We start from the raw sequence: 59,544 nt of genomic DNA, 5'->3' as shown, positions 1-59,544 counted from the left end.
TACAATTAAAATCCCCACCTAAAAAAACATAATCATCAGACCCGCAATCTCCCAACCTCTCCCCAATTTTCTCTAAAAAACGCTTCCTCTCTGCACCGATGATAGGAGCATAAATATTGATAAAAACTACGTTAAAATGGTCAAACTGAGCTTTTACTAAAAGACACCTTCCCTGGACGATACTTTCTACATTAAAAGAGTTCGGGGTGAAAGCTGAGGAAAAGAGGAGGCCCACCCCAGAACTCTGGGAGGTGCCGTGGCTAAAAAAAGCTTCTCCCTTCCATTCCTTGCGCCAGTCTGCTTCATTGTTAAGATCACTGTGCGTCTCTTGTAAAAATAAAACACTAATTCTTTTCTGTTTTGCTATTTCATAAATCATGGTGCGTTTAACAGCCTCCCTAGCCCCGTTAACGTTTAAAGAAGCTATTTTAAAATTATCCATGTTGGGTAAAAGGCTAAAAACAACACCACAATAAAATACGCACAATAAAAATAATAAGTTAGTGCTCATCATTCTATTCAAAATTGTTTTCTCACTTTTCCCATAATTTTCTTCAGTCTAAAAACCTCCTGATCAGAAAACCCAGACTCTTCTTTTCTTCTAATATAATATCTCGCAGAGAAATAAAATATTTTTAAATTGGGAAAATATTTTTCTACTTTTATCCCTCTTAATCCTTTTGTTTCTTGGAGAAAATTATTAAAAGATTCAACAGGATAACGTGCCTCTGCACTGCTACCCTGTGACAGAGACACCTCACTGCTGTCAGACAGCTCACCCTCACTGTCGCTGCTGTCTGACACATCTTTTCTCTCTGTGGCCAGCTTGCTGACCTGCTTACTGCTCTGAACAGCAGTCATCACATTTTTCCTTTTACTGCGCCTTTTTAAATTCATAGGCGCCTGATATATTAAAGAGTTATTTTTGTTCTTTGACTATGTATTTTGGGAAAAACTGGTTAGTTTTAAACTAAGAGCAACATACATGCTCGTGCCTGTTATGTTGCTCACATAAAACTAAGAACCACATGTGTTATTGTGCTATAACTTGTTTTAACTTGTGGTGGGAACCTATGACAATGTGTTGTGGGAAAGACTGATTATGTATTTCTTATTTTGCTTATATTTGCTGTATTCTGAGTGCACTCATATTATTTTGCTTCGCACACTGCTGAGGTGCTGGGAACGGTTGATGTTTTGGGAAACATGCTTAGGGAGGCAGGGCAGCTGTTGAGTGAGAGATGGCCACTCTCGCTCCACATCTGACTCTTTGTTTACAAGTATATAAAGAGGAGACTGCCCTCAGCCCGGTGAGTCTGCCGTGAGTTCGTGTGTGGATACCGGCATCGTGAACGCTGATCTTAACCTAGGACTGAGGGCTCCCAATTCGTGTCAATGGTAAGGGCTGATTCTGAGAATCTGTTGAGCGTCACGTTTGTTTGAAAGCTTGTTGCTTTATTGCCTGCTACTTTGCGTGTGTGAAGAGCTAATTGTTTTGATGTGCTGTATTCTGTGGGGAATAATAATAAATGTGTGCCTTATATTCTAACAGAAACAGTGTTTGAGTCCTTATTTGTGTTTGCCGATCTCTCCCGATCCTGAAATAAACATTTCATAAAACATTTTGGCGTTGTCGGCAGGATCTGAGGAGAGACTACAATACACAAATATGTTTAGAAATATGTTTAAAAGGAGAAAATTCAGAGGGAAGAGATAATACCTGGATGGGAGCTTCCTCACTGTAACGAGGTAGCGCTGTGTTTGCGCAATGGTGGGGGCAGACCGGAGCCGTGGGGTGGTCAGCTGGAATCAGCGGGACCCGAAGAATTATTGGCAGTGTTGCAGAAAGTTGAGGTGCAGAAAAAAACTCCGGTGGACGGATTACAGAGGCGCTTGTGGATTTGTGCTACGGCATGGAAGCAGCAGTATGAAGCTGGCCAACAATTAAAAACTCAGCAGTTAAAAGACAGACAGGCAATGACTGAGCTGCAGTCTGCTGAGTCGCTGTATCGGCAGCATGTGCAAATGCTGACTAATCAGCTGGAACAGATGACCAGTGTTGCAGAAAAAGCTGTGGCCCAGGTGTCTGTGTTAACAAGGAAAAAACAGGGGAAAAAACCCCGCCGTTTTCCTCTGAAAAAAGTCCGTTCGTTTGTAGCTGGATTGGGGTCTGGTTGGGATCCCGAAAGCTGGGACGGTAATATGTGGGACGATGAGGAGGACAGTGATTCTGGAGGCCCTCCAGATCCACGTCCTTTCCCTCCATTGGGGGTTAAACCCGTCGTCCGAAGGAGAAGAGAGCAGCAGCATGTACCCGCAGCCTTTCGGCAGCGGATAGATGCTCAAGGTAATGATGTACTTGATGCTGCGGGACAACCTGTTATGGAATGGGTGGAACAGCCGCAGCCGCCGGCAGTATCACGGACCATAACAGAAGATTACTCGCAGGATGAAGTTGCTCATATCACTAAAAAATTAAGGCAGCATCCGGGCGAACCCACTGATCTATGGGTGGCTCGCCTGCTGGATGAAGGTGCAGAACAGATTGAAATAGATCACGGAGATGGCATGGCATTTGGTGGTCTAAGCACTGATGGGAATGTAAATGCTAATTATAGGCAAGAAGTGAGAAATTTGGGGGATCAGGCGAGATCATTGTTTGACGTGTGGTCTGAGGCAGTACGAGCAACATGTCCTAATGTATCTGATTGGCCCGAAATCTCTGGACAATGGTTAACATTAAAGGAGTGTGTGCAGAGGCTGACGAGGCTGTGTGTGCGTGATCTGTTACCAGTGGGGATGGTGGCTGGATATCAGCAAGTGGCTGTTCCGAAGGTGGTGAGAGATCAGTTGATTAAAACTGCCCCACAGCATTATCGGGCAGCTATGCTTACTGTGATGCTGGGAGCTCCAGATGCCCCGATGGAAACCATTAAGGCTCGAATCATGGAGCTGGGGAATCTGGGGGAATGGGGCAAGCAGGAGGAATGCAGACCACGAGTTCAACCAGCTCCGGTCCGCAGGCCGCAAAGGGAGCGGGGGAGAAATGAACAGGGTCCACCACGTAACATGTTGTGGAGGGCACTGATTAATGCTGGGGTGCCTGCTTTAGAGATACACGCATTGCCTACTGATGAGTTGAGACAGATGTGTCAAAGAAGAGGCTTAAAAGTTAACTGTGCAGGATTTGGTGCTGAACTGGACCCGTTAAATTCTTTGATTCAGCTGTTGCTAGAGGCGATTCATCCCACAACATCGGCTCCACCTGCTGAAGAATCTGAGCCTGTTGTGCGCAGAAAACCTGCTAAGGTGGTTGAGATTGAGGTGTCAGAGTCTGAGGAATCCTCGGGCAAAGAGGTGAAAGTAAGGAGAGTGAGGAAAAGGAAAAGAAAGAACAAAGATAGAAGGAGTAGCAACATGTACCCTGATCTGACGGATCTGTTGGAGTTTAACTAGGATGAAGGCCGAGCCCCGCCAATTCGGATAACGAATTGGTCAATTGATGATATAAGAACGACATGTCAATTGGATTTATCACATTCCATATTATCTGTAGGCTGCTGGGCTGATTGTGAGAGTGAATGGACTGTTGAAAGAATTTTTGAAAAAAATGTGTGTCTGATAATCATGACTTAACAGATTGGAAGTCTAAATTGATGCAAGCAGTGGCCCAATTGAATAATAGGCCAATTGCTCCAGGGGCAGACTTACTGCCTCTGCATTTGACAAACTGAGAAACCGCTCGGTATTATGTGTGTGTATAAGAGAGTAAAAATAAATGAACAATAAAACTTGTGATTTTAACTGAATGGAAAATGTATTAATGTATATGTAAATGTTTAGTACAGGAGTTAAAAATATTTCAGCATGAAATTCACCTACATTTATTTACACATTTGTTTATACATTGTGTAAACATTAGGCATTTTATGGCACAAGGATGTGGTCATTCCAATTCTGAAAAGTGCCTAAAAAAGAAAATTTTATTTGGGAAGAAGCACAGCAAAGAGCATTAGATTTGGCTAAAAAAGCCATACAACAAGCTGTGTAATTGGGAAAGATGATGTCCGGGCCTGTGGAGTTGCAGGCCTCAGCTGTTAATGACAATACAAGCTGGAGTGACTGATGGGGATTATCAAGGAGAAAATCCCTGGTAATTGAGAAAGAAGAAAAACTAGCACAACTGCTAGTGGAACCCTGTGAAATGACAGAGGTTCAAGGGGTGGCTGCCCCCACTAACATCACTGTAAGAGGAACAGGGGGGTTTGGCTCAACAGATAAACCAGGAGCCAAAGTTTGGGTGAGACAAAAAAAAATGGTCCACCTAGACCAGCTGAAATCATTTCACAAGGGAATGATGCAACAGTGTCAGTATTTTACTCAGGGGAGGAAAAAATGGATAAATGTTATGTAAAAGAAAACTAATTTTATTCTTTTGTCTTATAGCAGTACTAATTTTGATTTCAGATCCATGTTTCCGTGGGATCTGCTGATTGGACGACCCGAGGGACAGCGCAATGGCGGACGTCCCAAACAGAGGGAGGCACCACAGGGCTGGTGCAGGATTTGGGGCCATCATCCTCCGTGTCCTCGCTGCCATGGTCCTGCTGGCACACATCTGTTGAGCAGAAGCACCAGGCCGGATCCTGAAAGAAGTGGTTCAGCCGTATCAACTGTGATGGGGAGACAGCACGCGCAACGGAATCCAGGATGACTACACATGCTCTCGGTGGCGTGTAGGAAGCATACCAGTAGTCTTCAAGGGATGTAACGTTAAAGTGGTTTCAAGAAGAGGTTTGTGCCAATATGAATCATCTACAGAACGAGCGTGTAAGAAGACACACACTCAAATTGCACCTGCTGCACACACTTGTCAACAAATGGCACAATCGAAGATAACAAATAAAGTTCACTGGAAAGTTTTTTTTCTCCTCCTCTGCCAACATGCACTAGGACGAAACGTGCATGGTGGGACACTTTGCTTGATGGAACAGGTACTGTGTTAAGTGTTTCCAACGCTTTTTGACAATAACATAACAAGAACTATGTTATTAAACACTGGACAGCATGCATCAAGAGCTGTTCATCAGGTTGGATTATGGATGCCTACTGTTGTAACATCACAGGAGGAAACTGCAAAGATCTTCATTAAAGAACTGAACTGGCAAATAAAAATGTGGAACACGACAGCAGAAGTGTTAACAAACATTTCTGTAGGTTTGAACTGGACGGTATGTAACATACAAATGATGCACGCTCACATACAACAAGAACGGTTTAAGCGTGTGGTTATTATCGGAAATTTCCACGAATGGAGACATCTATGGAACATTAGTAGTAAAAGTTGGTTACAACTAGAACCACAGAAGACCTATTGTAATGCTACTATGTGTGAAGGACATTGGACACAATATGATGTTACCGATAGTACTACTGTCTGTCATTATTATATATTGCCCAGTGTGACTGTACAGGGGTATTGGTTTTTGAAACTGAATGGTGATTGGTTTGGCCCACAGACAAACTACACCTATGACCTCGATCTATGCAAGACTGCTGATAAAGGGATGGTATGTATGCTACAGCAAGGAGATCTTAACCCATGTTTAACCGGAGACGAGGTGTTATGTGATTGGACTCATGAACCTGCTACAGAAACAATAAAGAGTCATCCTCAATTACCTCAGGTGCCTTTCGTTGGGTGTTTTGATGTATACATCTGGAGTTGGAATAACGTGACCTATCAATTAACCAATTTCACTATCTCCCTGGATTGGTTCAAATGCGCATTGAATCAGTCTACGGAACTAAATTGCTTAGTTAAATCACACAGGTCCAACATTTCCAGCTTAAAGGTGTTTACATTTATGGCCCAAGGACAGGTTCTGCATGCGGCTAAGTTAATAGAGCAATCATCTGCACATCATTGGTGGAACATTTTTAATGGAATGTCTGTTACTGCTCGAAACTATGTAGTACCTCCTTTGCTTTTGCTTATCATTGTTATTATAGTGTTAACCTCATGTAATGTTTGAAGATTATAATCAAAAAGTGGTGTGGCACGGAAAGGATAACTTTGCTGATGAAAATAGATCTTGGGGATGGTTTTTTCAAAATTAGGTTTTGTCAAAGACCAAGGGGTGGAATGATATATTAAAGAGTTATTTTTGTTCTTTGACTATGTATTTTGGGAAAAACTGGTTAGTTTTAAACTAAGAGCAACATACATGCTCGTGCCTGTTATGTTGCTCACATAAAACTAAGAACCACATGTGTTATTGTGCTATAACTTGTTTTAACTTGTTGTGGGAACCTATGACAATGTGTTGTGGGAAAGACTGATTATGTATTTCTTATTTTGCTTATATTTGCTGTATTCTGAGTGCACTCATATTATTTTGCTTCGCACACTGCTGAGGTGCTGGGAACGGTTGATGTTTTGGGAAACATGCTTAGGGAGGCAGGGCAGCTGTTGAGTGAGAGATGGCCACTCTCGCTCCACATCTGACTCTTTGTTTACAAGTATATAAAGAGGAGACTGCCCTCAGCCCGGTGAGTCTGCCGTGAGTTCGTGTGTGGATACCGGCATCGTGAACGCTGATCTTAACCTCGGACTGAGGGCTCCCAATTCGTGTCAATGGTAAGAGCTGATTCTGAGAATCTGTTGAGCGTCACGTTTGTTTGAAAGCTTGTTGCTTTATTGCCTGCTACTTTGCGTGTGTGAAGAGCTAATTGTTTTGATGTGCTGTATTCTGTGGGGAATAATAATAAATGTGTGCCTTATATTCTAACAGAAACAGTGTTTGAGTCCTTATTTGTGTTTGCCGATCTCTCCCGATCCTGAAATAAACATTTCATAAAACAGCGCCTCCTGCTCCATCACCTGCTCTCCCTCGCCTTTCTCCTCCACAGGAGCTACCACAGGCTCCCCCACAGGCTCCTCCACACTCACCTCCCCTCCACCTGCCACCACCTCACCTTTCCCTCCTGCTCTCCACACACACCAGTCACCTCACCACCAGTCTCACCCTCCTGCTCTTCACACACACCATCCTGCTCCATCTCACCCTGATTCTCCACTTCCTCACCAGTCACACAAGTTTCCCCACCACCACACACCACCGTGCTGCCCTCACTCACCACACAATCACTCCTTTGTGGATCAGATGTTTCATCCACATTTTTCTCCTCCACTAAACTCTCCTGCTGGTCTCCAGCGACCAGAGCCGACGCCACGGCTTCCTCCGCGGCTACGCTGGAGTTCCCCGCAGCGCCACACTCCTCCACCGCGGCAGGAGCTCCAGCCTCGCCGGACACACCCACCTGCTCCCCGGCTGCCGCAGGCTGCTGCTCCGCGGAGCTCGACGGAGCCGCCCCGGCTCTGTTTGGGCACGATTTTATCAAATGTCCCTCCTGTCCACAGCCGAAGCACTTCATGCCGGATGAGGTGGCGAACAAGACATAGTCAAATTCGTCCACTCTCACCCGGAAACGCAGGTTTAGCTCCTCGTCACGGTTGTTGAGGATCATGAAGAGTTGTCTCCGGTGGGAGACAACATGCTTCAGCAAAGGTGATTTACACCCCGACAGAATATTTTTAACGGGGGAAACCACCTTTCCCTGACGAGAGAGCTCTTTAACGAGGAACTCGTCACTAATGAACGGAGGGACATTCGATAAAATCACCCTGGTAGCGGCTGCGTGAGCGGCGACACCTGGAGGAACGAGCCGTTCACAGAAATGCCCGACTCGACCAACAGGTTCGCCTGCTCAACCCGCTCAACAAACAATACCGCGGCTCCGTTCATGCGAGCCGCGGACTTGATGGAACCATGTCCAATCACCTCACCCACCGCCAAACAAACGTCCTCCACGCTGCACGGAGACCCGGCACCCACCTTGATGCCGTTCCTCCGTGTCAGCGCGGAGAAGACGCCGGAACCACCACCCGCCACCATGGCGTTCAAGACGCCGACCTGCCGCCGGGCAAAACCCGACGGCCACCAAACCCCACAAACCCCACCAAAAAACCCCTAACAACCAAAGTAAAACAACTATATACACAATATATACACTCACCCAGTGAAAAAGGACAGAAAAAAGTAAGAAAAACCACTCAAACAGAGTTTTCTCACGCGCTCTCTCTTCCGCTCCTTCACTCACACTCCTCCCACAAGAAGAAGAAGAAGAAGAAGAAGAAGAAGCAGTGAGAGCAGCAGCAGCAGCAGCAGTCACCTCCACACAGGCTCTGCTTCCTTGCTGAACATCTCCAAGCAACACGTTTCCTCAGCTGTGCTGTTAGGATGCTGCTCTGAAACATCTCAGGAGGACAGGACACTTGGAGACACTTTGGAGAGGAGATCTCCTGGAATCAGACTCACCTAAAGCTGCTGAGAGCCTCAACATCTCCAGATCCTCAGCAGACTGAGCTGAGCTGCTGACCAGTCTGCTGAGCAGAACTTTACTGGACCTGCAGCTCTGACTGGGATCTTCTTCCACTTTGGCTTTCAGCACAAACATCAGCAGAAGATTGCCAGAAATCACCCATGAAATCAATCTTTTCTGGGACTCCAAGCTGGGAGAAAGTCAAGCTGACTGTGGCAACATTTGCTGAACACTTGCAGATGATTTCAGGGAGAAAATGATGGCCGTAGAAGCAGGACTGAATGTTTTAGCTCAGCGTAGAAAGAAAGAAAGATTAGAGTCCAGCTAAACATGGATGGAGCCTTTTCATTAGCAATCTTTCAGCTAGCATAAGAGCAGCTAAACAACTGCTAACACACTTCTAGCACTCTTTAACAAGCTTTAAATGCTCCACAGCACATTAGTTTACAACAACAATCATCAAACTGTCACTTATTATGCTTCAAATCCACTTATTGAAGACAGAAAACCAAACTTCATAGCTTCTCCCACGGAATGCCAACAGAAAGAGTGATGGAGAGCGTGGGAAACCCTTCACAGACTATAATGCTATGATCCGTTAATTTGTCTTTTGAAACTCTGAACTAACACTCACAACAACAATCCATCAACTCAATAGCTTCACCAGCAAAGATCATTATTTACATTTTCATTCTCAACACCTTAAATTTGAATAGAAATAATCATTTAGAAACAGGAAGTTACCCGCTGTTTGTCAATGGATCTGTCGTCTTTTCAAAATAAAAGCCTCCGGTGCTCATATAGTTTCCTAGCGGAATAGCTTCTCACTGGACAATCTAGTGTAATAACATCCCACTGCTACATTATGGATGTGGAGAACTGTTCAATAAGGTTTAAATAGTATAATAATATCATTATTTCCTGGTGGTTTGTGTAAAAGCATTTTGGAGCTAGTAGAGTCACGTGTGACATAAACACAGAGACTCAGGTTCATGCCAGCTGACCAGATCTACCTTGTTCTAGAAATATATAATGAATAAATAATAATAATCTATGTATCTCTATGTAGCAGCACAAATGGTACGCTGCCACTTTAAGGCCAATCTTGGCTGCTGTATATCAGCAGGTCTCCACAAGGCTGCTGCTGTTGAACTCAGCTGCTTGTCTTTGTTTGTCAAACTGTGCTGGGCTTCTTTGTTGCTCCTCAGACCTCTGGAGCCATCTGTCCTGTTGTTTGCTGGCAGGAAGCTACACTGTGAGGAGGAATTGTGGACTTGTTTACCTGGCATGCTGGGAATTTACCAGTTACAGCCACCTGACCAGCCTCTGATCAGCATTCAACGTGGATTGACACTCGCTGCTGTTTTGCCTATAAAGACATGTTTTAAAGACTTAGCTGAACTTTCATTGGTGGCACCATTTATGGGATGCAGTGCAATATTGTAGTGGCATTGTATCACTGTTTTACTCATACTGATTTAGTTTTGTCTGTCATTTAGGGACTGAGGCTACTGTGGTGGCAGTGGTGAGCCCTGGTGGCCCTGGTGTTTTGGGTTGTGTTGTGTTGGAGCAGCCTTTGCTTGTGTTTGCTGTGTTTCTGTAGTGTCCAGGGTGCTCCCTTTTCTCCTCACCACTTTCCCCCCATTGCTAAGCCTCGATTTCATTTCAAATAAAAAATTATACTCAATTTTCACTGTTTAAACATTCAAGTCCAGGTTCTTGTTGAATTAAACCTACTGAAGTTTAATAAAGTTTTGTAGACTTTTCTATATCGTGTCTCATTTCCAGCAGAACTTACCTGGGCCCTTATTACCATTTTCCTGGAGTTATCCCAGGTGGCACTGTTGGTTTCCCGTATTGTAAACTTTAACATGCGTGTTTCAAAGTAAAAGAAAATCCCCCCTCAGGTTGCCACATATCTAAGGATGGATATATTATTATTGAGGTTTTTACGCCACTAGTGGCTGGTTTCTCAGACAGTGGGCTGACAGCAAAGGGGCTACCAGAGAGGGTAGAGACATGCAGCAAAGGACCACAGGTCAGAGTCCAGCCTGCAGCAAACGCCTAGAGGACTAAGGCCTCTGTACATGGGTTGTGTGTGCTAACCACTGTGGCACCCAATCACGCCCATTATTCTTATTTTTATTACAGCCATATGCTTTGATCTATTATATAGCTGCTTGCAGAAAATCAAAGCAGTCAATTATGTCCCTGTAATCAGACACTCTGATCCCGTCTCCTCCTCACACACCTAAGGGTAACTTAGAGTCACCATTTAACCTAACAATCATGTTTCTGGACTGTGGCAGGAAGCCAGAGTACCCAGAGAGAACACCTGCTTTACCTGGGTTCTTCCAGGTAAAGCAGGTGTTGAACCCAGGATCTTCTTGCTGCTAGCTAACAGAGCTACTGACTGCAGCACTGGGCAGCCATTTAGGGCCAGTTTGCTGTCAATGCAGAGATGAGCAGAAAGGAATCTAAACCTTGTTCCACACAGGTAGACTCACCTGTCCTGTGAGAAGGGGCGGAGCCTCAGAGGAGTCAGGTGTGATGAGATCAGGAGAAGCAGGTCTAGTCAGGTTCAGACTGCAGTCAGTTTAGATCAGAGCAAAGAGAAGAACCTGGATCAGGGCGGCTTAACTTCTCCTGGTTTTCTCTCTGTAAACAGAACCAGAACCAGAACCCAGTCTGCTTCTGCTTCAGCTTTAATTCTTCACATCTTCTCAGCAAACAGAAGATGTTTTTATTCTCTGACAGTTGAACCAGGAAGTTAAACCTTTGTTCTCTCAGTGGGAATCTTGGACCGACCCGTTTGTTCAGATTCTTTAGCTGTGAGCTCACAGTCACTTCCTGTTTCCTCTCAGACTGAATAAAGCCCCAAGATGGAGGAACGTGATCAGAACCAGGAGGACAATGCTGAGCAGCTATAATATTAAAGTTATTAATACATCTAATAATAAAGAGGAAGTCATGGTTCTGATCCAAAGCTCCAGATATGAGGATTAAAGATGGAGGCTCAGACACAAAGTCTGCTTCTTTCTAATTAATCGTCACGCAGCATCAAAATGTTTGAAGGCTCCTTATTTCATCCTCATCATTATTTAGATCTGCTTCTGTTTCCTCTCCAGTCATTTTACTACTTTATCTATCTGATATTAATGCGCTCTCACCTGTCAGCATCTTACTGGCTTTGCCTTCTGGGAGGAAAGCTGTTGGATTTTGTAAAAGGACCAACAGAAAATGGAGGAAAAAGAAGGTGAGAACAAAAAGGAGAAGGACAGCAGCTCTGCCCAGGGCACAGCTCTGGAAGGTGAATAGAGGAGTTTAGAAAAGTCAATTGGTCCCTGGATCACAGAGCAGATACAAGCACTTTAAAGCTTATTGCTGCAGATTAATTTCTCTTTTTCTCTATTTTTACCACCAGCCTGGTGAGAAGTGCTCCGTGTAGCAATCAGAAACAAGGAGATGTACATGTATATATATTCTTTGTAGATGTTTTCACTTGTTATTCAGGATTATTCATTATATTTCTATTTATTGATCCTCAGTAAATGACATTACTAGAGCTGCACCTTTAACCCATCAGGCTGCTGAAACTATAACCAGCCTCCAGTGGAGGAGCTAGGCTTTTTGCTTTGGGGGGGGGGGGGGGGGGTCTTTTTTTCTTGTCTCTCAGAAAGTCCCTTACCACCACTCTATAAGGGTGAGGACCCTATAAAATGTTTCCAGAGAACAAAACTACTGAATGCAATGAAATGTTGACTGGAAATGAGCTGAAGACAGAGAAGAAACCTGAAAAACAGACAAGTTACAACCTGACCTCAGAGTTTTACAGCTCAGTTCACTGCTGATAAAAAGAGAAGAACTGAAAGGAAAGGTGTTTAAAGTCAGGTAAACTCACCTGGACAGGGGGCGGAGCCTCAGGTGAGTCAGTTACAGTCAGGTATCAGATCAGGAGAAACAGGTTCTGACTCCATTTAGCAGCAGAACAGAACAGAGAGAAGAACTGAGAGGAAAGGTGTTTAAAGTCAGGTAAACTCACCTTGACAGGGGGCGGAGCCTCAGGTGAGTCAGTTACAGTCAGGTATCAGATCAGGAGAAACAGGTTCTGACTCCATTTAGCAGCAGAACAGAACAGAGAGAAGAACTGAGAGGAAAGGTGTTTAAAGTCAGGTAAACTCACCTGGACAGGGGGCGGAGCCTCAGGTGAGTCGGTTACAGTCAGGTATCAGATCAGGAGAAACAGGTTCTAACTCCATTTAGCAGCAGAACAGAACAGAGAGAAGAACTGAGAGGAAAGGTGTTTAAAGTCAGGTAAACTCACCTGGACAGGGGGTGGAGCCTCAGGTGAGTCGGTTACAGTCAGGTATCAGATCAGGAGAAACAGGTTCTGACTCCATTTAGCAGCAGAACAGAACAGAGAGAAGAACTGAGAGGAAAGGTGTTTAAAGTCAGGTAAACTCACCTGGACAGGGGGCGGAGCCTCAGGTGAGTCGGTTACAGTCAGGTATCAGATCAGGAGAAACAGGTTCTGACTCCATTTAGCAGCAGAACAGAACAGAGAGAAGACTCTGGATCAGGGTGAGTGTGAACTTGTTCTGCTTTTCTCTCTGTGGACTGTGAACAGAACCAGGAACAGAACTCAGTCTGGTTCTCCTTCAGAACCAAGCTGCTGCTTCATGTAACCGTGGTGCTGGTCAGGCTCTGATTTCCTGCTTATCAGCACCAACAAACGCTCAGTTTCCTTCCTTTGTCTCTTTTCCCCAGACTTCCCTGCACTTCTAATTACCCGGTTTGACTTTGGACTATAACGAACTCTGTGTCATCAGTCTGCCTGCCTGTCACTCTGGTTGTTTCTCTGCTTGGCCGGCTGAATTCTGGATCCTCTGTTTCTGTTCCTGACAAAAATGGGAGATAATATTTCTAAAAACTATTTTAAAGCTTCTGTGTTTTAGTTGTTCAGTTTAACTGGTACTGGTTCCGTTACTGCTCTACTGCTTCTTCCTCATAATGTAAGATGATAATGATAATAATAATAATAATAATAATAATAATAATAATAATAATAATAATAATAATAATAATAATGTCCCTTCATGCAGATGTCTGTACTCCTACTACTTCAGTCCATTTGGCTTTCCAGGTGAACAATGAAGTATTTACACCTTTATAGGTACTCCTACATGAACCCCATTTCTACTCCTATAATGGAAAATTAAGACGTTGGAAGCTCCGACATTTAAGAAGCTACTTGAAAAGTAAAATGTGTTTTTACACCATGTTTGTGGCTGTGAGAGAGCGAGAGAGAGCACGCCTTTCAGCAGAAACATGAAGACTGAATGTTTTACACCCAAATTCTTTTGTTTCTTTCTGTGCTTTCAACTTTTTCTCTACATGGGACCAGGCTTGGTTTGGAAATGCTGACAGCATTTTGGAAATCTCAAAGTTCAAGTAAGAAAAATATAGCTGTTTTCGTAATGCTAATGGGCCAACTGTGCACACTGCTGAAATAAGATACTACTGCCAAATTAAAGCATCAGCTACATAATTGTTTTTTATTTGTTTTAGAATAATGATAATTAAATCTATTTTACAGCAAATGCTCTCCCTCTCATACACAGTGTGACATCACCTTTCCTCACATTACAAGTTAAAAACTCATAGTAGTAAGGCTGGCTTAAAAAAAGACTTAATGGTGTTCATATGTACTGTACTATAGTGGAAGAGGAGTCAGAGTCAGCTAAATTCTGTATTTAAAAAAGCCAAAATTGTACAAACCTAAGCGATCAGAAATTGATTCAGAATGTCGTAAGCTAGCAGCCCAGGTGTTTCCATCACACTCAGCCCGCCGGCAAGAACAGACAGTAAGTAATGCACATTTAGTATCACTAAAAAGAACAGATAAGATACAAAACAATGTGGACCACAAAGCAATAATAAGACTAAATTGAGCAGTGTGAATGTGGCTCTTCCTGATTGGATGAATGTCAGTAATTCAGTTTCTTCAGTTGAATTTCCACCTAGGCTTCATATAGTTTATTAATACTTTTAAATGGCTGCCCTAATTGACAAATATCAAAGTTTGTATGGAATGAAAAGGAGCCAGAAATGTTGTTCAGCAGTTCATGCAGACTAGTTTGTAACAGCGTCACTTTTAACCCTCTCATTGCCGTTTATTCAGCAGACAGGACTTGCCTGAAGTTTGTTGCTTTGCCCTTTAAACAGTTATTGCTCAGTCAGAAACACAATTAATACTGAATAACTGTCATATAGTGAAAGTTGAAGAAGTCTTGGAGAAAACGGCAGAAGGACACTCCCTGCACAGCTTGGATTCTACAGCCAAAGAAATAAATAGAGAAAAGCTTCAGGTCACCTGAATATAACTTTGGTCATAAAGGAGCTGAAACACCAAGATGTTCCTCCTAAATCAAATCTTTTTCAGAGAAACATCTTGGTTCTGATTGAGCTCATCATGGTAAAATCTTCAATCAGATAAATCCATCTCTGCTGTTCTTCTGGAGAATGACCTGCAGGATGGTCCAAGAGAAGAGTTACAAGCTGCAGAAGAGAACTAAAAGGAAGTAAAACTTTCTGGAAATGAGTGTATTTGTCCTTGATTTGAGCAGCTAAATCAGATTATCTGCCAATGGAATGAGTATTTTCATCCCTAAAATAAGATAATTAGATATACTGACCTTGAAATAAGATGATGGAGACGAGTTGATCCTATATTAAGAGCTAAATCGTATTCAGTTGGCAGATAATCCTATTTAGCTGCTCAGATCAAGGACAAAAACATTCATTTCAATCCAGTTTTACTTGCTTTTAGTTCCTTTTAGCAGTGAAGCTGCAGCATCTTTGTTCATCTTTGTGGGCCGCTGTGTTCAGAACCAACACATCAGAACTTCAGAGGAAATGTTCCCTCCTTCATTCACTCTGGATGTTTCTACAGACCTGGAACAGGATTCCAGTTCAGACCTGAAAAGGTTTCAGCCTCAGTTTTAGCTTCATTCTCTGAAGAAAGCAGAACTTCTCCAGATGGTTCTGAGGAGATCAGCCAGCAGACATCAGGAGGTGCATGAAGTAGTGAAGGAGAGGACAATCCAGACCCAGATGGTACCTGCTGAACTCAGGTTCCTCTGGTCCTCTACACACATGATGGGAACCAGCTTTCTGCTCTACAGAACACTGACTGGACCTGAACCACTGGGAACTGACTGGTTCTGGTTCCTCTCTCAGGCTGACTGAAGTCCAGGTGATGGAGAACAGAGCAGAACCTCCAGGACCCATCAGTCCGTCTATGAGGAGTGACTGGTCCAAAGATGACCCTCCAGACTTCAAAGAACCTGGACCCTCAGAGTAAGAACCTTTAAAGCTTCTGCTTCTCTGCAGCAGTTTGTGTTCAGAGCTTCTTCTCTGGTTTTTATCAGAGTTTCTCACTGATTGATGTGATCTGAATAACAACATGTTGGTGTTTCAGAGGTCAGAACCACAGACAGAGAGCAGAACCTCCAGGATCCAGCTGTCCGTCTATCAGGAGTGACTGGTCCAAAGGAAAACCTCCAGAATTCAAAGAACCTGGACCCTCAGAGTAAGAACCTCTAAAGCTTCTGCTTCTCTGCAGCAGTTTGTGTTCAGAGCTTCTTCTCTGGTTTTTATCAGAGTTTCTCACTGATTGATGTGATCTGAATAACAACATGTTGGTGTTTCAGAGGTCAGAACCACAGACGGAGAGCAGAACCTCCAGGATCCAGCTGTCCGTCTATGAGGAGTGACTGGTCCAAAGGAAAACCTCCAGAATTCAAAGAACCTGGACCCTCAGAGTAAGAACCTCTAAAGCTTCTGCTTCTCTGCAGCAGTTTGTGTTCAGAGCTTCTTCTCTGGTTTTTATCAGAGTTTCTCACTGATTGATGTGATCTGAATAACAACATGTTGGTGTTTCAGAGGTCAGAACCACAGACGGAGAGCAGAACCTCCAGGATCCAGCTGTCCGTCTATCAGGAGTGACCGGTCCAAAGGAGCCACTCCAAACTTGAGTGAAGAACCTGGACCCTCAGACTCAGAGTAAGAACCCAGTTTCTAACTGATCCTTGTGATTCCACAGAGATATAAAACATAATATTGACTCAGTCTTCAGTTTATAAAGTGAAAGTAAATTAGTTTAGAACTTTAACTTAACTTAAAGCTCCATAATCATCAGCTGTTAGTCAATAAAGCAGTAGTATTCACTGCAGAAACATTGGGCCTGGTTATACACACATGTACAATGGTCTTAGTCACATTGGCTGTAGGGAGAATTGTTGGCATGGAAATGTGTAAATATATGTTTAGAAGCATATTCATTCATTTGTTTAAAAATGGACCTTAGAGTTTTATAAACTGGTAAGTAAAGCATGAATTAGGAAGAGCATTTATGTTAAGATCTAAAGGAAGGAGAAGGGGTGTGATTACTTTTGTTTTACTTCTTCAGACCAGGACCTGGACTGCTGGCAGCCAATCAGAGCAGCTGTGCTCCAGGTGAGACTGAACATCTCCAATCAGAACTTCCTTCTATCGTCTCTGTTGGACTAATTCCTCGTCTTTAGTTGGCATTTGGGAATCTAAGTGTTTAAAGTTTTTCAGGGATCGATTATTTGCCCTGAATCTCTGGATTTCCAGCTGCTGTAAATGTAACGTCTGTGTTCAACCCAACAACCTATTGGGTTTGCTTTGAAGTGCTTCTGTTTTCAGCCCTTTGTGCTAAATGCATTAAAACTGAACATCTCCTTAAAGCTGCAGCTCATTTTGATGGAAACAAAAAGGTGGAGAAAACAAGCTGCTGCACTGCTGCTTTAAAGAAAGAGGGAAGGAAAGTCTGAGAGACAGAAAGCTTTATTTCCTCTGACAATAGATCCCAGATTACAGCAGATATATTTGTAGAAACATGGAATATTTCTATCTGCTGTTTACTTCTAAAGGACCAAATCAGTCCCATGTCATTTCTAATCTGTAATTATTCTCTAAAAACATCCAATCCAGTCTGTGAGGGAGAAAAGCATCTGAAATGTGAACACTAGCTGATCCAAGGAGCTGTTTCTCTGGCAGATTAGAGCATTTCCTCCAGATTTCCTTCATTAAGGCTGAAAATGCTGCCAGGAAGCATTTTCTGTCTCTCTGCCTCTTCTGTAGCTGCTGTGTTTGTGGGAGAAGGTCAGATAGAAGCAGAGAAATGAGGACAATGGTGACCTGATGCTAAAGAGTTGATGTTGCTGAAAGCTGCTGCATGTTTCTGTCAGCATTTCTTCATCTGATCTGCTTTGTGAATCAGATCCTGACAGTGAACAGATACTGGCCACAAAGCAGAGGCACAACTCTGCTGTCTGACCATCTAACAAGGTTCTGCTTCTAAGGATGGATCCCATTGGTTAGCATCACATCATGTGACCTAAGAGACCTTCTAATGATGACACCTCCTGATGTTCCAGATGTTTCTGCTCCAACTTCATCACTAAATCAGCTTTTTCCTTCAGTTGTCTCTTCTTCTCTGTTCCAGCAGATGTTGGTCTGCAGGAGGTTCTAGAGGAACATAAGATCAGTCTGAGGAGGAGATGTGAACGTGTGACTGAAGGAAGTGATGAACCAGGAAGTAGAACCCTCCTCAACAGGATCTACACTGATCTCTACATCACAGAGGGACAGAGTGAAGAGGTTAATAGCCAACATGAGGTGAAGCAGCTGGAGAGAGCTTCCAGGATCCAGAACCTCCATGACTCTCCAATCAGGTGCCACGACATCTTTAAAGCCTCACCTGACCAACATGGAGCCATCAGAGTGGTTCTGACCAACGGCGTGGCTGGTGTTGGAAAAACCTTCTCAGTGCAGAAGTTCACTCTGGACTGGGCCGAGGGCTTGGAGAACCAAGATGTCCGTGTGGTGGTTCTGCTGTCGTTCAGGGAGCTGAACCTGATCAGAGGTGAGCAGCACAGTCTTCTCACGCTGCTCCATGTTTTCCATCCAAGCCTCCAGAAGCTCCCAGCAGAGCAGCTGGCTCGCCACAAACTTCTCTTCATCTTTGACGGCCTGGATGAAAGCAGACTTTCTCTGGACTTCAGCCACAGTCGGCTGGTTTCTGACGTCACACAGAAGTCATCAGTCGACGTTCTGCTGACAAACCTCATCAAGGGGAACCTGCTTCCCTCGGCTCTGGTCTGGATCACCTCCAGACCTGCAGCGGCCAATCAGATCCCTCCTTCATGTGTTGCCAGGGTAACAGAGGTACGAGGCTTCAGCGACGCCCAGAAGGAGGAGTACTTCAGGAGGAGGTTCAGTGATGAAGAGCTGTCCAGCAGAATCATCTCCCACATCAAGACCTCCAGGAGCCTCCACATCATGTGTGGAATCCCAGTCTTCTGCTGGATCGCTGCTACGGTTCTGGAGAACATGTTGACCACAGAGCAGAGAGGAGAGCTGCCCACGACCATGACTGACATGTACTCTCACTTCCTGCTGGTCCAGACCAGGAGGAAGAAGAACAAGTACCATGGAGGACATGGGAGGAGTCCACAGGAGCTGATGGAGGCTGACAGGGAAGTTCTCCTGAAGCTGGGGAGGCTGGCGTTGGAACATCTGGAGAAAGGAAACATCATGTTCTACCAAGAAGACCTGCAGCAGTGTGGTCTGGATGTCACAGAGGCCTCGGTGTACTCAGGAGTTTGTACAGAGATCTTCAAGAGAGAGAGCGTGATCTTCCAGAAAGCAGTCTACTGCTTTGTTCATCTGAGCATTCAGGAGTTTCTGGCTGCAGTCTACATGTTCCACTGCTTCACCAGCAGGAACACACAGGTGGTGGAGAACTTCCTGGGAGATAAATACAGTGAAACATCTCTGGATGAGTTCCTGAAGAGAATCATGGATAAATCCCTCAGAAGTGAAAATGGCCACCTGGACCTGTTTGCTCGCTTCCTTCATGGCCTCTCTGTGGAGTCCAACCAGAGACTCTTAGGAGGCCTGCTGGGTCAGACAGAGAACAGTCCAGGAACCATCCAGAGAGTCATCACCAACCTGAAGGAGATGAACACTGATGAAATCTCTCCTGACAGAAGCATCAACATCTTCCACTGTCTGATGGAGATGAAGGACCTCTCAGTTTATCAGGAGATCCAACAGTTCCTGAAATCAGAGAACAGATCAGAGGAGCTCTCAGAGATCCAGTGCTCAGCTCTGGCCTACATGCTGCAGATGTCAGAGGAGGTTCTGGATGAGTTGGACCTGGAGAAGTACAACACATCAGAATCAGGACGACTGAGACTGGTTCCAGCTGTGAGGAACTGCAGAAAGGCTCGGTGAGTCCAGATGTCTTCATTGACTAATGCTGATTCAGCATTATTGCTTATCCGGTTTATTCTTCATTATTCCGTCAATTCTGGACGTTTTTGGACCTTTAACTACTTCCTTCATACTTTGGACTATTTCAACCATCAGATTTCTAAATCTTCAGCTCATTCAGGTCAGCTCTGCTGCAGCTTTTGGTATTTAGAGATTTTGATCTTTTAGAAAGATTCAATCATCCAGAGACACATTTTAAACTTTAAACAGCTCTTCACTCATTGGGCTGTTACCCATTTCAATCTGAAAAACTCACACAGAAAGAAAAGGCAATTAGAAGAATTTTATTGATACAATATTGTAAGAGTTTGGCGCTCAGACCTCAGCAGGAAAAATTCACGCTGAATTATACTTCAATATGCATAAGCAGGCGTATGAGAACAGGGACATTTCCCCCCAAAAATTACCGAGGTCGAGGCCGGTGCATCAAACAGGCCGGTTGCCTTGAAGGCCTACCAAAGTTGAGTGAGATGAATGGGGAGATGAGGGGAGGTGTATGTTGAGGTGAATGAATAGAGATGGTCAGTCTCAGGATGATACTTGGAACTGAAAGGCTTGCAAAGGGGAACGTCTATATGGAAATACTTGGACCTCGGCAGGAAACATAAATCAGGAAACATGATTTATACTTTAACATAGATAAACAGATGTATGAGAATAGGGATGTTCCCCCCCAACAATGCTGAGGTCCAGGCCAGAGCGTCAGCAAGTTCAGAAGGCAGAGAGAAGGATGAGCAATGAAGGAGAAAAGATGAGAAAGCTTAGCAAAGAGGGCCATTTCTGCAAAGGCTTTCCAAAATTTAAACAAGATGAATGGAAAGATGAGGTGAGGTGGATGGAGAGGTGAAAGGTCAGGTGAAAGGTCAGTTTCTGGCTGATGCACGTGATGAATGAATAATCATGGCAGGGAGCATGGCAGAAAACGCAGGGAACATGGCAGAGATAGCAGGGAACATGGCAGAGAACGCAGGGAATAGGCAGAGAACGCAGGGAATAGGCAGAGAACGCAGGGAACATGGCAGAGAACGCAGGAAATAGGCAGAGAACGCAGGGAACACACAGGGGGCATGGCAGACAACGCAGGGAATAGGCAGAGAACGCAGGGAACATGGCAGAGAACGGAGGGAATATGGCAGAGAACGCAGGGAATAGGCAGAGAACGCAGGGAATAGGCAGAGAACGCTGGGAACATGGCAGAGAACGCAGGGAATATGGCAGAGAACGCAGAGAATAGGCAGAGAACGCAGGGAATAGGCAGAGAACGCAGGTAATATGGCAGAGAACGCAGGGAATAGGCAGAGAACGCAGGGAATAGGCAGAGAACGCAGGAAATATGGCAGAGAACGCAGGGAATATGGCAGAGAACGCAGGGAATATGGCAGAGAATGCAGGGAATATGGCAGAGAACGCAGGTAATATGGCAGAGAATGCAGGTAATATGGCAGAGAACGCAGGGAATAGGCAGAGAATGCAGGGAATATGGCAGAAAACGCAGGGAATAGGCAGAGAACGCAGGGAATATGGCAGAGAACGCAGGGAATATGGCAGAGAACGCAGGGAATATGGCAGAGAACGCAGGTAATATGGCAGAGAACGCAGGTAATATGGCAGAGAACGCAAGGAATAGGCAGAGAACGCAGGGAATAGGCAGAGAATGCAGGGAATAGGCAGAGAACGCAGGGAATATGGCAGAGAACGCAGGGAATATGGCAGAGAACGCAGGGAATATGGCAGAGAACGCAGGTAATATGGCAGAGAACGCAAGGAATAGGCAGAGAACGCAGGGAATAGGCAGAGAACGCAGGGAATAGGCAGAGAACGCAGGGAATATGGCAGAGAACGCAGGGAACATGGCAGAGAACGCAGGGAACATGGCAGAGAACGCAGGGAACATGGCAGAGAACGCAGGTAATATGGCAGAGAACGCAGGGAATAGGCAGAGAACGCAGGGAATAGGCAGAGAACGCAGGGAACATGGCAGAGAACGCAGGGAATATGGCAGAGAACGCAGAGAATAGGCAGAGAACGCAGGGAATAGGCAGAGAACGCAGGGAATAGGCAGAGAACGCAGGGAATAGGCAGAGAACGCAGGGAACATGGCAGAGAACGCAGGGAACATGGCAGAGAACACAGGTAATATGGCAGAGATTGCAGGGAATATGGCAGAGAACGCAGGGAACATGGCAGAGAACGCAGGGAACACACAGGGAGCATGGCAGAGAACGCAGGGAATAGGCAGAGAACGCAGGGAATAGGCAGAGAACGCAGGGAATATGGCAGAGAACGCAGGGAACATGGCAGAGAACGCAGGGAACACAGGGAGCATGGCAGAGAACGTTGGGAACACACAGGGAACATGGCAGAGAACGCAGGGAACACAGGGAGCATGGCAGAGAACGCAGGGAACATGGCAGAGAACGCAGGGAATATGGCAGAGAACGCAGGGAATATGGCAGAGAACGCAGGGAACACAGGGAGCATGGCAGAGAACGCAGGGAACATGGCAGAGAACGCAGGGAACATGGCAGAGAACGCAGGGAATATGGCAGAGAATGCAGGGAATATGGCAGAGAACGCAGGGAACATGGCAGAGAACGCAGGGAATATGGCAGAGAACGCAGGGAACACACATGGAGCATGGCAGAGAACGCAGGGAATATGGCAGAGAACGCAGGGAACATGGCAGAGAACGCAGGGAATATGGCAGAGAACGCAGGGAACATGGCAGAGAACACAGGGAATATGGCAGAGAATGCAGGGAACACACATGGAGCATGGCAGAGAACGCAGGGAATATGGCAGAGAACGCAGGGAATAGGCAGAGAACGCAGGGAATAGGCAGAGAACTCAGGGAACATGGCAGAGAACGCAGGGAATATGGCAGAGAACGCAGGGAACATGGCAGAGAACGCAGGGAATATGGCAGAGAACGCAGGGAACATGGCAGAGAACGCAGGGAACATGGCAGAGAACGCAGGGAATATGGCAGAGAACGCAGGGAACACACATGGAGCATGGCAGAGAACGCAGGGAATATGGCAGAGAACGCAGGGAACACACAGGGAGTATGGCAGAGAACGCAGGGAACATGGCAGAGAACGCAGGGAATATGGCAGAGAATGCAGGGAACATGGCAGAGAACGCAGGGAATATGGCAGAGAACGCAGGGAATAGGCAGAGAACGCAGGGAATATGGCAGAGAACGCAGGGAATATGGCAGAGAACGCAGGGAATATGGCAGAGAACGCAGGGAACACACATGGAGCATGGCAGAGAACGCAGGGAATATGGCAGAGAACGCAGGGAATATGGCAGAGAAGCTACAAATCCTTGGAGTCTCATGTTCAGTTTACTAATGGATGGGTTCAGGAGCTGCAGATCATAAAGCCAGCAAACAGTGGGAACACAGTAATTCATACAAAGGTAAGCTGTGCTCAGACGGGCTCTGGCACATGCTAACCGTTAGTGCTAACAACCACTCACGCATGTAATGTACTTTTAACTAGCTGCTATGTGTTTCAAAGGTTTAGTTAGTAACATTACCTGCCAACCCTCCCTAAACCCTCCTGGTTTCTCACGTATTTGAGCCTTTTCCCGCTGCCGTTTTAGTATTTATGTGCATGTATGTGGTGTCGCGGATGAAGGAAAGAAACAATGTAGGCTATTAAATAAAACCGTGCATCTTTAACTTACCAGAATGAAAATGCAGGGAACACACTCTCATTGACATCGGGGTACTGTGGAAAGTTATGATCGGTCGACTTACAGCCGCGATCCAAGCGAGCCGACGACTCCATTGCGCTTGCTGTCTCTCCCGTGGTTGCGCCTCCGGGCAGGAAAGCGGTGGAAAGTTAACCCGTTTTCTATGTTTTTCCCATGGCGATCATGTGTTGCGCTGTTACAGTCCACAACACAGCAACGGTTTACCATGGTTGAAATGAAGTTAAGGTGAAATTAATCAAATTAAAACACGGCTGAGAGAGGGAGTACAGTACGCGGTAGTCATAGGCAGTAGTCTGAGTAGCGATGGCGGGGCATTCAATATGGCGGCCACACAAAGTAATACATCATGACGCCCAAGCCCTGTTTTCGCTTTAGCTCCATAATTCACCTCTTTAGAAAATCCCTCTTTAGGTCAGGGCTATTGAACTGATGGTCTGTGGGCCACTTCTGGTCCGCTGGTGATGGTAATCTGGGCCGTAAATGACTTCTTTGTAAAAACTAAATAAGATCAGAGAAGATCAGAAACATTGTGTGAAAAACAGCCCAGATGAGCGGCATGGTTGACCAGCCTTGGTTTGTCTGCTGTTCAGTTCCTAACCTCTAAGTAACAGGTTAGCTTTCATTGTTCTCTGAAACAGTCCACAACTATGTTTGTCTGCCAGTGTCTACGACTGTCACTGACATCTTCAACCCTTGGAGTAAGCCCCCCCCACTGTGTAAAGCCACATAGGTGAGCCCACAAGAAGAGACGTTTGGCTTTATTTGCACTTCAACCATTGGTTAACAAACAGTTATCTGAAGGCAGGCAGGTTTATAAAGCTGACTGCAGAACACAGGATGTCACTAATCAGAACAGACACAGAACTCATGGTGCAGAACTGTCTCTGTCTAAATCCGCCTCTCCAGCACCCCTACACCAAGAAACAGGAAAGGAACAACAGCTTCATTTTTAGTTTTATTTAACCAGGAAAAAGACCTTTGAGATCAAGAACAATAGAGAACAAATGAACAGTGTCCTGCCTTTTGTTAAAAGACAGCAATACATTCATGGTGGTGTGGCGAGACTAGATTGAAGTCGAGAAATTGTAAATTTCTAAACCCAAATAAAATTGCTCCACAACGCCACCTTGGGAATTTCACCCAAGGAATATTACTCTCCTTTTTGATAAGGCACACCAGTTCACTCATGCATGGATTAAGACATCTGAGGCAATTTTAAAATGTACAAACAGCTTTTTATTAAATGCTTCTTAAAATATTCTTTTTAAAACCAATTCTTTATAATGCTAAAGGGAAAAAAAGAAAAGTAACTACAGTAGCTGAGGTTACCGGCGGAAGGGGCCACTATAGGACAGTAGCCGCCCAGACACAGCAAACAAAACCCCTGTAAAGCACCAGACGCAGTGAGACAACCCAAACTCAGGAATCACGGCACAAAAAAAGAAGACACCGTCACCACACCAACATCACCGCCGGGCCTCAGCACTGCCAACAGAGAGAGAAAAAAAGAAACAATTAATAAAGACAACAATCCGAAATGTACAACAAAAGGAAAATAATATCAGCCCAAATGAATCAATAGTCAGGCTATGTCATAAATCGAAAGGGCTGGAACAAACATAAAAATAAAAAATACAAATTAAAATGTCCGAATCTGGTGCGACCCTCTGGCCACGCCGCAACAGGAGGTGGATTGAGCGCGCCGGTGCCGCACGCCAATGCCGCACGCCAAACACCACTTCAATTAGGGCGTGTAGCCGCCACCACAATCCGAGGTTGATGATGCACAAAATCCGGGATATCAACAGAGCAGCAATGGTAATATGGGGAGACCTGTAAAAGTTAGTCACTATTTAACAGAACTGCAACAAATTGGCGTTAACAATGAGCGTTACTTCTTACCTCCCAATCCAGACAAACTCATGTACGCGTGCACACACACACAAACCGACGACGAGGAGGAGAGCCGCACAGTAGCGTTTTGCCTATAATCATACCTGGATTTAGATCTTCTGTGAACAAGCGGCAATAGTGCAAAGGGAGGGGAGACCTACCACCACAAGATCAGAGCAGCATGCACCTGATGTGATGCCTTTTGACTGTCAGTCCCTGAGACGCGAGTCACAGCCAAAGCTTGAGGAAGACCTGTGTGTTCGATTGGGCGCAGCGGCTTCTTATATACCACGCCCACTTTGCCCAACCGGAACCTCGCACCTGAAAGCTATTTATATAGCAATACATATATTTCTATACCACTACAGTGGGAATAAATGACATAAATAAGATAATAAACTAGTTCATAGTTTAAAGTTAGTCCAAGTAAATCCATGCTAACAATAGTTAAAAAGCTTTGGGTGTGATATTTAATCAGAGTGAGACCTCCCATCGTGGTCAGATCTCTGAATAAAGGTTCCTCAGAGAAGTGAAGGACATCAAGCCTTGTGTGGAGAACTTTCTTCATCTTGGTGGCTGTCTAGCTTCACATAGTCTCCTGTTGTGAGGACAGCAGCAACAGTCCATGACAAGCCAAGCCTAACAACACCACAGTGTCTCTCAGGAGCCCTTTGGCTTGTTCCACTATGTTATGGAGCTGGAACAGAGTTAGAAGACAAAGATTTCAGCTAACTAGATCCGCTATCATCACACCTCAACTTTTAGGGGAAGTTAAGAGTGAGATTATGTTCATTTTTTGGGCTGGGGGAGCGGTGGAGAATGGATCCAGTCAACTGCGTCTCATTTTTAACTGACTAGACATGGAAGTGGAGAAGTTTTCCTTTGGTTAAAAAGTGAAAGAGGAGTGTCAACACCTTACTGTCCAGTTAGTGGGTTAAACAGAAAAACACCAAACTGTTCTCCTGGGATTGTTCCAACATACCAAGACTGCCTGATATGAGCAGAATCACGTCTGTTTAATCTCTATTCACAACATTTACGCTCAATATTGCACCTTCTCAACAAGTAAACGGCTCTGTGGTCCATGCCAGATTTCTGAGGAAAATCCAGTTTGCTCTGATTTTGGCTCATCTGCAGAAATTCTGTCTGCTGCAACCAAAACTCCACCTTCCTGAGTCCATCCAGCTGCTGCTTTATTCTTGTAAAATAGATTTTGTTACTAGATAGACCTGCATGAATGGATCACATGAAACAGACCCCACATGTACAAATAATCACTGAATAAAGTTATAAAGTAGTTGTAAGTTTCTGCCGGCATTATTACACTCCTTTTTTAATCAGAATCAGAAATACTTTAATAACTACAGGTTACTACATGGGTTACTACATGCTGGTGCTAAATCTCACTGCAGAACATGTAAATCATTTAATGGCAATAAAATTAGAACCCTGAAAGATGTGCACATCTCTCAGTTCTTCCATAGCAGGACTGCTCCTCTGAAATAAAAATATGCTATACAGCTCTTTAAAAAAATCCATGTTGTAATTTCATGTAATGGGGCTAAATAAGTTTGATCTAAACTAAGAAATCTAAAAGAAATGATTTTTCTTTCTTTGCCTCCATCTGCAGGTGTGAGTGGCTTTATAATGAATAAATAATGAATTGAGCATAAATCTGAAAACATTGTCCACTAATCTACTATTTTAGTGTGGTGACACAAGTGAGTCTAGAGTCAAGACATCTATCAATTTTAATATAATTATGTAGATATGATGATTATTATTATACTCAATGTTCATCATAGAACAATAAATAAACCAAATGTTTTTTGAACTTGATTATTATTGCACATTAACAAGCTGCAAGCAGCTATAAATGGTTGTAACAAAATCTTCTCTTGCAGCAATATATCAAGCTAAAACAGACTTTGTAGTAAATGAAATAGGGCTCCCTCCACTGCAGACAGCAGCAGGTAGAATGTACTTCAGCTATTATACCACTGAAGAAGTAAAGTGCTAAACTAAGTCAGCCACTGGTAAACTCCTGCAGCGGAGAGCATGCTGTGAAGAAAAGCTGCTTTATTGATGCAGTTGTAGTAACACACTGTGTTCTAGTGGAAGTAACGTAACGCCGTTATCTGTTACATTAAGTCATGACTCTCTTTACTAAATGAAAACTGGAGCCTCCTGTTTTCTTTTTGATACATTACCAGTAATTTTACCCAGTTTGGTCACTTCCAGTAAAAGGAAGAGGCGTCACTTGTATGTATAGTTAGAGATGATTTGGAAGTGAGATGAAGCCAAAACAACCATAGTGTATTATCACTAGACTCACATATGTCTAGAGATAATCTGCTGATAATTTACATAGAGGAGACGGCCAAATGCTACCATGGACATCCAGATAGATTTAGTCAGTTCTGTTGTTTTACTCTAGATGATCTTTCTTCATCTTTGTGGTTAAATGAAGCTTTTAACCAAAGCAGAGACACAGCAGCTCTGCAGTAGAACCAAGACCTGAAGAGACTGAAGAGATTCTCTGTGTGGGTCAAACAGGACATTGATGTGAAGAGCAGATGTTCATCTGATGATGACATCACTGTTTAGTCATCATCTTTTAGACTGTTTATCAGTCTTTATTAGTCTGATTTAACTACAACTGATCTGATTCTTTCTCTCATCACAGACTAGTGGGCTGTATTCTCTCACTGACTGACTGTGAAGTTGTGGCCTCAGCCCTGAAGTCCAACCCCTCCCTGACTGACCTGGAAATAGATCAGATCTATAAAGGAGGGGAAACCTTTGGAGACTCTGAGATGAAGCGTCTCTGTGAGATCCTGGAGACTCCATTCTGTAAAGTAAAGAAGCTGACGTAGGTTTTATCTTCACTGCTACTTTAAAACTTATTTTAATTAATAATTTTGTTCTGACATTTTTTCTTTACAGACAACCTGCTGTCCAAATGTTTTGCCTTGTCAATTATTTATTTTCTTCTTTGATATTTTCAGTATTGAACATTTAACACTTAAAATGTTTTGGACTGAAGAACAAAAATTAGGAAAACAAGTCAAATGATGTGAATTATTGATGGAGATGTTTTAATTTGATTTGGTAAAGATTTAGATAACAAGATCAGATCATTTAGCTTTATTTTTCATTTCTTTGTCACATCTTTACATGAAACATTAATCTTTGTTCCTCCAGAGTAGTGCCAGGATCACATTCATACACATAAACAGTAAAATAAAAATAATAAAATAGCATTATCTAAAAATCGAATGTCTGAGAAGAACAAAGAGAGAAAATGTAAACTAAATCAAAGCGACGGCACCAGCAGGTTGCATGTTCTCCCTGTGCATGCGTGGGTTCTCTCTGGGTACTCCGGCTTCCTCCCACAGTCCTAAAACATGACTGTTAGCTTAACTGGCCTCTCTAAATCCTCCTTAGGTGTGAGTGTGTGTGTGAATGGTTGGTTGTCCTGTCTGTCTCTGTGTTGTCCTGTGATAGGCTGCTTACCTGTCCAGGTGAAGCCCGCCTCTCAGCCACTGACAGCTGCAGATAGACACCAGCAGCCCTCAGGACCCCAGCAGGGATAAGCCTGGTGGAAAATGGTTGGATGGACGGTACCAGCAGGTTCCAGCAGCTCAGCTTTGTCCTGAAGCTGCTGTTCTGTTGGTGCGGCTCAGAGAGGAACCGTCCTCTTCAGTCTCACAGCTCAATCAGACAGAACCAGAACCAGGAGCCAGCAGTGTGGCTATTAAAACTACAGCACAATATTGAAAAGTAAAAAGCTCTACTGCAGCAGACGCTCTCTGGACTCAGCGGTACCGTTCAGCAACAAGCCAACAAGTTTGAGCACCAAGAAGGAAACCAAAGAAAAACTGAAGAATCATCATTTCTATTAGTCTGCAGACCATTTCTGCTTGGCAGACCATGATCCAGAGGAACATCTGGCTCCAGCTGTTCTCCTCCATCCTCCTCCTCCAGGATGTGAAAAAGGAGGTGCTGGGAGCCCCTTCATCGGATGCTCTGTTGGCTCCTCACTTTAAATCGGCGCTGGAGAAGATCCAGAAGAACGCCGAGGAGTCAGAGACGCTTCAGGACCTGGTGAGGCCTCGCTCCGGGCCGACGTCCCTCGCTGGTTTGCCGGCTGCTTGGAGCACCGTGTCCAGGAGGTCAGGAGTTCAGGCGCTCCACGGCTCCTGGAGTCTCCCTCTGCTCCTCCATCAGCCTCCTCCATCAACCTGCTCCTCCATCAGCCTCCTCCCTCTGCTCCTCCATCAGCCTCCTCCATCAGCCTCCTCCTCCCTCTGCTCTCCAGAGCAGGGCGCTGCACCTCCTCTCTCCTCCACGTTTCAGAGGAGTCTTGGAGACGGTTCTAGCGTCTCCAGAGCAGAGCGCTGCACCTCCTCTCTCCTCCTCCAGGGTTCAGAGGAGTCATGGAGACGGTTCTAGCGTCTCCAGAGCAGAGCGCTGCACCTCCTCTCTCCTCCACAGTTCAGAGGAGTCATGGAGACGGTTCTAGTGTCTCCAGAGCAGAGCGCTGCTCTCCTGTCAGAACTGCAGGAACTCCTGGATAAAGACGTCATTTCCAGGGTTCTCCACGGGGTTCTATTGCCTTTATTTACTGGTTCTGATCACAGAGAGACGGTTCCACATGCTGACAGTCAGACAGCTGCTGGAGAACGTTCTCCAGAACCACTGGTTCTCCTCCATAGATCTGAAGGACTACTTCCATGTTCCATCATCCCCAAACACAGGAAGTATCTGCGGTTCTCCTTCCAGGGGATTCCCTGTCACTACAACCTGCCGTTGGGTTCCTCTCTGGTTCCACGCACGTTCTCCAGATGCCGCTGCGCTCTGCAGGGATGAGAATCCTCTTTTATGTGGACCACCTGCTCTTGCTGGCTCGGTCCAGAGAGGAAGCGGCGGTGCAGACCAGAGCTCTGGCTCCACAGCTGACAGAACTGGGTTCTCCATAAAGTGCTAAAAGGTTGTGTTCTGCGTCCCAGCTGCTAGGAGCTAAACTGGGCCACCATGAGAGCCCAGAGCAGACGCTGTCAGCGCTGCTCCGCCGGGTCACACCTCCACACAGTGACAGCTCTGTCCGTCATGCGGCTGCTGGGGATGACGTCAGCGGCCCACCTGCTGCTTCCGCTGGCTCTGCTTCATAGGAGGCGCCTGCCTGCAGAGATGCTTCACCCGCCTGCGCAGAGACCCTGTGGCCAGAAGAGGCAGAGGATGACTGCAGTCCCTCCGTCAGTGGGAGCCCACCTGGCCCACTGGGGAAACCCCCCCACTGTGTCAGAGGGAGTTGCCCTCAGCAGACCAGAGTCACACGTCCCGGTGTTCACAGACGCTGTCAGGCTGGGAGGAAGGTGTCTGTCCCAGGTAGTGGCAGAGAAGTGGCCACACCACATGTCTCTCCACATAAAGGTGCTGAAGCTGACTCAGCATTTTGCTCCTCTGCTGCGGGACCAGCAGCTTCTGATCCACACCCACAACAGGCTCACAGCAGCGGCATAAAGCGCCAAGGCTGCTGCTTTAGCTTGAAGATGAATCCAGAACAATGTGAGCTGAAACTCTGTTAAATGATCCATGTTTAGAACATTGTGGCTCTGAGAACCACTGTTCTAGCAGAACCCTGAGCCAGACTAGAAGACAGCAGCATTTTAAACAGACGCCAGAGCCATCAGACTTAAATATCCAGCAGCAGCAAGTGATCATGGATGGATTTATGTTCAAGGAGAGTTTATTGTTGGCTGCTAATCTCCAAGCTCTAGTGCCCCCCCCCCCAACCCTAAGCCCAGAACATCTTCATCAGCAGCCGCCACTGCTGAGAACCACACCTTGATCTGGACCTTCACACGTCATGATAACATGTTCTGGTTCTGCTGGCTTTAACTCTTTAAATCAGTTCTACTGGATCACATATCAGACATCAGTTCATCATGTTTCTGGCACTTTTACATTAAGGGACATTCATTTTCTACATTTGATCATTTATTTGTTCATGTTTCAGTTTTAACCTGCATCCTGGTGGCTTCAGCTCACATCTTTCATTCTTTATTCAGATTGCAGCGCTGCAGTTTGTCAGAGATCAGCTGTAAACATCTGGTCTCTGCCCTGAAGTCCAACCCGTCCCATCTGACAGAACTGGACCTGAGCTGGAACAACGACCTGAAAGATGGTGGAGTGAAGGAGCTCTGTGGTTTCCTCCAGACTCCCCTCTGCAAACTACAGAAACTGAGGTCAGACTCCATGTTTTAGTTCTGATATCTGTGATGTGAAAGTTGTGTTGACACTAAACTGCAGACATCTGGCTGATATTCTACTGATCCACACTGAGGATCTTCATGGTAAAGTCTGCTTTCTTCTTCACTGCTTTGCTCCACTTAAAGTTTCTTTCTTTTTCTAACTTCCTGTCAGCATTTATTCAATAATCAGCAGAAAACATGAAACAATGAGCTGAATTTCAGTTTAGAGTTGCAGCTTTTATCCAGAACTGAGGAAGAGGAAGAGAGAAGAAATAAAATGCTGATGTTTCATTTATTTGAAGGTTTTTAATCTCTTTAAACCTTCATCAGGTCAGTTTTTCTCCATTTTCTACAGGATGGTGTTAAAATAATTGAATAAGTGGATGTAATTGAGCTGAAAAGCAAAGTTCAGATCTTCTATTGTAATAAATCTTTGCTGAGTTTGTTCCAGGACTTCCATCTGATTTTATCAACAAATCTAAATCTTCCACCTGCCCACTTGATCCCATCCCGTCTGCCCTGGTCAAATCCTGCCTCCACGCTCTTCTCCCCTTCATAACTGCCATCATTCACTCCTCTCTTGGTTCTGGAATTGTTCCATCTCTTTTCAAAACTGCTTTTATCACTCCTATTGTGAAGAATCCTGGACTAGATCCCAACAATTACAATAATCTCAGGCCAATTTCAAATGTACCTTTTATTTAAAAAATAATGGAAAAAACAGTCTCTTCTCAACTTCATTCTCACTTAACTCATAACAAGCTTTATGAACAGTTCCAGTCTGGCTTCCGTCCTCGTCATAGCACTGAAACCGCCCTCTTAAAAATAATCAATGATCTTTTAATAGCAGCTGACTCTGGTCTAATTTCCATCCTCATTCTTCTTGATCTAAGTGCAGCCTTTGACACAGTTTCACACTCTACCCTACTCCATGGACTTTATACAATTGGCATCACTCATTCTCCCCTAGCCTGGTTTCAATCCTATCTTTCTGGACGCACTCAGTTTGTTCAGATTAAGTCATATCGTTCCAACTCCTCTCCAGTTACCACCGGTGTTCCCCAAGGCTCTGTTCTAGGACCCCTACTCTTTATCATCTCCATTCTCCCCCTTGGCAATATCTTTAGGAAATTCAACATCAATTTTCACTGCGGATGACACCCAGCTCTATCTTTCTTGTACACCAAACTCTTCACTCCCACCTCCTTCATTAATCTCCTGCTTAACCAAAATAAAATCCTGGTTCACCTCCAACTTTCTTAAATTGAATAATGACAAGACAGAAATCCTCTTAGTGGGAACAAAATCTACTTTAGCCAAAGCTGACAGTTTCTCCCTTTCATTTGACAACTCCATAATCTCCCCTTCACCTCAGGTCAAGAGTCTGGGTGTCATCCTTGATAGCACCTTGTCCTTCTCCTCTCACATTAACAACCTTACCCGCTCCGCTTACTTTCACTTAGGCAATATCAATCGCCTTCGCCCCTCTCTCTCCCCTAGCTCCACCTGCACTCTTGTTCATAGTCTGGTCACTTCCCGCATTGATTACTGTAATTCTCTTCTTTTCGGTCTTCCTCAAAAATCCATTCACAAGCTTCAGTCAGTACAAAACTCAGCAGCTCGCATCATTTCTAGAACCCCCTCTTTTCATCACATCACCCCAGTCCTGCAGCAGCTCCACTGGCTACCTGTGAAGTTCAGAATTCAGTTCAAAATCCTCCTACTTACTTTTAAAGTTATTCACAATCTCTCCCCTCCACACCTTTCTGATTTACTTCAAATTTCTACTCCCTCCCGCATACTTAGATCTTCTTCTACCACTCACTTAGTTGTTCCTTCAGCCCGTCTCAGCACCATGGGGAGCAGAGCTTTTTCTGGAATTATCTCCCCCCTGACATCTGCAGCACCGAGTCTTTACCCGTGTTCAAATCAAAACTCAAAACCCACATGTTCAAGATTGCCTTTTCATTATGATTTTATATTACTTTCCTCTGTGTAATTTGTGTTGTTTCTTTTAATTATGACGACTGCTTTTACCATTTATTGTTTTTACATGTGACCTTGAGTGTTTTGAAAGGCACTTGAAATAAAATTTATCATTATTATTAATATTATTATTATTATTATTATTATTATTATTATTATTATTATTTATCAGCCTACTCCTCCATCAGCCTCCTCCTCCCTCTGCTCCTCCATCAGCCTCCTCCATCAGCCTCCTCCTCCCTCTGCTCCTCCATCAGCCTCCTCCTCCATCAGCCTCCTCCCTCTGCTCCTCCTGTAGCCTCCTCCATCAGCCTCCTCCATCAGCCTCCTCCTCCCTCTGCTCCTCCATCAGCCTCCTCCTCCATCAGCCTCCTCCCTCTGCTCCTCCTGTAGCCTCCTCCATCAGCCTCCTCCATCAGCCTCCTCCTCCATCAGCCTCCTCCTCCCTCTGCTCCTCCATCAGCCTCCTCCTCCCTCTGCTCCTCCATCAGCCTCCTCCCTCTGCTCCTCCTTTAGCCTCCTCCATCAGCCTCCTCCTCCATCAGCCTCCTCCTCCATCAGCCTCCTCCTCCTTCAGCCTCCTCCTCCCTCTGCTCCTCCATCAGCCTCCTCCTCCCTCTGCTCCTCCCTTAGCCTCCTCCATCAGCCTCCTCCATCAGCCTCCTCCATCAGCCTCCTCCTCCTTCAGCCTCCTCCTCCCTCTGCTCCTCCTTCAGCTTCCTCCTCCATCTGCTCCTCCATCAGCCTCCTCCCCTATCAGCCTCCTCCCTCTGCTCCTCCATCAGCCTCCTCCTCCATCAGCCTCCTCCCTCTGCTCCTCCTGTAGCCTCCTCCATCAGCCTCCTCCATCAGCCTCCTCCTCCCTCTGCTCCTCCATCAGCCTCCTCCTCCATCAGCCTCCTCCCTCTGCTCCTCCTGTAGCCTCCTCCATCAGCCTCCTCCTCCATCAGCCTCCTCCTCCATCAGCCTCCTCCTCCCTCTGCTCCTCCATCAGCCTCCTCCTCCCTCTGCTCCTCCATCAGCCTCCTCCCTCTGCTCCTCCTTTAGCCTCCTCCATCAGCCTCCTCCTCCATCAGCCTCCTCCTCCATCAGCCTCCTCCTCCTTCAGCCTCCTCCTCCCTCTGCTCCTCCATCAGCCTCCTCCTCCCTCTGCTCCTCCCTTAGCCTCCTCCATCAGCCTCCTCCATCAGCCTCCTCCATCAGCCTCCTCCTCCTTCAGCCTCCTCCTCCCTCTGCTCCTCCTTCAGCTTCCTCCTCCATCTGCTCCTCCATCAGCCTCCTCCCCTATCAGCCTCCTCCCTCTGCTCCTCCATCAGCCTCCTCCATCAGCCTCCTGAAAAAAGGTGAAAAAAGGGAATGTTGGAAAGCTGAACGCAGGTGGAGAAAGAATAGACTCCTGGTTCACTATGACATCTATAAAGAGAGACTTTACAGATATAACTTACAACTGAAAAATGCAAGAGAATCTTTCTTCTCAGAGATCATCAAGAAAAACATTAATAATGCTCGTGTCTTATTTTCCACAGTCGACAGGTTAACAAATCCTCCTGTGTCCGTGGCTTCAGAACTCCACTCCACCAGGGCCTGCAATGAATTTGCTAACTTCTTTACTGAGAAAATCCTAAAAATTAGAGGATCACTTTGTACATCCATATCAACACCAGAACCAAAGCCATATTCAGTTGGAACTATTTCTGACAAAATGTCCCATTTCAGCGAAATAAACCACAAAAGCTTAGAGCAGATCATTCAGCAGCTAAGTTCCTCCTCCTGCTGCCTTGATGTTCTCCCCACAGCTTTCTTTAAAAAAGTTTTACCTGTCATAATGTCTGATTTGACTCAGATAATAAACGCGTCCCTTCTGTCAGGTGTTTTCCTCCAGTCCCTAAAAACAGCAATTATCAAACCACTGTTAAAAAAGAACAATTTAGACAAACTTCTACTCCAGAACTACAGGCCCATCTCAAACCTCCCCTTTATCAGTAAGATCATTGAAAAAGCTGTATTTCAACAATTAAACACCTTCTTAACAACGACCAGCCGCTTTGATGTTTTCCAGTCAGGTTTCCTCACCACAGTACAGAGACCGCCCTGATCAAGGTGTTTAATGACATCCATATAAATACAGACTGTGGAAGAACCACTGTGCTGGTTCTATTGGACCTTAGTGCAGCATTTGATACTGTTGATCACTCCATTCTGTTAGAGCGCCTGGAGAACTGGGTCGGCCTTTCTGGTACAGCTCTCCACTGGTTTAAATCTTACTTAAAGGACAGGGAATTTTTTGTATCAGTAGGTAACTTTACATCGAAGATTACAAAAATCACATGTGGGGTTCCCCAAGGGTCCATCCTGGGTCCCCTCCTATTCAATATCTACATGCTCCCTCTAGCTCAGATAATAAAAAATAACAACATCAGCTACCATAACTATGTAGACGACACACAGCTCTACATCACCATGTCACCAGGTGACTATGAACCAGTTCAGGCACTGAGTAAATGCCTAGAAGAAATCAATGCCTGGATGTGCCAAAATTTTCTTCAACTGAATAAAAACAAAACAGAAGTAATAATATTTGGACCAATAGAGGAGAGATCAAAAGTTAGCACACAGCTTCAGCTGCTTCAGCTAAAAACCACCAATCAGGCCCGAAATCTGGGAGTAGTGATGGACTCAGACCTGAACCTTCAAAAGCATCTAAAGACAGTTACAAGGTTGGCTTTCTATCACCTGAAGAACATTTCTAGGATTAAAGGACTGATGTCTCAGCAGGATCTGGAAAAATTAATCCATGTTTATCTTTAGTAGAATTGATTACTGCAACGGTGTTTTCACAGGTCTGCCTAAAAAGTGGATCAGAACGCTGCAGCTGATCCAGAACGCTGCTGCCCGCGTCCTCACTAAGACTAAGAAAGTAGAGCACATGGACCCGGTTCTGAAGTCCTCACTAAGACTAAGAAAGTAGAGAACATGGACCCGGTTCTGAAGTCCTCACTAAGACTAAGAACGTAGAGAACATGGACCCGGTTCTGAAGTCCTCACTAAGACTAAGAACGTAGAGAACATGGACCCGGTTCTGAAGTCCTCACTAAGACTAAGAACATAGAGAACATGGACCCGGTTCTGAAGTCCTCACTAAGACTAAGAACGTAGAGAACATGGACCCGGTTCTGAAGTCCTCACTAAGACTAAGAACGTAGAGAACATGGACCCGGTTCTGAAGTCCTCACTAAGACTAAGAAAGTAGAGAACATGGACCCGGTTCTGAAGTCCTCACTAAGACTAAGAAAGTAGAGAACATGGACCTGGTTCTGAAGTCCTCACTAAGACTAAGAACGTAGAGAACATGGACCCGGTTCTGAAGTCCTCACTAAGACTAAGAACGTAGAGAACATGGACCCGGTTCTGAAGTCCTCACTAAGACTAAGAACGTAGAGAACATGGACCCGGTTCTGAAGTCCTTCAATGGCTCCCTGGATCTCAGAGAATAGACTTTAAAATCCTTCTGTTAGTCTATAAATCCCTGAATTAGCACCTAAATACATCACAGACTTGTTATCAGGGCATCAACCCTCCAGACCACTAAGGTCTTCTGGCTCCAGCCTGCTCTGCAGAACCAGAACCAGAACCAGAACCAGAACCAAACATGGAGAAGCAGCATTCAGTTCCTATGCTCCACTGATCTGGAACAAACTTCCAGAAAACTGTAAAAGTGCAGAAAGCCTGAGTTCCTTTAAATCAAGATTAAAAACACATTTGTTTAGAATTGCCTTTGAATGTTCAAGTTAAAATGTTTTACTGTTTTCAAATGTTCTTTTTTGTTTCTATACTGTCCCTACTTGCTTTTATACTGTTTTATTTTCCTGTATTTTAATCATGTAAAGCACTTTGCATTGTCTCTGTACTGAATTGTGCTATATAAATAAATTTGCCTTGCCTTGCCTTGCCTCCTCCATCAGCCTCCTCCCTCTGCTCCTCCATCAGCCTCCTCCATCAGCCTCCTCCTCCTTCAGCCACCTCCATCAGCCTCCTCCTCCCCCTGCTCCTCCATCAGCGTCCTACTCCCTCTGCTCCTCCATCAGCCTCCTCCTCCTGCATCCACCTCCTCCTCCTGCATCAGCCTCCTCCTCCTCCTCTCCTCCTCCTCTCCTTCTCACAGACTGATCAGCAGAGGCTCCACGCTGCACCTCCTCTCTCCTCCACGTTTCAGAGGAGTCATGGAGACGGTTCTAGCGTCTCCAGAGCAGAGCGCTGCACCTCCTCTCTCCTCCACGGTTCAGAGGAGTCATGGAGACGGTTCTAGCGTCTCCAGAGCAGAGCGCTGCACCTCCTCTCTCCTCCTCCACGGTTCAGAGGAGTCATGGAGACGGTTCTAGCGTCTCCAGAGCAGAGCGCTGCACCTCCTCTCTCCTCCACGGTTCAGAGGAGTCATGGAGACGGTTCTAGCGTCTCCAGAGCAGAGCGCTGCACCTCCTCTCTCCTCCACGGTTCAGAGGAGTCATGGAGACGGTTCTAGCATCTCCAGAGCAGAGCGCTGCACCTCCTCTCTCCTCCTCCACGGTTCAAAGGAGTCACGGAGACGGTTCTAGCGTCTCCAGAGCAGAGCGCTGCACCTCCTCTCTCCTCCTCCACGGTTCAGAGGAGTCATGGAGACGGTTCTAGCGTCTCCAGAGCAGAGCGCTGCACCTCCTCTCTCCTCCTCCACGGTTCAGAGGAGTCATGGAGACGGTTCTAGCGTCTCCAGAGCAGAGCGCTGCACCTCCTCTCTCCTCCACGGTTCAGAGGAGTCATGGAGACGGTTCTAGCGTCTCCAGAGCAGAGCGCTGCACCTCCTCTCTCCTCCACGGTTCAGAGGAGTCATGGAGACGGTTCTAGCGTCTCCAGAGCAGAGCGCTGCACCTCCTCTCTCCTCCACGGTTCAGAGGAGTCATGGAGACGGTTCTAGCGTCTCCAGAGCAGAGCCCTGCACCTCCTCTCTCCTCCACGGTTCAGAGGAGTCATGGAGACGGTTCTAGCGTCTCCAGAGCAGAGCGCTGCACCTCCTCTCTCCTCCTCCACGGTTCAAAGGAGTCACGGAGACGGTTCTAGCGTCTCCAGAGCAGAGCGCTGCACCTCCTCTCTCCTCCTCCACGGTTCAGAGGAGTCATGGAGACGGTTCTAGCGTCTCCAGAGCAGAGCGCTGCACCTCCTCTCTCCTCCACGGTTCAGAGGAGTCATGGAGACGGTTCTAGCGTCTCCAGAGCAGAGCGCTGCACCTCCTCTCTCCTCCATGGTTCAGAGGAGTCATGGAGACGGTTCTAGCGTCTCCAGAGCAGAGCGCTGCACCTCCTCTCTCCTCCTCCACGGTTCAGAGGAGTCATAGAGACGGTTCTAGCGTCTCCAGAGCAGAGCGCTGCACCTCCTCTTTCCTCCACGGTTCAGAGGAGTCATGGAGACGGTTCTAGCGTCTCCAGAGCAGAGCGCTGCACCTCCTCTCTCTTCCACGGTTCAGAGGAGTCATGGAGACGGTTCTAGCGTCTCCAGAGCAGAGCGCTGCACCTCCTCTCTCCTCCTCCACGGTTCAGAGGAGTCATGGAGACGGTTCTAGCGTCTCCAGAGCAGAGCGCTGCACCTCCTCTCTCCTCCTCCACGGTTCAGAGGAGTCACAGAGACGGTTCTAGCGTCTCCAGAGCAGAGCGCTGCACCTCCTCTCTCCTCCACGGTTCAGAGGAGTCATGGAGACGGTTCTAGCGTCTCCAGAGCAGAGCGCTGCTCTCCTGTCAGAACTGCAGGAACTCCTGGATAAAGACGTCATTTCCAGGGTTCTCCACGGGGTTCTATTGCCTTTATTTACTGGTTCTGATCACAGAGAGACGGTTCCACATGCTGACAGTCAGACAGCTGCTGGAGAACGTTCTCCAGAACCACTGGTTCTCCTCCATAGATCTGAAGGACTACTTCCATGTTCCATCATCCCCAAACACACAGGAAGTATCTGCGGTTCTCCTTCCAGGGGATTCCCTGTCACTACAACCTGCCGTTGGGTTCCTCTCTGGTTCCACGCACGTTCTCCAGATGCCGCTGCGCTCTGCAGGGATGAGAATCCTCTTTTATGTGGACCACCTGCTCTTGCTGGCTCGGTCCAGAGAGGAAGCGGCGGTGCAGACCAGAGCTCTGGCTCCACAGCTGACAGAACTGGGTTCTCCATAAAGTGCTAAAAGGTTGTGTTCTGCGTCCCAGCTGCTAGGAGCTAAACTGGGCCACCATGAGAGCCCAGAGCAGACGCTGTCAGCGCTGCTCCGCCGGGTCACACCTCCACACAGTGACAGCTCTGTCCGTCATGCGGCTGCTGGGGATGACGTCAGCGGCCCACCTGCTGCTTCCGCTGGCTCTGCTTCATAGGAGGCGCCTGCCTGCAGAGATGCTTCACCCGCCTGCGCAGAGACCCTGTGGCCAGAAGAGGCAGAGGATGACTGCAGTCCCTCCGTCAGTGGGAGCCCACCTGGCCCACTGGGGAAACCCCCCCACTGTGTCAGAGGGAGTTGCCCTCAGCAGACCAGAGTCACACGTCCCGGTGTTCACAGACGCTGTCAGGCTGGGAGGAAGGTGTCTGTCCCAGGTAGTGGCAGAGAAGTGGCCACACCACATGTCTCTCCACATAAAGGTGCTGAAGCTGACTCAGCATTTTGCTCCTCTGCTGCGGGACCAGCAGCTTCTGATCCACACCCACAACAGGCTCACAGCAGCGGCATAAAGCGCCAAGGCTGCTGCTTTAGCTTGAAGATGAATCCAGAACAATGTGAGCTGAAACTCTGTTAAATGATCCATGTTTAGAACATTGTGGCTCTGAGAACCACTGTTCTAGCAGAACCCTGAGCCAGACTAGAAGACAGCAGCATTTTAAACAGATGCCAGAGCCATCAGACTTAAATATCCAGCAGCAGCAAGTGATCATGGATGGATTTATGTTCAAGGAGAGTTTATTGTTGGCTGCTAATCTCCAAGCTCTAGTGCCCCCCCAACCCTAAGCCCAGAACATCTTCATCAGCAGCCGCCACTGCTGAGAACCACACCTTGATCTGGACCTTCACACGTCATGATAACATGTTCTGGTTCTGCTGGCTTTAACTCTTTAAATCAGTTCTACTGGATCACATATCAGACATCAGTTCATCATGTTTCTGGCACTTTTACATTCAGGGACATTCATTTTCTACATTTGATCATTTATTTGTTCATGTTTCAGTTTTAACCTGCATCCTGGTGGCTTCAGCTCACATCTTTCATTCTTTATTCAGGTTGAAGGGCTGCAGGTTGTCAGAGATCAGCTGTGAACATCTGGTCTCTGCCCTGAAGTCCAACCCGTCCCATCTGACAGAACTGGACCTGAGCTCCAACGACCTGAAAGATGGTGGAGTGAAGGAGCTCTGTGGTTTCCTCCAGACTCCCCTCTGCAAACTACAGACACTGAGGTCAGACTCCATGTTTTAGTTCTGATATCTGTGATGTGAAAGTTGTGTTGACACTAAACTGCAGACATCTGGCTGATATTCTACTGATCCACACTGAGGATCTTCATGCTAAAGTCTGCTTTCTTCTTCACTGCTTTGCTCCACTTAAAGTTTCTTTCTTTTTCTAACTTCCTGTCAGCATTTATTCAATAATCAGCAGAAAACATGAAACAATGAGCTGAATTTCAGTTTAGAGTTGCAGCTTTTATCCAGAACTGAGGAAGAGGAAGAGAGAAGAAATAAAATGCTGATGTTTCATTTATTTGAAGGTTTTTAATCTCTTTAAACCTTCATCAGGTCAGTTTTTCTCCATTTTCTACAGGATGATGTTAAAATAATTGAATAAGTGGATGTAATTGAGCTGAAAAGCAAAGTTCAGATCTTGTATTGTAATAAATCTTTGCTGAGTTTGTTCCTGGACTTGGAGCCAGTTTTTAATGTTGTCTCTCTGTGTAACTGAGTCTGAGCCCTGATCTCAGGTCAGAAGCGGACAGCATTGGGACCCCCAGTGTGTAGAAATGCCCCTCATGTGAAGCGGCTCAGAGGGGATTCAAGCCAGTTTAGAAAAGTCAATTTCAGCTCCTGGAATCTGTGTGACAGGAACAAATCTAGAATCCCTGATTGATGCTTCAGCACTTTTAGAAGCTCTGCAAGGATTTTACTGACTAAAACACTCAGACACAACATGTCACAGTAGCAGGTTCTGCTTCTGGCAGCTCCAGCTCCTAAAGTCAGTTTACATGAAATATTATCCATCACATCATGTTTTTATGGCTGTGGAATCATTAAAATAGTTCATTTATCTGCATTAATCTCCATTTGTTCATAGTTCCTCCACAGAAATCTTTCTCATCAACAGCTGACATCTTTTATAAACTCCTATTTTCCCCTTACTGTATTGCGTGGATGTTGGGCTTCACCCTGTGGATGAAATGATGTGTAAAGGCCAGTTTTAGTAGCAGCTTGAGGGCTGCGTAGATGGAGCTCAGAATAATACGTGTGCCCACATCGCCATCTTACCGGGGATCAAATGAAGGAGTATGGTAAACTCAATAAGCTAAACACAAAGGCAGAAAATCAAGACAACAAACAGAATGGTCTGTTTCTGAGGCTGAAGGAGAAACAGTTGTGATGACAGAGTTTAAAATAGTCTTAAACGGTCAAAGAGGGTGTGTCCTGTGGTAAGTGGAATCTGATCAAACTTACTAAAGAAATCAACTCACTGGTTGGAAAAGTGAGAAATGTTAAAGTGTTGAGGGATGGATCTTTGCTGATCATTTGTAATGATGTTAAACAAAAAGAAAGGGCTCTGAATATAAAAAGTCCTAGGTGAGAATGTGAGGGGAGAATGTTAGATAACAGGAAATATGTGTGTGGTTTTATTTCAGGTTATTTCTCCTGATGTTAATGACATTAAATCTAATTTATCAGGAGGGAAAGTAGTTGTAGTCAAACGGTTGAAAAGAAACAAAAATGGAGAAAGGAGTGATAGTTTTTCTATCCTGCTAAAGATTGAAGAGAAAACTCTAACAGACAAAGTGTTTGTGGGATAAATGAGTTCTGATGTTAAACCATTTATTCCTCCACCACTGCGGTGCTTTAAATGTCAAAGATGTGGACATGTGGCGGCAGAATGCAGGGAAACAGAAGTGTGGGAGATGTGCTGGTGATGATGAGTATGGAAATGTGAGGAAGGAGCTCCTTTGAGATGTTGTAATGGTGGAGGTGGACATAGTTCAGGTTTCAGGGGATGTGTAGCTAGTAAAAGAGCTGTGGAAGTACAGAAAGTTAAAATCACTGCTGGGATCACTGATGCAGAAGCAGCTAAAAAAGTGTCTGTTCCACCAATGATGCAGCCAAAGAAAGTGACAGGGCTAGAAGAAGGAAGTTCTGATTGTCTGAAGGCACCAAGATTAAAGATGACACTCTACTCATGAAGAAAGAGCATTTGGTTTATTCATGGTGGAGGTTATAAATTACACTGCTCAAAGGAAAACAGAAATAATTGTGAAGGCAGCCCAAAAGTATCTTGATTTTAAGAATGCTAGCTGGGAATCAATTAAGGAAAAACTGAATGAGACACAATCTTCTCTGCCTCAATCATGCAGTGGTGGCCCTTCTTCATGTTAGTTATATTCCAGTGGAAGGAAAGAAGTCTCATTAGTGATGGTCTACAGTTTAAGAAATACATTTCTGATCTGATAATTAAGCCTCATCTGATTTACATTCATGAAACTTGTCTGAAGCCCCAATTAGATTTTATAATTCCTGGATAAACAACAATTAGGAATGATAGAAAGGAAAGACGGGGGGGGGGGGGGGGGGGGGGCAATATTTGTGTTAGATGGTATAAGATATAAAGTGGAATCAATAGGGCAGAATTATGAATCAACAGTTGTTAAGATCTGGATAGGAAATGGTCAGATTTCAGTGATTAATCTATATAATTGTAGCAGGAAGTTGACCATTGAAGATCTTAATGAAGTAAATGAAGAGCATGAAGGAAAGACTGTATGGTGTGGTGATTTCAGTTCACATCATGTTTTATGGGGCAGTCTAAATACAGATGCAGATGGATTGGTCACTGAAGAGTTTCTAGAATTACATTCACTGCTTTGTGTTATAAAGCTTTTAAATTGGTAAGGAGATGCCATACTTCTGAGGCATTAATTCAGTGTAAGAAAGCTCAAGCTGTATTTAGGAAGACTGTTAAAGCAGCTAAGAAGGCATGTTGGAGGCAGTATTGTAATTCTATTGGAGGAGAAACCAAGTTATCTGAGGTATGGAGAGTTATTTAGAAAGTTAATGGTGTTAGAAGAACTTTTCCTTACCTGTTCTAGAATTTAACGGGAAAATAGCTGTTAGTGATAAAGAAAAAGTAGTTATTAGCAGAAACGTTAATTAAAGTTCATAGTTCAGAAGATTTATCTGAAGATATAACGAGTTATAAAGAGAAGATTTTATCTGAAAATCCAGGAGTCACTAATAAGAGAAAAGTTTCAAATCAAGATCTAGATCTGCCTTTTTCTTTGTATGAGCTGAAAAAAGCTATTTTTAATGTTAAACAGTCAACACCAGGAAAAGATACAGTTTGTTCTATAATGCTTAAACATTTAAATGATAGATCACTGACTGTTCTTTTAAAACTGTTTAATCTGATGTGGGAGACGGGGATTATTCCTGCAGCATGGAAACAGTCAGTTAAGATTCCTGTGTTGAAGCAGGTAAAAATGCAGCAGAGCCTTCAAACTACAGGCCTATAGCTCTGACATCTCAATTAGGGAAAACTATGGAGATAATTGTAACAGAATATCATCTTTTCTAGAAAGTAAACATTCATTCTGTCCTTTTCAAAGTGGTTTTCATAAAGGGAGAAATACGATGGATGCAGTTCTGTGCCTGGAGTCAGAAGTAAGGAAAGCTCAAACAAATAAAGAAATAGTGATAGCTGTGTTCTTTGACATAGAAAAGGTGTATGAGATGTTATGGAGAGAGGGATTATTGATTAAATTAGAAAAACTTGGCCTAAGTGGTGAGATTTCTAACTCGGTTTTAGATTTTCTGTTTGGTAGAGAAATAGAAGTTAGAGTTGGGGCTGATTTCTCTACTAGATATATTGTTGAGAATGGTAGCCCACGAGGCAGTGTGTGTAGCCCAATTCTTTTTAATATTATGATAAATGACATTTCTGATGAGATAGAAGGTAGTATAGGGAAATCTTTATTTGCAGATGATGGGGCTCTGTGGGTGAGGGTCAGAATCGGATATGTTTGCAGAAAAAGATGCAGGAGGCCATTTTGAAAGTGGAAGGTTGGTAAATAAATGATTTAGAATGTCAGCTGCAAAGTCCCAAGTTATTAGTTTTATAGAAGACATCAGGAAGTTAATTTAACTCTTTATAATCAGAAGCTAGAACAAGTGAATAAAGTCAGGTTTTTAGGGGTCATCTTTGATGAAAAGTTATCTTGGAAACAGCAGATAGAATTAGTTCAAAATAAATGTAAAAAGTGAATAATCTGTTGAGATGTCTTTGTGGACAGGAATGGGAGCTTCAAGAAGTGCTGTTGGCAGTTTATCAGGCTCTCAGGAGATCTTCCTTGGATTATGGCTGTATAGCATATATGGCAGCTGCTAACAGTCATTGGAGAAAACTTGATAGAGAACAAACACAAGGGTTACCAATATGTTGTGGAGCTTTCAGATCATCTCCTTTAGCTGCTTTGCAGGTTAAACTGGTGAGCTTCCTTTAAGCTTAAGAAGATTGAAGCTAATGTATGTGTACTGGCTAAATCTACAGGGACATAATTATGGTCATCCAACTAAGGCTGTGCTGCAGGACTTTTGGGAACATCATAAATCTGATTGGAACAGCTTTGGATGGATTGGGGACATAAAAGCTCCACATTTGGCTTTGGAGCTTTTATGTCCCCAATACACCTTAAACTGGTTGCCATCTGCCAATAAAAAACAAAAACAAAACAAGAAGACTTTTGACTTTCAATAAAAAGTTCAACCAGTTAAATAATTTAGTTAAAACCAAGTGTCATTTCCATAAAATACTTAAATCAGGAGCTTGTTAAATTGAAGTTCTCCTCTTTCAGACACTTCACATAAAATCTTGTTAAAACCCCACAACTGCATAAAATCCTCCATGTTCTGCGTGGCTCTGTGGAAGTGAAACTCCAGCCTAATCCTGGCTTTAACGTTGCACTTCCACAGAGCCACAGCATCAAGGTGAGGTCCTCCCTGCAGTCTGTCTCTACGGGACAAATAAATAGCCATCTTTGCCTCACTGATTAAGAAGTTTAAAAGTCTGGCCTTTGCCTTATTACTTTTATTTTGGCACACTCCTCCAATAAATAAAAAACAGTGCCAAAAAGACTAAAAACATTTGTTAAAAGGCTAAAAATGGTCTTTAGTCTGTTACAGTCCATAAAAACATGAAAAACGTTCTCAGACAGACTGCAGAAAGGAGACTCATTTAAAACAGCCCGATTAATAACGGATAAAAAAGAGTTTGTGGCGATGGCACCGTGTAAAATCCTCCATTGGAGATCACCAGTTCTCTTTTTAATTGGAGGCTTATATAAAGTCCTCCACTGGGGTGCTCTACCAGCAAGTCTATCAGTCCATACACAGACTGCGCGGTTCTCGAAATGTCTTCGATTTATCACTTTGGAGCAGACTCTATAAACAGTTTTCTGGTCCATAGTGGATAAAACCATCTTCTGTGGGTCCAGGCTGGAGAGCAGAGGTCCACTTCTCTCCGGGAACCCAGGATCCAGGATCAGGCCAGGAAAGGAGTCCATCGGGTCTGGCTGGCTCTGTCTCTCACAGTAGTCACAGAGCAGAGCCTTTCTGTTAGCATTATTATTCATCTGGACCAAGGTTCCTTTTTAGTTTATTATTTGCTCTTTGAGAGAAGCCACCACTGAGTTTGGTCTCCATGTTCACATAGAAACAGGCCTGCAGCGTAGGCTTAGCTTGGCTTTTACCGCCTTTAGCTTTAATTAATAAGCATTTAAGCAAATATTATTGAACTGGGATCTCAAATTGACTCCCTGAGGGTTTTTATTTTGCAGTTGTATGCAGAGAAGTGCTTGTTGTCTTTATTTAAAGGTCCTAAAGTACATTTATTTTATTCACCTTTTTATTTTCCTACATAAAGGGGGGGGGGGGGTGTTAACACTTTACAACTTGTGTCAAATGGTGATTTAGTCGGTGCCTCATTATTCCAGTGTTCAGTGTTTAGTGCTAAAACCTAATACCTGCATAGATCTGTAGTCCACGTTTGCACTGCAAGTTTGCTGGTTCAAATCCCACAGGCTCCTGCCCTGGGTCCCTGAGCAAGACCCTTAGAGCCAGAATGCTCCGGGGCGCCACCCAGTGGCAGCCCACTGCTCCCTGAGGGACGGTTAAATGCAGAGGACACATTTCATTGGTTTCCAGAGATGTGGTGAAAAATGCAGATGATTGTTATTTAGTCCAAAGCTCTGAGCTGCCCTCAGGTCTTCAGGAAGGCTGATCCACAGCTGAGGGCCGCAGGTGGAGAAAGTCTCCTCATGGTAGGTTCTAGTTCTCACAATGAGCCAGCAGACACACAGAGACCCACTGAGAACAACTGAGCCAGGATGATGGAGAACATGTGAGCCCAGCAGCAGAACATGGACCAATGTTCAGTGATCAGGGACTGAAGGAGCAGAACTTTAACCAGACACTGTGTTTCCTTAGAGAAAAGCCTCCATGCAGGCTGCTGCTTTAGCTTGAAGATGAATCCAGAACAATGTGAGCTGAAACTCTGTTAAATGATCCATGTTTAGAACATTGTGGCTCTGAGAACCACTGTTCTAGCAGAACCCTGAGCCAGACTAGAAGACAGCAGCATTTAAACAGACGCCAGAGCCATCAGACTTAAATATCCAGCAGCAGCAAGTGATCATGGATGGATTTATGTTCAAGGAGAGTTTATTGTTGGCTGCTAATCTCCAAGCTCTAGTGCCCCCCCCCCCCAACCCTAAGCCCAGAACATCTTCATCAGCAGCCGCCACTGCTGAGAACCACACCTTGATCTGGACCTTCACACGTCATGATAACATGTTCTGGTTCTGCTGGCTTTAACTCTTTAAATCAGTTCTACTGGATCACATATCAGACATCAGTTCATCATGTTTCTGGCACTTTTACATTCAGGGACATTCATTTTCTACATTTGATCATTTATTTGTTCATGTTTCAGTTTTAACCTGCATCCTGGTGGCTTCAGCTCACATCTTTCATTCTTTATTTAGATTGATGGGCTGCAGTTTGTCAGAGATCAGCTGTAAACATCTGGTCTCTGCCCTGAAGTCCAACCCGTCCCATCTGACAGAACTGGACCTGAGCTCCAACGACCTGAAAGATGGTGGAGTGAAGGAGCTCTGTGGTTTCCTCCAGACTCCCCTCTGCAAACTACAGACACTGAGGTCAGACTCCATGTTTTAGTTCTGATATCTGTGATGTGAAAGTTGTGTTGACACTAAACTGCAGACATCTGACTGATATTCTACTGATCCACACTGAGGATCTTCATGGTAAAGTCTGCTTTCTTCTTCACTGCTTTGCTCCACTTAAAGTTTCTTTCTTTTTCTAACTTCCTGTCAGCATTTATTCAATTATCAGCAGAAAACATGAAACAATGAGTTGAATTTCAGTTTAGAGTTGCAGCTTTTATCCAGAACTGAGGAAGAGAGAAGAGAGAAGAAATAAAATGCTGATGTTTCATTTATTTGAAGGTTTTTAATCTCTTTAAACCTTCATCAGGTCAGTTTTTCTCCATTTTCTACAGGATGATGTTAAAATAATTGAATAAGTGGATGTAATTGAGCTGAAAAGCAAAGTTCAGATCTTGTATTGTAATAAATCTTTGCTGAGTTTGTTCCTGGACTTGGAGCCAGTTTTTAATGTTGTCTCTCTGTGTAACTGAGTCTGAGCCCTGATCTCAGGTCAGAAGCGGACAGCATTGGGACCCCCAGTGTGTAGAAATGCCCCTCATGTGAAGCGGCTCAGAGGGGATTCAAGCCAGTTTAGAAAAGTGAATTTCAGCTCCTGGAATCTGTGTGACAGGAACAAATCTAGAATCCCTGATTGATGCTTCAGCACTTTTAGAAGCTCTGCAAGGATTTTACTGACTAAAACACTCAGACACAACATGTCACAGTAGCAGGTTCTGCTTCTGGGAGCTTCAGCTCCTAAAGTCAGTTTACATGAAATATTCTCCATCACATCATGTTTTTATGGCTGTGGAATCAGTAAAATACTTCATTTATCTGCATTAATCTCCATTTGTTCATACATTAACATTCATGAGGTGCTTTGCATGGAGCGTTTCTGCTTGAATTTGGGCGTGTAGAGGGCAGAACCTGAGCCAGAACCTGGTACCAAATGTGTCGCTACAGCTGGGATCTAGAAAGGAAAATGGCTGCTGCTGTGTCTGAGCATGGTTTGATTCATCTGAATATTTTTACCATACTCCATTTTCTTTTTCTTGGCGTTCACTTTTAGTACGGATTCCATACAAAGTTTCTAAATGAGAGCCAGGACTGTAAAAACTGCTAAACAAGTTTTAACTGTTGAAAGTTCTGATATTGTTGATTGTTGAAGAGCTGAAGTCAGCAGGTCTTTATTGAAGCAGCAGCTTGTTGTCATTAATATTAATGAGAGTTCTTTAACTGGTTCTGTTGGACTGTTAGAACCTGCATCCTGGTGGCTTCAGCTCACATCTTTCATTCTTTATTCAGATTGTATGGCTGCAGTTTGTCAAAGATCAGCTGTGAACATCTGGTAATGGCGCTGAAGTCCAACCCGTCCCATCTGACAGAACTGGACCTGAGAGGAAACAACCTGAAGGAGTCAGATGTTCAGCAGCTGGAGGATCTTGTAGAGAGTCCAGACTACAAACTGGAAACTCTGTAAGTAGATGGTTGGAGTGAGTCCAGCTGCTGTCAGCAGAACTGTTCTGAACCCAGTTGGTACCAAAGCAAAGATCCAGTGTTTCCTGTAAAGCTGCAGCTTCTCAGTGGGAGGAGAATGGTGACAGGCTTCCTGATTGGACACAAAGACAACAATCAGCCAATCAGAGGAGCCAGCAGCTTGTTGTCTTCCTGTCTTTGTGTCCATGTGAAGATGACTGTTGTTGTTGTGTTCATGTCTTCCAGCTGACAGCCTTCCACCATGTCTAGAGACAGTGGTCCTCATTCATCAAGCTGTGGAGCATCAGATCTGATCTCACACTCTTTGTTCTCTCATTTCAACAGCAAACAGCTGATCAGTTTCATCTTAGTCACAGCTCTGAGATCAGTCTGACTGCAGCCTGCAGATCACTGATTTCACAGCCCATCATTCCATTTAGTCACCATGTGGTCTTTCTACAGAGCACAAGCTCTGCTGAAGTCCACTCAGCACATCTGGACATGTGTCCTTCTCTCACTAGTTTCATCCAGATGTGTTCAGGGACAGCCTCCATGTTTCTTAGTCAGCTGATGTTTCAGGAACAGATGTTCATGTTCAGCTTCCAGAGGCTGAAACACTCACTGATCTCCTCTGTTGCTCCTTCTTCTCTCTGCAGGAGGTGGAGGTTCTGATGATCTTAGTGGAGGAGAGAAGCTGAGCTGTCCTGATGATCCAGAGGTTGAAGCTGCAGCAGTTTGACTTTAAAGAGACTCTGACTGGATCCTGATGATGAACTCAGACCTTAGAGTTGTTGATCCTGTTTATCTGATCATGTCTGTCATTTAGTGTCTGATATTGTTTGTCTCTGTGGACCAATGAGGATCAAATGAAAACTAAGCTGCATTTAGTGGCTCCATGGAGTTTTGATCTGAATCTGATGAAACTGCAAAGTTGATCTTTTTTCTCTCTGCTTCATTTTCAGCCTGTAACCCAGAAATCTGAAATAAAGCTCAACTCTAAAGTTTTCAGGCTGCATGTTTGCTTCATTGTGATGCAGTTTCTGCAGGTTTTTCAGCATATTTTAGATGTTTTCTGCAAATGTTTGGGCAGCTCTGGTCCTTTTATCTGTTGCTGCAAACAGCTCAGTGAGTAAATGATGGTTTCTTCAATCAGAGGATGAAGCTTTTCTTCAGGATTTTACATGTTCTCATTTGTTCTGCATTTTTTTAACTACATGCGCCGTGTTTCTGTGCTTCACCGCTCTTACTGCCCCCCCCCCCTCCTAGGAGCCAGGTGCTTTTATCAGCGGCCAGCCTTTAAAACGTGAATCACTACGTTTAATGTCCTTCCACTCGTACCAAAATGTCCCAATTAAAATCAGTAGGAGAGTCAGTAGCTGTGTTTCATGCTCTTTTGTTTCTAACACACAGAACCAGCGGTGCTTCGGTGGGCGTGGTCCCTTGAGCTTGAATTTAGGTGCACAAAATGACGTTACATGTAATTTAGGTGCGCACTTTTAAGGGTCACTTTAAGGAACTTGTAACATCAGGGGCTTCAGCTCAGACCCATTATTCCTTCTCTTCCCTCTAAAGGAGCCCTTTACAGTCTTCCTTTATGAATTTTCCTCACTGTTTATCCCTCACAGCCCATGAGGGTAAAATCCAGCAGCTGGATCAGCGTAAAGACGCAGCGTGAACCCCTGTGTGCTTTAAGTGTGGCAGCTGAGGGAAAATGTTGGACCGTATAGGCTTGATGAAACTCTGCCTCATTCACAAATGAGACCAACATGGATAGAATAATGATAATCTGTAGTGTTTTATTGCCTGGATGTGAATCTGATAATTCATACTGTGCCTTTTATAATCAACTACAATTATTTCTTAAAGTCAGGAAACAAAGATTTCTCTTCCAGGGTCCGGTCAGCCATGCCCCCCGAAAATTAACATAATCTCACTCTTAACTTTTGATAAAAGTTGAGAGTTCTCGTCAGAATTAATATTTTGGCTGGTAAAAAATATGCTTAAGGCTGCTTTAAGTCCATCAGGAACAAGGATTTGTTCAGTCCAAGTCCACCTAACCCACTCAGGATAGTACAAGCCAACGGCCTCCACACTAAATCAGTAGGACCACACAGGAACCTCTGTAGGAAGTGGAAACGGAAAGCAGCCCCCCTGCTGCTGAGCTGGATCAGGCCCTGTCCTCCATCGTCCTTCACTCTGCAGCACCCAGTGCAGTTTGTCCCAGAAAGAGTCAACAAGAAGAGCCTGGATCTTTGACAGCAGGTCAGGTGGGGGGTCAACACATGACAGGCCATGCCAGAAAGTGGATGAAACCAAATTATTAACAATTAGAACTCTGCCTCTGTAGGACATCTTTGTCAAAATCCACTTCCACCTTGTTAAACCACCTTTCACCTTATCTAGAACATTTTCCCAGTTTTTCAAACCAAAACATTGATCACCCAGAAAAACTCCTAAATATTTAAACCCTCCCTTCTTCCAAATTAACCCCCCAGGCAATCTTAGTTGATTCTCCAGGTCACCTCCAACACACAGAGCTTCACTTTTGTCCCAGTTTACTTTGGCTGAGGATAAAGAGCCAAACTGAGCTCCATCTCTCACCAACATGTCAATATCCTTCTGAGTATTCACTAAGAGGACAAGGTCATCTGCATAGGCCGACAGCTTTAAAGGTTTATTCCAACCTGGAATGATCAACCCCTGAAGGTCACATCTGAGTCTATGTAACAAGGGCTCAAAGCTAAAGAATAGAACATGCCAGAAAGGCCACACCCTCGTCTAATTCCTCTGTGGACCTGAAAAGGAGCGCTCAGACCACCATTAATGTTTAGCTCACTCTGAATGTCACAGTATAAAACCTTAACTTTATCAATAAAACCAGGACCAAAGCCAAAAACACTCAAAGTGAGCCATAAGTAGTCATGCTCAACACCATCAAAGGCTTTTTCTTGATCAATAGACATGATTCCAGCTTTCAGGCCATACAGCTCACAGATCTCTAAAAATCTCCTATCAAGACAATGTTATCAGAGATCAAGCTGCCCGCTACACAATATGTCTGATCACAGTGGATCACTTTCTCCACCACTTTGCTCAGCCTGGCTGCCAACACCTTAGAGAGGAGCTTGTAGTCTGAGCAGAGCAGTGAAACAGGTCTCCAGTCTTTAATAAACTGCAGCTCACCTTCCCTGGGCAGTAAAGTAAGAAGCGCCCTTCTGCAGCTCAGTGGCAGACGGCCTCCAGCCAGACTGTCCTTCAGTACTGACAGCAGATCTTCCCCCACTACTGAGCACAAAGACTTGTAGAAGTCCACAGGTAGAGCATCTATTCCAGGAGCTTTGCCACTCTGCATGCTCTGCAGAGCTGCATAGAGTTCATTAGCAGACAGAGCTGCTTCCAGCTCTATGTTCCTCTGCTGCTCCACCTGAGGAAGACCAGTGTAGAAGCTCTGGGACACTGCCTGCTCCTCTCTGGGCTCACATTTAAACAGCTTGCTGTAAAAAGTCACAGCATGCTTACCAGTTGCTGGATGATCAGTCAGCACCTGCCCAGTGTCGCCCTTTAAGCTGTGAAGGAACTTTTTCTGTCCATTCTTACGCTGTAGAGCAAAGAAAAAGTGAGATGGTGTTCCCTCTAAGCTGCACGGCATCTGGCTTCAGCGCACAGCAAATCTATGCTGCGCAGTAAATAAAATCCACTATGAACTGTAAACTAAATAATAATGAAGCAGGTTATTTTTGACCATTTAGTAATTCTGCTGAGATGCTGTTCCCTCCCGCTTTGTGAGCGCCAGGTGCTGATCAGGTGGAGAAGAGACTCTAGGCCTGTGGCGCTGTGCGTCTCTGTCAGCCAATGATACGCTGCGCTTCATGCCTAAACTTATGCAGCCAATCACTGTCATGAGCAGAACTTTAGGCGGATGTGCCGCTTTTTTGCGAAGCGTGCGCTAAAGACGAGATGAAGGAAGTAAATCCTGGTAAGCCACTCTAATTATGGCCAAACGAGCCGGCTGTGGAGCATCCGCTGATCAAGGGAAAGCTAAAAAGAAATGCGGTACATTTAAAGTGGAATGGCTGTTGGAGCATGTACAAATAGAAGAAGGAGAGGTGAAACTGGGGGAGATTCTTTCTGTTTCAGGTGAGAAAGGACTGCGCTGCAAAGGATGCTGCCAAGCTAAAGTAGCAAGCGAGTTTTCAGAGGGAAAAGTGTGGACTGAGTGGAAGTTGGACTTCCTTAAAGGTCACATTCAGCATAAAACTCATCTGAATGCTGTTGGAATTTTACAAAGATTTAAGATGGAATGGAGATCAGCAGATTATTGCAGCAGAGCTCAAAAGATGGAGAAAAAAGGAATGAGCTGTCCCAGAAAAAGAAATCTGACCCTGAGCAAGTTAAACTTCTCATTGATGACTTTCTACTGGCCATCAAAATAAATGCATCAATGCTATCGGTGCAGCAAACACATGATCACATGGCAGAGTATGTGAGTGGACCAGAAAGCTGGCCAAGCAAAAATGATTCCTTTGAATTTGTGAACTCGATCAATGAGAATAAATGCAGAATAAAACTATGCAGAGTGTTAAAAATGCACCCTGGCATACTCTGATAGTAGATGAGAGCACAGACATAACGGTGCACAAGATGCTAGTCTTGTCTGTTAAATCCAGGGAGGAAAATGATGTCAACTATAAAACATCATCCAGCTACCAGCATGCACTGCTGCTGATATTGTGCAGCCTATCAGCCAGTTCTACTCCAACCATGGATGGACTTGCAGAAGATGGTGATGCTGACATGTGATGGTGCCTCAGTAATGCTGGGGAAGCACAATGGAGCTGCAGCATTATTAAAAAGACATATAGCACACCTAGCTGAACAACATTGTGTGGCCCATAGAGAGGACCTGGGCATTGATGATGCCTGGAAAGATGTGCCTTTGATGCCAGATGTGCAAACTCTTCTTACAACTGGATATTCCACTTTCTCTCTGTCCACTGTGAAGAAATGGAGGAACTAGCAAAGATTCTCCATGAAGATACTGTCATCCAGGCCTCTGAGTGAAGTGTGATGGCTGTCACAGCTTTGAATGCTCTTCTGAGGAACGACACGGTGCTTGAGGAATACTGCAGAAGAGAAAGCAATGACAACAGGGATCCGCTGGCAAATTACTGCTACAAAAAGCTGAGTGGTTCAAAGTTACTCTAACAGCTCTGGGAGATGTTTTAGGGGAGCTGGCACATCTCTGTGTTTCCTTCCAAAGACTTGATCTGTGAGGGAAGGACACAGAGACTGAGAAGTTGACTTCTCAATACTTGAATGATGAGAAGAATGTGCAGTGGAGTGACCGTGTCAAAGAGCTGATGAGGACCTCATCAGCTGATGAGATAAACACCAGTCAGATTATTCTTTTCATTCCTAAGCTCTGTCATCACTTGGATGCTGGTTTTCCTGAAGGTGAATTAAGGGAGTGGTCTGCATTTGACATTGAAGCACTAAGCTCAGACATCAGTTGTGAGTATGGATCAGCAGGCATCGCTACACTGGCAAAGAAACATGAGGGCATTCTGCCTCTCATGCTCCTTAGAGACCATGAACAGTGAATATGCTGAGTTCAAGTACATAGTGAAGCAACAACTTAAACAAGGCTCAATCAGCACATTCTCACATATGGTGGCTGCAACACTTAGATGTGAGGAGCTAACAGAAACCTCACAGCTTCTGGGTATTTGTGCTACTTTCCAAGCATCCAGTGCAGATTGTGAAAGAGGCTTTAGTTTGATGAATCGCATCAAAGCAGCATCCAGAAATGGTCTTGAAGTAGAACATTTGGAGCAGCTGATGCGCATAAAGTCAACAGAAGAAGCAGGTGAAGCCATCAACCTGGACAAAGTCTACAACCACTGGAGAAGTGAGAAGGACAGACGAGAAAAATAAGGCAAACTTGAAATTACAGTGCAGATTATTCTGTGTTCTTGTGTTAATAAGGGCTTTTCATTTATGGATATTAATCACTAAATGTTGTTAATAAGTTAGAAGTTGTAGAAGAGCTGGCATCAAACTGGAATAATATCACAGAATCTTTTACTTCCTGTTCTATTCTACCTCCATTTTCAAAAGCAGCTGTCTATACCTTTCTTATTTTATGTACCATGTGCTTGTGCTAAATGTCATTGGCCAAAATGTAAACAGATTAATGGCAGTAAAATTTGAACTTTGAAAGACATGTCTGTCAGTTCTTCCTTAGCAGGTCCCCTACTCTGACATAAAATATACCAAACAGCTCATAAAGAAGATTTAGTCTTTTTAAGGTAATCGGTCTAAATCAGTTTTATCTAAATTGAGCAATCTAAAAGAAATGATTGCTTTAATCTGATTATTATAGGCCATCTACAGGTAACTTGTTCTAATCCTACAATCTCAGGTTTTTGACAGGCGGAACATTGATATAGCCTCAGTGCACGTGTGATGTTGCTCACTGAGGTCAGGTGATCGCTCAGGGAGTCTGTGTGTTTGCTAAGACACATGAAAAATTAGGGGGAACACTGGATGGAACATCCATGTGGGCTCCATGCTGGAAACGGGACCTAACGAGACCCCCTGAGCTGAGACAGCCAGCAAGTTGGCTAAATCAGACTTCTTAGCTTCAAGTATGTGAGTGTGGCGTTGGTCTGCTGTGGCTTCAAAGAAGTCTCTGAGCTCCTCCACCTCAGACTCCAGAGCCCTGACTGAACCACCAAGGCTTTGGTCACATTCTCAGTGGACTGCTGACACAACTGTCTGATCAGCACTTTGACAAAATCCACCATTGTTGGAAAGAAATAAAATCACATTTAGTGCTCTGGTGGTTTTTCATAAAAAAGGCAAATGTATCTTTAAAATTCCTCTCTTCCAATAAGGCTGTGTTAAAATGCCAATAAGCTCTACTGGCTTTTACTCACTTTATAAAGACAGAGACTGTTACAGGTGAGTGATCAGAAAAACCAACAGGGCTGATTAAACCACTTTTAAACTATTAAAATGATGTTTAAACAATAAAAGCATGGAGCCTGGCCATAGAGAATAAATGATGTGCAGCATGAGTCCACGTGTTGCTGCTCACCATGAAAAGCTCTCCACACATCACAGCTCCTGAGCTTCCAGAAGCTGAATCAGGCGAGTGCCAGAGGCGGCATGAGGCTCTGCATGCTTCCTGTCTAAGCTGCTGTCCTCAGGACACTTCAAATCACCTCCAAGAAAGAAAGATTCCTCACTGCTACATTTCTCTACAACTTTATTCAAAGCATCTAGAAACACCAGCCTCTCCACTCCCACACCAGCAGCATAGATAGTAATAAACAGCATTTTTACTTTCTCATCCACGGCTCTTCTTTTCTACAGACGGCCTTTAATGAGCTCCTCAGATTCCAGCCACTGAGGAATAAAGTTTTTAGCAAAGAGAACTCCAACCCCACCACTGTTACTAGTCTGATGACTTCAGAAGGACTCACCAGTCCATTCTCTCCTCCAGTCAGCCTCATTATCAGCACTACTGTCAGTCTCTAGCACTAAAATAATATACAACTGTTTTAGAGAGCACAGCTTGAAGAGAGAAGCTCTTTTCCCAGCATCCTTTGCTCCATTTAAGTTCTAGCTGCCTATCCGTATATCTCCCATAGCAGAGAACAGTAGTAGTGACACAGAAAGCAAAGAGCAAAGCAAAGAAAAGAGAAAGATTCTGAAGGTTCTTCATCATCTTCTAACTGCTTCTTGACCTTCTGCTCTAGTTTTTTAATACGGTAGATCTGCTGCTCAGTGAAAGCTTTCTCTGCCAGGACTCCAGGACTTGTCAGAAAAACCTTCAGTGAGTCCAGGAAGAGCTGCAGTCAGGAAACACTTTGTCCACTTTAAGCTTTCTGGCTGCCTTTGTGTCCTGCAGGAAACTCTTAATCCTGGTTAAGAGTCGCCTCTCTTCTGGTGAGGAGGCCAGAGACTCCACATCACTCTCCTCATCACCTTCACTCTCACCTGACTGCTGACATTCACTATTAGGAGAAACTTTCTGCACTTTACAAGCAGACTGACGCTCTTCATTTGCTTTCCTCTTTTTAGGATCATTAGAAAACTCTTTATCTACCATCATTTCATCCTCCTCCTCCAGAGAACATCCTACCTCTCCTGCTTAAACTAGAAGGACTTTCAGACTTTGACTTTATTTTACTAGGCAGCAGAATAAATCCTTCTTTTCCACATGAGGAGCTCCTCTTCTTTTTCCTGCTCTCTTTAGGGCTCACCACAGCAGATCATGTGACTCCATGTCAACCAATCCCTGAGCTTCTCCTCTATCACACCAAGCCTCTGCATTTGCTCCTTCACTACATGCAGGAATCTTTTCCATGGGCTTTTGCCTCATCAGCTGCCTAGCAGCTCCATCTTCATCATCTTTACCAAGTAAATCTCTCCCTTCTCTACACGTGTCCAAACCATCTCAGCCTTGCTGCTCTAAGCTGCTCTCCAAAGCTGAGCTCAGACTTGAAGCATGCTGGCACTGTGGCTTGGTCCAGCAGCTGTTAAAATGTCTGTGAGGACACCAGCCAGCTGACCTGCACACTCCTTGATCACCTGCCCAGGTATGTTGTCTGGACCTGGGGCCTTCTGCGGGTTGACTCTCCTCAGAGTCTTCCTCACGTCGGCAGTGTCAAAGCAGAGGACCTCCTCTTCCTGATGGGGGACAGCTTTCACTGCTGGAGTCTGTTTAGTGCCTCAAACCTCCAAAGAAGTTATTTAGTCCATTGAGGAAGTCAGCATCAACTTCACCCACCGGGGGGGAGGGCGTGTTGTATTCAGTGATCGCCCGTATGCTCCTGGTGGCTCTGGCGTCATGGAAAAGCTCCATGACGGCAGTTTTATTCCTGTTTTTCAGTGAGGTTTAGCCAGGTGAACGGTGGATTGGTTAGTTAGTTGTTTCCAGGAGGCATGGCGTCCTCCTCCTCCGTCTATCAGGCAGGGAGTGCGGATAGTCCCCCCGGATGGCTCTGTAACTGTGGAGGAGGTGTTGGTGGCTGTTGGTGAGCAGGTAGGACATGATAAACTGTCTCATGCTTCACCAATGAACAAAGCAGTGGTGGTGTTTCTGAAAGATGAGCCTACTGTCCATCAGCTGATGGAGGCCGGGGTGGTTGTCAGGGATTTATTCCTGCAGGTCTCCCTGCTGTCAGTGCCATCCACGCCCATCCGTGTTCCACCGTTTATACCGAACAACCTGTTGGAGAATGAGCTCGGTAGGTTTGGCAAACTGGCAAGTACTTTTAGAACAGTCAGTTTGAGGCTAGTCATGGAAAAGGAGCAGATGGTGCTGGGGGGAGCCTTAAAAAGAGCAGCTGACAAGATGGTGGCAAAAGGCCGTGACATCCCAGATGCAGAAGAGTTATCAGGACCTTGTCTGAAGCAAACACAAGAGTTTAAACTCTTCTTTGTGAAAAGATGTTGAAGAAGCAATGGAGAAATGCCACAAGATAGCGGCTGGTTCCTGGAACCATGAGAATCCAAGCAGCTCATTACTCTGGCTCCAGGAGAACTGATGCTTCTGGATGCAAGTTGCATGAGTTCAACACGTCAGCAGTTTATCTGCAAGAGCTTCAACAGCCAGTGTTTCAGTTTCAGACAGAAGATGGAAATGGCTGCATCACAGCCAGCTGCTGAGGGAAATACAGGAAACAAAGCAGTGGCAAAGTTCACAGCTGATTGGTAAATCGCTGTATTCTCACATATGATGATGATTTGTATCCAGGTATCATTCTAAACATACAAGAGACACGTGTCCAGGTCAAATGTATGCATGGTATTGGGTCAAAGCGCTTCTTCTGGCCATATCAGGATTGATCTTCACTGGTACCTGTTTGATGAAGTCCTTGAACTTATTCCACCCCCACAAACGTTCCAAAGCGCCATGTGGAAGTCTTTAAAGAGGTGTGGAACCCACTCACAATATGAACTTAATGAAACAAAGGCACATTCATG

The 59,544-nt window shown here is 44.9% G+C and overlaps 1 protein-coding gene across 1 annotated transcript; it reads left to right on the top strand.

Moving 5' to 3' along the window:
• Positions 1 to 17,706: 17,706 nt before the first annotated feature.
• On the top strand, positions 17,707 to 49,552 carry LOC105924420 (NACHT, LRR and PYD domains-containing protein 12-like). The gene is made up of 5 exons (XM_036129722.1): positions 17,707 to 17,788; positions 17,921 to 19,706; positions 40,889 to 41,062; positions 47,890 to 48,063; positions 49,378 to 49,552. Exons 1-5 carry the CDS (start codon positions 17,776 to 17,778, stop codon positions 49,550 to 49,552), a joined length of 2,322 nt encoding a protein of 773 aa, XP_035985615.1. The 5' UTR covers positions 17,707 to 17,775.
• Positions 49,553 to 59,544: the final 9,992 nt, after the last annotated feature.

The sequence above is a fragment of the Fundulus heteroclitus genome, unplaced genomic scaffold (assembly GCF_011125445.2).
Source record: "Fundulus heteroclitus isolate FHET01 unplaced genomic scaffold, MU-UCD_Fhet_4.1 scaffold_207, whole genome shotgun sequence".
Lineage (NCBI taxonomy): Eukaryota > Metazoa > Chordata > Actinopteri > Cyprinodontiformes > Fundulidae > Fundulus > Fundulus heteroclitus.
Note: the sequence above shows the minus strand (reverse complement) of the source record. Positions and strands in the feature narration are given on the sequence as shown.

What these genes read in the sequence shown, in the direction of transcription:
- LOC105924420 (XM_036129722.1), top strand. An exon ending in TGCAAACTACAGACACTGAG is followed by an intron (nt 41,063 to 47,889) that starts GTCAGACTCCAT and finishes TTCTTTATTTAG; the next exon opens with ATTGATGGGCTGCAGTTTGT. An exon ending in TGCAAACTACAGACACTGAG is followed by an intron (nt 48,064 to 49,377) that starts GTCAGACTCCAT and finishes TTCTTTATTCAG; the next exon opens with ATTGTATGGCTGCAGTTTGT.